General features: G+C 39.1%; 1 long non-coding RNA gene across 2 annotated transcripts; it reads left to right on the top strand.

Moving 5' to 3' along the window:
• The first annotated feature begins 31,334 nt into the window (after positions 1 to 31,334).
• LOC121821930 (uncharacterized) lies at positions 31,335 to 45,038 on the top strand. 2 transcript variants are annotated; one of them, XR_013044227.1, is made up of 2 exons: positions 31,335 to 31,526; positions 44,705 to 45,038. It is a non-coding gene; the product is annotated as an uncharacterized LOC121821930 (long non-coding RNA). The 2 variants fall into 2 exon arrangements; XR_013044228.1 differs by lacking the exon at positions 31,335 to 31,526 and adding an exon at positions 38,847 to 38,945.
• The last annotated feature ends 27,051 nt before the right edge of the window (positions 45,039 to 72,089 follow it).

Here is a 72,089-nt window from a genome sequence, read left to right as displayed (position 1 = left end):
AGTTAAGGAAAGTTGGCAAGAAACAAGCCAAGCTAAGGCCGGGCAATTTTAAGTAAGAATAAGCCTCCATGAGTGATTTATTTGGGAGCTGGGTGGTGGACCCCCTAAAAGAGAAAACAAAAACAACTGTAAGATGAATTGCTCAATGGTCTTATTAATCAAAAAAAAAAAAAAAAAAAAAAACCTGGAGCCAGATACTGGAGTGAAAACTGAGAGATCAGAGAAGCAGAAAGAAGCCAGCCACGTTCTTACCACTAGGAAATCTCAGCCAAAGAGAAGCTACTTCCTGTATACTCACGCCTATAAACCTTCTTGTGCCCTGCCATCTCATTTCCTCTCTCCACCCAGCTACATCATTTCCTCCTCTGCCCAGCTCTATCACTTCCTGTCTGTCTGTCCAGACCTCCAGAACTCTATAGTTAAGTAGTGCTGGGATTAAAGACATGTGCCACCACGCCTGGCTCTGTTCCCAGTGTGGCCTTGAACTCACAGAGATCCAGGTGAATCTCTGTCTCCCGAATGCTAGGATTAAAGGTGTGTGCTACCACTGCCTGATCTCTATGTTTAACATAGTGCCTGGCTTTTTTTCTCTGATCCTCGGATAAGCTTTATTGAGTTGCACAAATAAAGTATCACCACAACAACAGTCTCAGTTCAGTTTACCTGTGTCCTCAATGTCCATCTGTCCTTATGTAACTCCAGGTCTCCAGAGACCAGTCAAAATCTCCTGAACTAAGTTCACACACCCAGAAGTTCGTGAACTATAATAAGTGAAGTAAGTTTATATTAGGCAGGACATAAAATCAAATATTTCTTCACATGTAGCTAAAATAGTTCAGCCACACCAAAGAAAGGCATGACTTAGGGAATTCCACAAGTAAACGAAGCTTTGTCTTGCCACGTACTAACTTTCTCTAAAAGAAAAAGAGACCTATTGAAAGTTTTATTTGGTGCCTAAAATTCACATGTTGTATATACCCATCCATCACTAAATGAGGAATTCTTTTCTTTCAAATTTATTTATTTATTTATTTATTTATTTATTTATTTATTTATTTATTTATTTATGCCTGGCTGCAGTTCCCTCTACCTCCTCTCCTCCCAGTCCCTTCCCCCATCCCTCCTCTGTTCCCACCCCTAGATCCATTCCTCTTCCATTTCTGTTTAAGAAAGGGCAGATCTCCCATGAGTATCACTGAAACATGGCTTATCAAGTTGCAGAAAGACTAAGCACCTCCCCATGTATAAAGGCTGGGCAAGGCGACCCAGTACAACATGAACTTTGAGAGATTTTTATGTCGCAACAATAACACAAAGGGACAAGATTAAGTGGCCAGTATAATTGTGGGAAGGAGGAAGAAGTGTGAGGGGTACATGGTTAGATTCCTTTAAGTGAAAAAGAACACATAGAAACATTGCAAATCACTCTGTCATCTTGGGAAGACAGACTGTACTCAATCTACAGGCCTACAGTGAGTCAAGCATAATGCTTTTGTTTACTAGAAAGTTTGAAAATGCAAGGCCTAATCTCCAATTCCGTTCACCATAGTGGAATTTCAGTTTACCATAGTGGAAATGCCCTTCAGACTGGCTTTTCTATATGTAAAATGTTAGATATTTAACTCACTTATATGAGTTCTACTTAAACGCTAAATTCAACTTTTCTGTTTTACATATGTTATCACTATAGCTCCTTTAGTGATTTGCAATTATAACCCACATAAAACATGATTTCCTCTGTTAATAAGGCACTACGCTATTTACTTTTCTCAAGCTAAACTAAATGTCATGCATAGGTCAACAAAATAAATCTATAAATCTCAACAGACACAAATGCTTATTTTATTAATGCCAACTCTAACTCCAAATTAAAATCACATGGGAATGACATTGTGTACATATTTCAGATAAAATAATTTTGCATTTAATATCAAATACATAAGGAGAATAATTAAGTATTTGTTGCCCTTTTCTCCTGGTTTTATATGCATGGACTCAGAAAATAATGACTAAAATGAATTTGCTCAACACAAACACAGACATCATAAAAATATGAAGGCAGATAGACAGATGGGAAGTGAATAGATAAACAGATGGCCATATTACATTGAAAAAAAGTAGAAACTTGCTTGTCATTCAAATTAACACTCAACAGCATTTTTTTAACTTTTACTTTGGATCAGAGATAACATTGCAAGCTCTGAACCTTTCAAACCTTCAAAGTCACAACAAATACAATGTCTATTTCAAGTTTTTTACTTCAGATCTCCACAAACAAAGTAGAAGTAAAAACAAGGAGCCAAAGTGTTGACTCAATACTATGGGCACACAAATGCACAGACAACAAGAAAACATTGAGGGATACACTGAGTGCTGACTCAATACTATGGAAACACAGATACACAGATAACAGGAAAATCTTGAGGGATATACCAAGTGTTGACTTAATACTATGGGCACACAGGTCTACAGACAGCAGGAAAATGTTGAGATACACTGATGTTGACTCAATACTATGGGCACACAGATGTGCAGATAACAGGGAAATATTGAGGGATATACCAACTGTTGACTTAATACTATGGACACACAGGTCTACAGACAGCAGGAAAATATTGAGGGATACACTGATGTTGACTCAACACTATGGGCACACAGATGCACAGATAACCTTTTGAGGGATATACCAAGGAAAATATGTCCAGTTTGCCTAGCCTCAGAGGACATTCAACAGAAGCAACACTGGAATTTAACAGATCTATATAGGTCTGTAAGATCTATAATCATATGGGTCCACTTCAGTATGGAGGTATATATATGTCACTTTCTGAAATTCATCAGGATTAGTTGGAGCTGGGGCTGGGGCTAAGATACAGGTAGAGTAAGAATATAAAGGAAATAAATGTGTGTGTGTGTGTGTGTGTGTGTGTGTGTGTGTGTGTGTGTGTGTGTGTGTTATATGTGAAATATGATAGACATATAGCAAGGAAAGAAAACCCTGAAGCAAAAGAAATAAATCTAATGTATACTAACAGCAAAAGGACCAAGGCTTGCTAGACCTAATACTAGATTTAAGCACAGATTTTCAAATAAATAAAAGCATAATATAGTTAAGACTGCCCTTGAAAAGGATTCATGTTCATGCTTGTGTACTCTATGTCTAGATAATTGAGGTCCCCAATAAATTTGGCAATGACTAATGAAATCATAATTTGCCAACAGTAGCAATTCTGAGCCTATGGTTCATAATCAATCATAGGCTTATAAATCCAGGCAGAGAAAAAAGAAACCATATGGACCAATGGCACATACTGTATAACTACATTCATGGTCCTGCCAGAATTCTGTAGAAGCTAAGATGCAGTGGATGCTTAGTGTGAGTCAGCAAGCATAAACACATTGAAACAAGATATAAAGCTTCTGTTTAATTTTAGTTTAAATATTATTTTATTGTGTATCCAGGGTAAGAAATATTGGCAAATTTGTATGTATTTATGCAGTATGAAATGAAATATCTAAGAAATCTACTAATAGCTAATGAGACCATAATGACAGAAAAATACTACAGCCTAAAAAAAAAACCAATGCAATGTTTACAGCAATGAAAGAAGAATCTTATTAGTCTTCCAAGTCATCAGGCATTAAAATACTTATGCATTGACTCTCCTTGGGAGGAGGAAATAAAATAGATGTTATGTGTGGTGTGGGGGTGAGGGAGATGAGAATGGGAGTTTCAGGAAAAAGGGGGAGGGTAGAGGGGATTGAGAGAAGGAATGCAGGGAAAGGCAGCTAGAATTGAGGGGTCTGTGAGGGGTGGTGTGGGAGCCTAATGCAGTGGAAACTTCCTAAAAATATGTGAAGATGATCCCAAGGAAGTCTCCAAACAATGAGGGACACAGAGTCCCAACTGGCAACCTTTTGTCACCAAAGCTTCCAGTACCAAGACTGAGTTAAATCCAGTTGAGTTGTTGGCCAAATGGATCCCAAATTCCCAAACAACCCAGGCTATGGCCAAAATAATAGGCTGCTCTCCACAAATGGCCAGCAAGGTCCCACTGCTGAAGACAACAGCCCCACAACTCTGAACATGGAGAGGTCGAGGTGGTGCCAGCAGACCTCCACCCCTATGTTCTAGTGTCATTGGTTTGAGAAAGTACTCAGTAGGCTACCAAAGAGAAACATACACCAACCCAGCCGCAAAACCTTTGATCTACAATAATGGTGGCACAACATTTGAGGGAGTAACCAACCAATGTCTGATTTGACTTAATGCCCATTCCTCAAAACAGAACCCACTGCTTGCTGACCAAGAACTAGAGACTAGATATCCCAGAAACCATTGGTAAAACCAAATACTACTTTATAAAAAAAAGTAAGAGCTGGGCGGTGGTGGCGCACGCCTTTAATCCCAGCACTCGGGAGGCAGAGGCAGGTGGATCTTTGTGAGTTCGAGGCCAGCCTGGGCTACCAAGTGAGTTCCAGGAAAGGCACAAAGCTACACAGAGAAACCCTGTCTCAAAAAACCAAAAAAAAAAAAAAAAAAAAAAAAAAAAAAAAAAAAAAAAGTAAGAATAAAGTGACTCCAAATGACATTCTGCCATACTCAGAGATCAGTGCCTTATTCAGCCATCATCAGAGAAGCTTCCTCCTACAGCAGATGGGAACAAATACAGAGAATCACAGCCCAGTAGTATGTACACAGAGAGAGATCTGGGAACACACAGCTCTAAGTGGGATGTTTCATCAAATCCCTCCCCTCAGAGATCATGGAACACACGAAAGAGGAGGTGGAAAGAGTGTAAGAGCCAGAGGAGACAGAAGACACCAGGAGAACGAGGCCCTCCGAATCAACTGAGCAAAGCCCATACGAACTCAGAGGGTTTGAAGCAGCAAGTATGGGGCCTACATGATCTGCACCAGGTCGTGTGTGTGTGTGTGTGTGTGTGTGTGTGTGTGTGTGTGTGTGTGTGTGTGTATGTGTGTGTGTGTGTGTGTGTATGTGTGTGTGTGTGTGTGTGTGTATGTGTGTGTGTGTGTGTGTGTCTGTGTGTTATAGCTTTCAGTTTAGTATTTCTTAGGGCTCTTTTCCTTTTGTTGGTTTTCCTTGTCTAACTTCAATGTGATGGTTTTTGTTTATCTTATATTTTATTTTGTTATGTTTTGTTGTTATCTCTTAGAATTATGCTCTTTTCTAATGAGAAACAGAAATAGAGTATATCTTAGAGGGGAGATGGGAGAAAGTGGGACAAGTATGGGGAGGGGAAACTAATCAGGACATAAATACATATATACAACTAATCAGGATATACACACACACACACACACACACACACACGAGTATGTGTGTGTGTGGTGTGTGTGTATGTATATACATATATAATATATACATATATATGAGAAAATAATCTATTTTAATAAAAAGGAAAATAAAGAACAAATAAATAATTTAAATAAAATATTTGTATGAAGCCAGTTTAATGGCCAAGCATTTGTAAGCTGGACTCTGAACTTGGAATCTGGGTTGATCTCCCTAGAGCACAAAGTACTGTCAGATCTGGAATTCAATTTGCACATACTTGTATTTGAATTAGCTAGCCTATGGCTGAGAGTGAAATTCCTGGGACACAGACAAAGGTCTTCATCACTCCCAGGACAGAAAGCAGCACATTTCCATTGGTTCTCTTTGGCCTTATGCTCCAAGGGTCATCACTGTCTCCTGATGGAGGCCACATAAGCTTGTGTCATGAAACCAGACAGCTGCAGAATGCAATTGTCAGGGACTTAAAGTCTGTAGGAATGACAGAGACCTCAAGAGTACGGCCGTCCAAAGCCACAGTCTGGATTACTCAAGTCATTATGCGCTTCCTCTTCTTCTTTAGATTGTAGTTTCTTCGTAACATTTCTAACATACGTTTGCTGTGCATTTTTCCTCCTCGAACAACTTACAGGACTATAAGCACTTGTTATAGTCAACATTTTGTGCATTTAAATGTTTATTAATGCCTGAAATAGTGGGTGCTTTTCTAGGTAGGACCATGAGAATTTAGTGTTGTGTGGTCACAGGCTAGGTGTTTTCTTTTGTTTTGTTTGCAGTACTTGGGACTGAAACCAGACCCACTACACTCTAGGCAAGTGTTCTATGTTGAGATGTTTCCTGGACCATTAGGGGGTTCATAGATACTAAAGATATAGTTAATAATCAGCAAGAGAGAAAAGTGTGCCAGGCTTTTTTCTTTCTTTTTTTGGGGGGGCCACCAACCATCTCACAAATTATGACGTGGAGACTTCTTATTAGTTATAAATCTCTGCCTAACTTAGGCTCATTTCTGCCTAGCTCTTCTAACTTAGACTAATCTGTTTCTCTTTATCTACCTTCTGCCTTGGAGCTTTTTACTTTTCTTTCTTTCTGTATATCTTACCACCACTGTGTGGCTGGCTGGCTGCTGCCTGGCTTCTTGCCCTGGGCATGTCTCTCATTCTCTTCTCTCATTCCTCTCATCCCTCCTTCTTCTGTTTGTTCTCTCTTGCTGACAGCCTTGCCCATCCCTCTCTTACCTAGCTATGGGCTGTTCAGCTCTTTATTAGACCAATCAGGCAAGCAAGGTGAAACAGCAACACTTCTTATCAAAATTAAACAAATGCAACATAAACAAATGCAACACACGTGTACACAGTTAAAGTGATATTCCACAGTATAAACAAATGTATTTTATCTTTACATAGTTAAAATAGTATTTCACATTAGAAAAGTCTCTACCACAACCTTCTAAATATTATAAATATGAGTGGGTTACAATAGTATAAAACTCGTATGGCTATTGAGAAGAATTCATGACTGATACAAGTAAAAGAGCTACTAAAACTGCCATTGTATATTAAGTGATCAAGAACTTAGGCAATAATTTTTAACATATGGTGATCTTCCATGGATATTTCTTGACTACACATACTGTTTATAGGTAGAAATAGTTTGCTACAAATTTAAATAGAAGTAAGATTTCATTTCGAAAATACCATTATAAAAAAAACGTTCAAATACAGAGAATCATAGAGACAATAAAACAACACAGAATACAACTTGTTTGCCTTCTTTCCTTCAAGACACGTGATTTAATAAACCAAAGTTCCAATTACAACTTGTGCACTGACCTGCTCTTCTCTCCCACTCCAGAACTAACTCTGCCAATTCCATTCCTCCTCTTGAACAATCTGGAACCTTAAAAACGCTTTTCCGTCATGCTATAACAAAGGCTACATGGTTCTACAGATTTCTACAAACTTAAATCCAAACGGTAGTTTCTTGAAAACAACTCTCAGATCTTCTTGACTTTTCCCAAACCCCTCTTCTCTGTGAGGAGTGAAAGAGCAGAATACGCTACCTAAACTCATCATTATGATGGGAACACATCATCAAGTCCTGTGCTCTGCACCGTTAATGTCCTTTAGCCTCACACATAAGAAGCTTTATGGATATACTCTTCCCACTGCCAGAAGTCATCGTAAATACTATGACTTTAAGACCTTGAACTTTTAAGAATATTTTATTTTAAGCATTTGTCTCCTTGTCTCTAGTTCACATTTCAGAGACCTATTAAAATCTTCTTACTAATTTCATTTGCAAACTACGTTGCTATCACTGATATTTACTACACTTTCTCTTCACCCTTTTCAGAGTAACATGATGGTGTTATTTGTGTAAGAGAAAACCATTTCATCTCAATACTACCCCGAACATACGTTTTTAATTCCTTTTCCATAATTGACCTCACAAAAAGTATTGACAGATGTCATTTTAAAGGCTGTTGGATCATTATTTTTCCATCACAGTAGATTGATCTTGGTGTGTCTTCAGCTCACATAAACTCAATATAAAAGCTAACTGTCAGTTGTCCCACTAGTTGTCTAGACTTTCACATATGGAAGTTCTTCTACTTAACTAAGAACAGTTTTTGGTGCACAGTGAAATTCAGAGGAGCCATAGAAGTTTCACACTCTCTCTCTCTCTCTCTCTCTCTCTCTCTCTCTCTCTCTCTCTCTCTCTCTCTCTCTCTCATACACAAATACACAACCCCCACCAGACTGGTGAGTTTTGTCTAGCTAGCCAACCTGAATGAATACTTCATTACTGTCCAGCATCTTATGAGAGCACATGCTTTGTGTTTTATATTCTGTGGGTCTGGCCAAGTGCACAGTAATAAATATCTACCACCAGTATGTCTTCTATGTGTCACCTATTCATCCTTTCTTCCTCCATAACCCCTGAAAAATACTGCTCATTTTAATATCTCCATATTTTTGCCATTTCCAGAATGTCATATATTTGAGCATGTATGGTATCTAGTCTTTTCAACTGGGCATCTTTTACTTGGTAATATTCATTTCTTTTCATGGCTTCATAACACATTCTTTTTTAGTGTCTGGGTGTACCACACTTATCTATTCACTCAATGAAGGAAATTTTCATTACTTCCAAAGTTTAGTAATTAGGAACACAGCTGTTGTAAACAGTCAATGCAATTATCTCTGTGAACCTAAGTTTTGAGCTCCACTGGGCAAATATCAAGGAGTATAGTACTAGACCATGGAAGAAGAATATGTTTGTTGTTGTTATGAGCTGCCAAACTGCCTTACAAAGTTGTTAAACCATTTAGGTTTCCTACCAGCTTTGAAAATTTCTGTTATTTTATATCCTCAGAAGCATTTACATTATAATTGCTCTGGTCTTGGGCCACTCTAATACATTTGTAGTGGTATGTTTTTGTTATTTTACTTTGTATTTTTATGGTGTCATAAGAAGTGGGAAAAAGATGCACATGCAAAAATAATTTAATATCATTGCTGTATCCTGGACTTATGAGGGAGGCAGGTTAGAAGGAGACTATATCGTCAGATACAATGTGCATTTGTGATAGTTATTTTTCCCCTCCACTGAGTACAAAATCTGAAACCATGAGTCTAAAGGACAGTGAAGGGCACTTATCTGTGATATTAACAAGAAGACCCTAGCAGGGAGTACATGGCTATATCTGCAAACATGTTACAGAGGATGCTCAGGTATCTCAGTGTGGCTTAAGCTCCATATCTGAAATTTTACTCTGTAATTCTCTTGTGCATCAACACAAACTAAGAAGAAAGTTTCATTTTATTTTTATATCTAACTCAATAACTCTGAGATTCCATGCTTCTGTAGAAATTGAATGATTTGTTTACATGTGTGTTTTAGGAAGGTTTTGCTTTTAAAAACCATTGATTGATAACATTATTATAACTGCAGTGGTACAGCATGTGTAGCTCTTATAAATGCTGTTATCTACACTATGACATTTGGGGAAAATACAAGTTTCTATAACCAGTCTGGACAATGCTTCTTCAAATAAGCACCTCCTTCAAGATGCATGCATGTCTTTGCCTAGCTGGCTAACACTACACTGTCAACTTTTATAGGTGTCCATCTCTGGAGTCTGAACATGAGCTATGGTGCTATTAAAAAAAAATACAACGTCTTAACTTTCCACTCTATGTTAACTACTACAAATTCTGTAATTATCTACCTCGTCTTTCTTTAGCTGAATTTAATAGCAATTAACTTCAAGCTCTCTCACTACCCAACACCACCAGCAAATATAGTATTTTCCAAAATTTGTTTTCTCTATATTTAGAGTTTTTGTCTAGCTAGATTTTTACTAACTTTATAATTTTTAACCTTTCTTTTTTCTTGCCCAATTCGTTTTGAAGATTATTTCTGTGATACCACAGCTGAAGAACTAAAATGAAGAGACTGATTTGCATTTAGTCATTTTTTGGATGATTTTACACCATCATCCAAATGTAGCCAGAAGGATTCCTATGTCCCGCCTGGCCCACGGTCAGGACAAATCTCTCACCCACAGTCCTGCAGCCTTTTATAATCTAATCACACAGAGGCTTAATATTATTTATAACTGCTCGGCCATTAGCTCAGGCTTATTATTGCCTAGCTCTTACACTTTAATTAACTCATAATTCTTATCTATGTTTAGCCACATGGCTTGGTAATTTTTCTCGGTTCTACCTTGTCATCTTGCTTCCTCTGTGTCTAGCTGGCGACTCCTGACTCAGCCTTTCCTCTTCCAAGAATTCTGCTTGCCCTGCCTATACTTGCTGCCTGGCTACTGGCCAATCAGTGTTTTTATATATCAACTAATCAGAGCAACACATATTCACAGCATACAGGATGACATCCTACTGCACTCTACTTTAGAGGTTTTTGTCTAGGTAGATTTTTACTATTTTTTTTAACCTTTCTTTCATCCTGCCCAATTCATTTTGAAGATCATTTCTGTGATACCACATCTAAAGAACTAAAATGAAGAGGCTGATTTGCATTTAGCCCTTTTAGGGATGATTTTTACACCCACTGGAAGTGATAGGCATCCCAAGTATATAATCAGTCAGCAAAGCAAACAGGGTAAGCTCCTACATGGTGAAGTAGGATGATAATTTCATGAAGGACATTTCCCCTAATAGTTCCAAAATATTTAGCACATTTTAAGACCATAATTGTCAAACATTTTAATTTACATTATAACATTAAATAGAATGAGAAAAAAGCAGCATTAACAGTGCCAAATAGTTAAATGTTAAATGCGTACAATTAAAAGGATAAAATGTCATTGAACCGATTGAACTGTGTCATTGTGAAGTCAGAAGTGCAATGCTGAGCACAGGACCTGGTCAATCAACTGTCTTACCCATCCAGAGGTCCTGGTCCAGTCGAGGGCCCCTCAGCCTTTGGTTCATAGTTCATGTGTTTCCATTCGTTTGGTCATTTGTCCCTGTGCTTTATCCAACCTTGGTCTCAACAATTCTCGATCATACAAACCCTCCTCTTTCTCGCTAATTGGACTCCCGGAGCTCCACCCGGGGCCTAGCCTTGGATCTCGGCATCCAGTTCCCTCAGTTTCTAGCACGACAATTAGGGTGTTTGGCCATCCTATCACCAGAGTAGGTCCTGTGCTCAGTGCATGAGTTGGCTGCTTGAAACCTGGGGCTTATGCAGGGATGCTTGGCTTAGTCTGGGAGGAGGGGACTGGACCTGCCTGGACTGAGTCTACCAGGTTGATCTCAGTCCTCAGGGGAGACTTTGCCCTGGAGGAGGTGGGAATGGGGGGTGGGCTGGAGGGAAAGGGAGGGGGGCAGGAGGGGAGAGAACAAGGGAATCCGTGGCTGATACGTAGAACTAAATTATATTGTAAAATAAAATAAAATAAAATTTAAAAAAGAAGTGCAATGCTACCAAATTTAAACCCATATCTATCAGACTTCAGAGAATTGAGTTAAGTGTTTGCTACGGGTAAGTATTGAGATGTATACTAATGATAGGCCATGTACGTTGATTTTTAAAATCAGTATTCAACATACTTATGTAAAACAAAAATACAATATCATCTCCAATTCCTTAAAGTAGATTTATAAATTTAATTGTTTTTATTAATTTATCAACAGGTATAATCATATTTAAGATAATTTGATAAAGCTTACTTCCATTCATAAATTAAATACCACTAAATAGTTTTCCTGATTTATGTATTTGATCTTTAGGATCCTTGATATGAGATATTCATGAGATCCAAAATGTCTTTTGTGAACCAAAGAGCAGAAACCAATAAGCATAGTGAAACTTAAATTCTCTTAAATTTTATTTTTTTTCACACAATATATTTTATCCTGTTTACCCCTTCCCCAACTTCTCCAAGAGCATCCCATTTCCTTATCCATCCAACTTCATGTTCTATCTATCTGCCTATCTATCTATCTATCTATCTATCTATCTATCTATCTATCTATCTATCTTGAACAAAACAAACAAACAAAAAACAATAAAGCCAAAAAAGAAATTCTGTAGTTCCTTTTGTGAACTACAACTTCTGTGAGTGGGGCCTGCCCTGGAGTGTGGTTGATATGCCCAGTGATAAACCAGTAAGCCAGTGGAGGGAACTGATTTTTCCTTTGCCATCAGATATCTATTGCAACAACTTCTTGGTTCAGGGTGGGACCTCATCACTACTTCCAGTAACAGAGTGTGTTAGCAAATGAATTTCCAATTTGTAATACTAAATCAACTGCTGAACTTTGAAAATTGAAATGACCTTATAGGGCTCCCCCATTAATGGCATAATTGTCTTGAATACATAAATGAAAACACTAAATATGCATTGATACCTTATTAAGTATATAGTGCAAATATGAATACCCTGGTTATAGACCTTCTATCATTAATTCCAACTATTTCCAGAGTTGGCTATGGCTGATCAAACAAGAAGACAGTGCAATACTTTCAACTGGTTTATTTGTTTTCTTACATAAAATGTTAGAGTGAAAGAAAAAAGGTTGCAAAAGATGAAATGCCTTGAATGCTGGGAACCCTAGACATTTAAATAGAATTGTTCTCTTAAGTGTTGACAATCTGTTTCAATACTGTCAAAAGCATAAGTATGACTATAATTATTTTCAACCTAAAAAGGAAATTTCCAATCTAACTACGTATAATTACTCTCAAGTGTCTGTTTTTCTGTCTGCCACCTCTTTAAGAAACTTTATACTCTAGGAATTAACATTTGACAAGAGTACATAAATCTGTGTTCAGAGGCAATGGAAATTTGAACACAATGGGACTGATTTTACCCCAACGATGCTTCCCTTAGCTTCATGAAAAGATGACTCTGAGGGAAAGTATGGTAAGTATAATTTGAATTATTTGATTCATCCACAAAAGATTTTGTTACAAACCTCCAATTTGAAAAAGGTAAATAATACCAACGGCCACATAAGAAATGATTTTTCAATTCAGATACTAATTTTTTGTTTTTGTTTTTGTTTTTGTTTTTGTTTTTTGAGACAGGGTTTCTCTGTGTAGCTTTGCACCTTTCCTGGAGCTCACTTAGTAGCCCATGCTGGCCTCAAACTCACAGAGATCCGCCTGACTCTGCCTCCCGAATGCTGGGAATTAAAGGTGTGCGAGTCAGATACTGTCTAAATTTTTACTTTCAAAAAGTTTTAGGAAGGTTAGATGAGCTGGTATTTAGTCAGGTATTAACATTTATGATACAATGAATTTCTGAATAATATTACCTCAGCACAACTTTCATTTCCATCTTTGCATTTATTTAACATTCCTCAGAGCTGAAAGATATGTATGCAAACCTTCTGTTATTATAACAATAAGTAACCTATTAATGAATGCCTGCATCAATTTAAAAATAAACAGTCTCAACTTCTTAATTAAGAGACACATTCTGAAAAAATTATTCTCAGTGAAATCATGAAATTAATAATGTGTCATTTGAATTACATTTGCTATTAAAATTATAGCAATAATTCAACACAGAAAAAAAACTTCTTTAACACTTAGAACTTCCTTAACACTTTTAACACTTGTAACACCTGGAAACTGTGTGCTGGATTTTTTATTTTGGAGCCCCCTCCCCCCCAAAAAAATTATTTGAGTAGACATGAAAACTTATAAGTACAAAATAAATCATGTTATACATAAATTCTCCTGAAAAGATAAAACAAAACATAAAATGTAGAAAAAGAATTCCCTGTCCTAAAATCTTAAGAGGAGAAACCATGTGATACCTTTCAGATTCAAACTGCCCTCATGAATGGATTAGCCCTTTCATGTAATTTTTTGGCCAATGGGCTGATAAGTTAATGCGTTATTTTGAGAGCTTGTCTCTGCAAAAGTCATTTGCTCTTTGCCCTCTCAGTATTCCTCACCATTTGCCACTTTGAGTTGCCTCGGGACTCGGTAGCAAAAAGCTTCACCACATGTAGCTCCTGAGCCCTGGACCAGAATCATAAACCAAAATATACACCTTTTCTGTGTAACTTACCCGGTAGGTGCTATTGTATCAGCAAGAGAAAACGAACTGAGAGAATCCTAGTACCACACTGGAGAACGTGTCATATTAGGGAGGACATCTGTAGGACTGAGGGGTCTAAATGGCAATAATAATAACAATAATAATAATAATAATAATAATATAATAAGCTGTTTTAGTACCCATATTGTGTCTCATTGAAAAGTTGGCGCTTGGAGTAAAGAAAATTAGCAGATCTCTGCAATACCCCAACCATAAAGAAAGGGGAATCAGAAGGCTTGAGAAGAGGGAACATGGTGAACAGATTCAAGAAACACTAATAATAGCCTGTATCCAGAACGGACAGAGCAAGAGTAACATCAAGGGTAAGAGAGGCTTTCATTGTGTTCTATTTCATTTGGATTTGATTTGACTTGTTTGTTTTGTTCAAAATTGAGGAATCTAAAGCAAAATAGTTTGAGGACCACTCGGTGCTATGCTATAAAATACAGTACTAGAAGGTCATCCTGATCTTCTATGCCTGCTTTCTCCACCACCACCCATTCCCAAACCGTAGGCCAATTCCGTTGTTCGATGGGGTTTTCTACGTGTGTCTCTCTCACTTACATATGGATATTTTCAACTGAATTCTGGGGGTGCTTTTACTTCGTATTGGTAGAAGGCTCCTTCTTTCCCCTCTAGCCTTGACAGTGTCTTGTGTTTTGTCAACTTTTTAAATTGTCCACTTGTAAGGATTTATAAAAATAGTATGAACATTTATTTGTGTGGCTATTTATTCCCTGGAATCATTTTGCTTGATACACATTTCACATACCTAAGAGCTATGTTACACTGCTCTATGTAAAATGTATTAGATCTATATATGGGTAATGAGTGGAAAAACTCCACCGTGTTAACAAATGTGATATACTTTAACAGTAATATTACATATTTTCCATTTTCATCAAGTACAACATAAATATATGTTAAATATTTCAAAATTGTTTAAACAATTACATATTCTCTATTTGATATAGTTGTTTATGAAAAGAATTCTCCAAGACTAAATGCTGCTGAGCACCAAGTATTCAGCTATATATTAATATTCATTCCAGAATTCATTTCAATAATTAGCAAGTAACAATATGCTTGATAACTCAATTATATAATGCTCTGTGGAGGAAGAAAAAGCTTCTTTGGCTTGAGTTTATTAACGGATACCAGCGTCAGCAAAGTGATGAGTATAAACTGTGCATCGAAGAGGCATCTCTCACAAGTGCTCTGACTTTGTTTTTCTCAAAGTGACATTCTCATATTCTATTCTTGATAACGTAATCAGTCAGAGTATTTAGTCTATGGCTCTGGAGTAGTATGGGAGATACACAATAGGGAGGACTCTCACGAGTAATTGTATATGCTAAGATAAGAAGCAGGGCAGTTCGGCCTTCCAGAAGGGGAGAGACAAACATGGAGGTACCTAAGGAACGCAACCAGTGTCTACGTGAGGAAATTCCAAGTCCCAGCTCGAGCGGCTTGATCTTAGTTGCCTTCTTAGGAAATAAAAAGTTCCTTCCCGCAATCTCAATGCTAACAAGTGCCAATAATTTCTCAAGGGATAAAAAAAAGTTGAATAATTTCTTATTGAATAGGCAAACTTTGCTGAATGCAGTTAATTTTCTCTTCAAATCCCTTTTGTGAAGAGTTACTGTCACCTCTGAGAGAAATGTAGAATGCTGACACCCAGGAACAACCCTCCCTCAATGTCTTACTTTAATGGTCTCATTCTTTAGATTGTGCGTGCATTGTTAAATTAAACATATCACACAGTTTTTATAAGATTAAAGAACCCTGTGCTGCTATAGTTTAAAACATTCAACTGAAGAAACTTCTTCGCAATATCACTTCTCACCCTTTTGAGTAAGATCAAGCAAAGAAACTTCTTCGTGACTAATGAGAATATTTAAAATATTCAAGAGAGAGCTTAATGTTCTAGTGGTCCCTTGTACCCGCTTTCCTGTGCTGCTATAATTATATTATATCCCATTGGGCACGTTGTACCATTGGTGATATAAACAAAGTTAATTTTTCACAGTTATGACGCAAAGAACTCCAAGATAAAATTGCCAGCTGACTGTGCTCCTAGTGAAGACACTCTTCTTGCCTACTGACAGCCACCTTTTAATTACCCCCACAGTGTAAGAGACAACCAGAAACTTGACCGAGAAGGACACAAAAGAGAAGAATGCTTTAGAATCTTCCTCTTCTTACAGTGATGTTTTTTGTACCATGAAGACCCCACCCTTATGGCCACACCTAGAACCTCATTCTGCCCCAAATGCTCCATATATAAATATACTCATGATGGAGTTAGAGTTTCAGAATATAAATTGTGTGTAGGGGGTGGAATTGTAACTTCCCTATGAAACAAATTACATACATATATATGATATGTGAGTAGCTTTCATTCTTTTTCAAATCCCTGATCTTCTGTGTATATCTTCACATTTGGAGCAATTCATTCTGAGCAAAATGATGCTTGCTAAATGTTAACATAGGCACAGGCAATGTTCTAAGACTTCTCATGTTTTAAACTTATTTATCACCTATAAAACTCTAGAAGGCCAACAAAGTTACACACACACACAAAAAAAAAAAATTTGATCCTCAGCAATATGGCAGTGACACACATCTACAATCCCTGAACTCAGTGGGCTGAAGCAGGAGGATTGCCAGTTCAAGATCAGGCTTCACTACATAGCAAGGCCTACTTTAAAAAAAAATGACATAAAAGCTGATTATTTGGAGCACTAATTAATTCACTTCAGGAAGAAAACTTAAAGGACCAGGTATCAAAGTCACATAGCCTGGAACACATCACACTTGCTTCTCAAATACTGGTAACATACTTACATTATTAGGATGTTGGATACCTAACAACTTGTCTTATTAAGGTCACAGATCCAAATAATAGTTGAAAAATCAAAAGCAATGTTCTTGCCTAGAGGAAAAAATGTTTTAAGATGTTCGCATCTATGTATTGCATTACCTTAAATATTTATATTTACATTTCCCAGAATCAATGTGAATTGCTTATGTGTCAAAGTAAATATGAAGATACATCTCCTTTGACATCAAATAATACACAAAACGTGATGTACATTTAATGGAAGCATTTGCACACACAGTATGTGAATTAATATTTAAAAGTATGTGTTATGATTCATTTTATCTCATCAAAAATAATTGGAAGGACTTTTCTTGTATTGTACAATTGATTAAGTATCAGTGCCTTGGTAAATCATTTTCCCTTACAGCTGTCAGACACTGGTGACATTTAGGAGAGTAATGTGAATAGCCTGTGATTGTTTCTGAGCCCTCAATAGATGCTTTAATCTCCACACTGAGACAAATTAGAGACAGAGTCTGGCATGGGGGTCCCAGTCACTTTCATTTACTGCATGTAACTCAAATGCTTATTCACTATCAAAAGTAATTACTCATGCAGATATAGTCTTCCAAGTGACACAGTGCAACCGTAAACATCTGGGTTACCTAGGCCATACCAGATGCTGTAAGCCTGTCTACACGGGCTTCTCTGGGTTTATGCAGAGAACACCATAGCACACAACATCACAAATTTTTCATCTGTACCCTGGGGCAGACGTGGTTCCTGATCCATTAAGCTGCCCGACCTATCACTAGAATCTGACATTCTTTCCTTTCTATTGCTACCTCACAATTGCCACCAGTGTTCTGTCATGGTCTTCCGGATTCGTCCCAAGGCAGCTCTCAACATTATCATTTAAGTTTTCCTCTGGCCAAATGCATGTATAATAAAGCATCCTCTAATCACATGCCTCATAAACAAAACACAGCTCTTCCACCCTCGTATTTTCTAGTCATAGATGGATGGTGCTTAATCGACTCTTCTAACCAAATAATAGAAACAGTTCTTCTAACATCACTGGTTCTGGACTGGGGAAGATGCACGGACTGGGGGGGTTTCTGAGACATATGTGACAGTGATGGTAACAACAAACGTTATTTGAAAATCTGATATTCAAAAGGTGGTCACTCACTGCCAGAAGAGAATGTGCTAAGTCTACATCAAATTGACGGTGTGACGATTCTATCCTGTGTATAGAAGAAAAATAATTGAGATACAACCAGAGTCAACCAAAGTCAGTGTACACAGTTCACTACAACTGAATTTGGTTGGGTTCATAGGCATAAGGAGTGCTTGCAAGTAGTACTCAGAACATTAAAATTTGCATTGCTAAATACTGGTTGTTGAATCATATGACATAGGCATTTTGGTGACTTGGAGTTATCAAATATTTCCCAATGGTCCTGTCTGATACTAAAGTTGTAAATGTATAACCTTAATTTTTATATATAATAATGAAGACATCATTGCTAACAAATGGTGGGAGAAAACAAGGTGATGTAAATTATGCCATTTATCTCCTTTGCCTGAATAAAACGTTGAGCATTACTGCGTTCTCTGTTCCTACTTACATCTCACAGCCTCCCCAAGACTGTCAGAGAGAAGATTAAAAACTGGCACTATGAATCACAGCTTCTTTAATACCTCGTTTTCTAAACACTGTACTGACAAATGATGAAAGTATTATGAACTCCTCAGTTCGATAATCCAATATTCCACCAGTTGTTAGCAAAAGTGGTGTGAAACAAAACACATTCTGAAGCAAGCGCCATGGGTAAAAATACTGTCTCTAAGTCTATAAACTTATTACATGCTATTACAAAGTGCCAACAGTTTCCCGTTCCCTGTCCTTTCATTTTTCTCTAAATCGATTGGAATTACCACATTAAGCCTGTGTCTCTGAGAGCTCAGCATGGAAATAAGCAGTCAGATTAAACACAGGAAGGTTGGCGAACTCTCACAACAGAGTTACTGCTCTTACCATCTAAGCGCTTCACTAGAATCCACGTGTATTAAGGGGCAGACAAACCTAAACACACTGCTTCATGTTCAGGGAAGGAAAGCCATTATAAAAGTTTTTCCCTCAAAAAGTTAATATTCTGATAGTAAATGCAATGCTGTGGATATCGCTCTATATAAATAAAACATTGATTGGCCAGTGACCAGGCAGGAAGTATAGGCGGGACAAGGAGAGAGGAGAATTGGGGGAACAGGAAGAAGGAGGGGGAGACACTGCCAGCCACCACCAGGGCAAGCAGCGTGTAAAGATGCCGGTAAGCCACGAGCCACGTGGCAAGGTATAGATCCATGGAAATGGATGAATTTAAGCTATAAGAACAGTTAGCAAGAAGCCTGCCACAGCCATACAGTTTATAAGTAATATAAGCGTCTGAGTGATTATTTTATACGTGGATTGTGGGACTGCGGGGTTTGGTGGGACCTGGAGAGAAGCCCTCCAGCAACAATGGAACGATCATATGAATACATTTTAGAATGAATCTGCCTTTTAAACAACGTTAAGATAGAAAGTATAAGATTTCACAGACAGTACCAGATTATCACGTATACAGTATAAATGACAAAGTTTGAAATCAGAGAGGGGGAGACTTCATTTGAATCACTCCAGAAAGTTCTTGTGGATGAAGTGTGACCTGTGCTTCTTTTAAGGGGTCATTCTACTCACATGAAGAACAGAGTTGGGGGAAGGAGGTTTCCGTACGGGTTTGGGCCTAGGTAGCCGCTGGAACTGGTAGCCAATGGAAATAGTCTTTCCAAGGCTGGATGGTTAAGGCAGCATGCTGCTCTTCCAGAGACTTGAGGCCAGTTCCCAGAAGAGAGCCTTTCCAGGACTACTACATGCCATTCGTACGTGGAGTCTGGAAAAGCTTTTCATCTAAGCGGTCCAGAGTAAAGAATGATTGCTCAGAGCTGGGCCGGTAGAGGGCAGGAGAGCAAGGAATGGGCAAAGTTGATCCTCAGACCATGCGTTAGAGTGCAAGAGCGGCTAGAAGTTCCGTTGTGCAGACCATGATAATGTGCATTTCATGAAGGTAGGAGGAAGAATCTACACATAAAGAATTACAGTTTCATAAAGAAACTGTAAATGAGATATACATGTTTAACCTGATTTAAACATTACACAATGCAGCTGGGCGGCGGTGGCGCACGCCTTTAATCCCAACACTCAGGAGGCAGAGCCAGGCGGATCTCTGTGAGTTCGAGGGCAGCCTGGTCTAGAGAGTGAGATCCAGGACAGGCACCAAGACTACATAGAGAAACCCTGTCTCGAAAAACACAACAACAAAAAAGATGATTTAAACATTACACAATGCTCACATGTATTACAACATCACAAGGCACCCACTGACATGTACGATTTCTACATTTCCCTGCCAGTTAAACAGACAAAATGCAAGGGCGTTTTCAAACGGATTTATCAATATATATATATTAGATATATATATCGTGACTTCTAATTTCACCAGTGTTTCTTACAACTTTCTAGCTACTTAGGAGTTTCATTACTTATGATTGCCATCAATCTGTGGGTCTCCTTTTCCTGGGCAGGTGGGGGTGGGGTGGGGGAGGTGGCTGATAGGGGGATGGAGGGATGGGGGTGGGGTTGGCTATGGACCCACAAGGGCAAAGGGCGCAGAAGTAGCCAGCAGGGTTCCGATGGCTGTGAGAGAGTTTCCATGAGTCAGCTCCGAGAGACAGCTCATTTCATTGTTCCAGGGGTTAAGTATATAAGGATTCTGAGGGTGAACAGCTGGAAGGGCTGATTCGTCATAACAGAGCCCCTAATTATCGTGGGGCGGGAGGAAAGAGCAGGACTTAGGTGCTGAGTCACACAGCATTTTCAAGGATCTCTGTGCAGGGTCATCCTCCTAAAAGGCTCAGGAATCTGAGTTTTAGAGACACTCTCCAAATCAGGTTAGGGCGGTAAAGGAAGTCCCCGCTGGGAAAGGGAGTCCTCCATCTCGAGCCGAGCTCAGAGAGCTACTGCATGCAACATGGTGGCTGCAACCTCAACAGCAGGGTTCTCCAGCACAACCGACAGCCAAGAGTTATTTGGCATTTCCTCAAAATTATAATTAGAATAATTTATTTTATGTGTTCTGGGTCTGGGGCAGGGTAGAGAATAAATAGTCAATTAAGAATCTCTCTAAATTGGCATTTTTTTTTTAGCTTTCTCGTGGATTAATTAATAAATAAAAAATAGTGTAGGTTTTATTTCTGAATCCATACAAATATGGAAATTGTTTTAAATGAAAAGACATTTAGATATTGCTGTGGGATGTTCTGTATGTCCTGTGGGAGCCCGTTCTTGGGTTCCTCGTGGCTTTACCCAGCAGGTCCGCAAAGAGGATGATTAGGACCATAGGCCTGAGTGCAGGTGTCTGAGATGGTCTGTACTTGGCTGTGCTAGGGGATAGTCTGTATGTCAAGTTGCTCTTATTGGTCAATAAATAAAACCTGATTGGCCGTGGCTAGGCAGGAGGTAATGGCGGGACTAACAGAGAGGAGAAATAAAAGAACAGGAAGGCAGAAGGAGTCACTGCCTGCAGCAGCCGCCAGGACAAGGAAGATGTAAAGTACCGGTAAGCCACGAGCCATGTGGCAAGGTATAGATTTATAGAAATGGACTAATTTAAGCTATGGGAACAGTTAGCAAGAAGCCTGTCACGGCCATACAGTTAGTAAGCAATATAAGTCTCTATGTTTACTTGGTTGGGTCTGAGCGGCTGTGGGACTGGCGGGTGACAAAAGTTTATCCTGACTGTGGGCAAGGCAGGAAAACTCTAGCTACAGATATTATTTTCCTTTTCTGTGTTTTCACTCACTGCCTCTACTCATGGTTGGCAACCCTCTATTCGAGAACCAATCTCAGTCAAAGGCATGGCGACAACAGGTGACTTTCGTGCCATACTGCTTTCTATTCAACATGAGTCAAGATCCTCCCGTCACAACTCAGTGTCCGTGAAACTAAATATCCAAACACCCACTGCACCAAATTATTACACTTCCTCCTTTGTGACAATCACCAATAACAGGAACTTTCATTTTTAAATGTAAAGAACTTGGTATGCACAGTCTTTAACACATGCCCGTCTGTGACTTGGAGCAATGGCCATGGCCTGTTTCCCTGACCCTGCCCTGCTTTCCTCCTGCTGCCCTGCTGCCAGGGTTTGAGAAACTGAGGGAAGGAAAGGAAGTGCTTTGCTGGGGGGAGAAAGACTTCCAGTGCATAGCTCCTCCTGGGGTCCCGATACCTGACAGAAATTAACAGGCTTCTCACGTAGAAAAACAAAACTGTAATTTAGAAAGATGTTATTGTCTGTTATTCATTGTCGGAAAAACCCAACCTGCCGTTGCAAATGTAATTTGAACCCACTTGTCATAATGATTTCTCTTTAAAATCGGAAACACGGATTGTCTCCCGAAGGTTCAAGCCCAACTCCAGACAGAAGCGGAAATTCTATCCCATTTCAAGCTTCAAAACATGCAACCCCACATTCTTGTCCTAGAGTATCTTGCCTGGTGGCTGCCCTGATAGGTTTTTTGGTCTGAAGTCTGGCTTGCTCCTCCAGATGCTCCAAGGACATCAGTCCTAATCATGTCCCAGTCATGCCCAAATCTAGTGTCTTCACGACCTGTGTAGTAGACAGGATCCCACTTGTAACACATTCCACCATGGCCACTTTCGCAGGCCCTTGGCCCGTTCTTCTTGGGAGTTAAATAACTCCTTTGAATGATACACTATCTACCAAAACCACCTATCTGAACCACCACTTGTCTCTTTGTTCAACTATTTAACAGGTAGTTACTCATGGGTTTACAATGCATTCTCCAAACGCTGTACGTAACCTGGTCCTAACAGCTAGCTTGAACGGTTTATTAGATATTGTCTGGCAGTTCTCCAGCCCCTGCTCTGAGGTATGGCTGTTTCAGGTCTGGTCCTAGGCTTCAAGGACCATTTTGAAAATCACTTGCTCTTTAAGAGCAAGATCCTATGTGGGTGACCCCATCTGCCACCATTTCTATTTGAAAGATTTTTTTTCTAAATATTTTATGCTAATAGTACTGTATATCACTGAACTCGTTTAAAAATTGGACTTTTCACAGAAAAGTAATGAGATACTGTGACAACACATATTATAGCATAGTCAGTTCCGTGGTCTTTTTAAGGTACTGCCATTTTCCCAACATTCAGTTGTCCACTGTGGTATTGCTTTTCAATTTTAAAAGTTCAAAAGTTCTTACATATTTTAAAGGTTGCTATGCTTCATTCAGTCTTTGAACATCAATGCCTGGTCAGTCTGCTCTTCTTTGCAAACCCATGTCCAGCTATCTGATGTGTAACGTGGTTTCTGTGAAGTAGCTTCCATTCTCAAGGTTCGTGTGTGCATCTATAAATCTAGGCAGGTGTGTGCATGCCTCCCCTCAGCACAGGCTCTCCATTGACATGGGCTATTATGGCTGACTTTGGTGTGACTTGTCAAATTTCTAATCTACACTAAAGAAAAGAATTGCTTTGACATTCAGAATTTAGAGAACTTTGAGCCCTAAATTAAATAAAACGGTTAGCAATGAAAGACATAATAAACAGCATAATATACATTATAAAGTCAATATATCTAGCAGGCTATGAATAATATATATTCTCAAATAATATAGTGTTTTACTATATAGGTTAATGAGAAGAAGAATAAAATTCTCAGCACACAAATCATATATCAAAATAAATTGGATCACTAGACCAAACTTGACAAATGTCACAATAACCTCATGGTAGTGACTTGCCAAAAAAAAAATAAATAATAAAAAAGACAAATAATCAGGACACAATTTGCATCTCAGTCAGCTCACACTACCATAAAGAAAGCAGCAGAGTACACTAGGCAACGTGAATAAATTTCTTTCTCATGTCTTTGGGAGGTTGAAATTCCCAGGTCAGGATGTCAGTAAAGGAAGGCTCTGGGGAGGACTGGTCCCTGGGCTGCAGGCTTCCACCCTCACTACTTCCTCACAGGAAGGAAGAAGGCAAGAGAGCTCTCTGTGCCTTTGTAAAGACACTAATCCCATTCATGAGGACTCATGAGTGCCCAAGAGAAATGAAAACATATGTCAAAGAGAAGACTTGAAGTGAATAATTACAACAGCTTTATTCATTATAGCCCGGATCTGGAAACAAGCCAAATGTCCACAGAGGATAGCAAAGACGTACAATCACAGAATGAAATAATTGTTGGCAGTACAACACGAGGAACCACTGATACAACAATGAGGATTAATCTCAACTGCAGCCTCTTGAGTGTGGGTGAGAGCAGATTATGTCTATTCAATAAGATCAAAATACACACAGGAGACTGTGACAGGATGACCCCGAGTTCTAGGCTAGCCTGGGCTACATGTGAGACCTGTTTCAAAAGAAAAGAAAAACAGTCAAATGGATGTTGTCTGTAGGGAAGCTGTGGGGTTGACTGGCCGGGACTGTTTGAGCACTTCCTTAACATGATTCAGGTGTCAGGTGTCAGGTTGTTCATTATAAAAGTACACACAGGGGCTCATACACAACAAGTGTTCTAGTTAAGTTGTTCCTTATCACAGCACACACAGGGGCTCAGACACAGCCAGTGTCATAGTTAGGTTGTGAGTTGTAACAGCACACACAGTGGTTCATACACAGCAAATGTTATAAGAGTTCTAATATTTAACATTGTGGATTTGATCTCAAATTTACAAATTAAAACTCAGAAATACCTTGCTGAGCTTATGAACTTACAGGAAGGATAGTCTAGATTGTGACCTGGGTATCAGCTCTGTAACTGTTCTATTGAACGCCCACTGAATGCCAACAATTAGGGTCAAACAGAAGGGGTTTGAGATCACAGTTAAGCACAAAAAAGATGCATTCTGAAAGTCTAGAGATAAGTTTGAACCCATGAAACTGTAACCTGCTACTTTCAAAACTTCCTTCCTGGGACTGGGAAGATGTCCAGTGGCTAAATACTTACCATATACACATGAGGATGGGAGTTCTGGTCCCCAAAAAATCATGAAAACGCCAGGTAGGCACTGTGGTGACCTTTAATTCCAGCCTCAGAAATCAGAGCCGGGGCCCAGTCCCTCGTGCTCCTCCCCAGAGCTGAAACACAACACCAGCTCCAGGCTCCCTTCTCTGACTTTTCACTGTATTCGAGCCTCCGACTCAGGTGGATACCCCCTGCTCAACCATTATGCTCAGATCATGGGGACCCCCAAAAGACCACCAAGGGGATCAAAGGGACCAAGTCCCATAAATAAAAGCAAAGAGCCTTTATTTTCAGGCTTGGAGCTTGGGCTCTCTGTCTGATGCAGCCGTGAGAGCAGAGAGCCCAGAGTCCAAGCAGGGTGGGATTTTTATCACAGCAGAGGTTGGCGTGAGGGGATGATTTCCAGGGTGTAGGACCCTGATTGGCTGACATTTGTCTAGAGGTATAGGAAATGTTTGGAATGTTAGGTATTTCCCCTTAGATGCAGGCCCCACTGGGTGGGATCAGCTTATGGCTCTTCCTGGGTCCAGGTGTTGCCTGCCTGAGGCTGTGTCTGGGCCTCTAAGACTGTCATGGCAGCTGTGTGGTCAAGCTGTTTTAGGCCCCCTACACACAACCTAGTTTTCTGGCTGTTATTTATTATGCGGAGTGATGTTATTCATTAAGCGTTGCTGTTTGCTGTGCAGAAAAAGCCACAAGCCACAAAACCCACAATAAAAGTTTATTAAGGGAAGGGGAACAGAGGGGATGTGCTCAGGCCTATGGAAGACAGCTCAGGGAGAGAAGAAAGGGGTATGTGACCCTCTTTGTATGGATCCCCCCCACATGTGAATATGGGCTCACATAACTATGCCAAGCATGGGCATAGATTGCGTGATCACACTGCATGCAAATTACATGACCACACAGCACATGGATTACATGGGATGTAAGGCCTGGGAATGACTAAGTGTCTTGCCAGCACGATCGAGGGGGTGTGACTAGGACTTCTATCATCCCAGAGTCTTGTGTTCTTGTGAAAGATGACAGGTAAAAGATGGCAGGAATGAGGACACTATGTCTCCCGAAACTGCTTCCAGCCGACTTGATGGAGGTTAGTTAGCTCTTGGCAGATAGGGAAGGAAGCTTTTGAGTTAGCCGGACATCCCAAGGTAGTGAATTGCCCTCTGCTGCTTTGGGAATCATCCATAGTCTTCCACCAGTTAGGGCTCTGTGACTGTTTGGGTCTGACAAGGTGCTGGCAAGGCAGAAGAGGAAGTTTAGAAAAAAAAATTTACCTTGAGGGGTCCATGAGGGTCCCAGGGTGAGGTAGGAGGGTCCTGGGACCAGGAAAGTTTGGGTTATAGTTATCTGGAGTGGACCTGACCTGTCCAGGTAGATTCAAGCTGGCTCTGGAGCTCAGAAGAATTTTTAACATATTAAGAAGCACCCACAGGGAATATAAAATCTTGAGCTAGTAGCCATGATCTTATAATGTTTAGTGCTCTGCTATCAAAATTTTATTGGTTAGTGTTAGAGAGAGAGAGAGAGAGAGAGAGAGAGAGGGGGGGGGGGGAGGGAGGGAGGGAGGGAGGGAGGGAGGAAGGAAGGAAGGAAGAGAGAGAGAGAGAAAGAAAAGATGTAGAGAGAGACAGGGAACCCCCTAGAACATGTTGGCTATTCGATAGTAACCATATCAGTGAGCTCTAGGTTTGAGAGACACTGTATCATTCAATAAAGTAGGTTCCTGACATAAACCTCAGGCTTCCATGTGCATACACACATGTTCACAGCACACAGGTATGTGCCCACATCTTCAAACATAAACACACACACATACACACACACACACACACACACACACACTCACTCACACACAAAAAAATTTAAGAGTTCCCTTTACCTTCTTAATTGTTTTTTTGTTATAAGGCCTCTCAATGAGATATCTACCTCTTAATGAAATTTCAAGTATAAAATATATAACTCTTAACCTCATTGGTGACAATACTAACATATTACACTTTGGTAATATTAGTTCTCAGAAACTAAAATAAGAGCGCTAAACCACTCTCTCTTTTGCTATATGAGTGTGATTAGAAACTGAAGATTTAAGGCTAGGCTTCCCTTTGGAGAGGAAATAGGACTAGTTCTAGTGTGAGCTCTGGGAGAGCACTTGACCAAGACACACTCCAAAGAGCATTCTGAGAACTGCCCTGGTGATTCATTTTTAGATACCCAGGTAACCCAAGATAAAACTCAATCCTCACACTGACTAAAATCATTAGGAAAGAGAATCTTTCTCTTTTCTTTGAGTTCAGGTACGAAAACAAAAGATGAAAGAATTAAAAAAAGAGGAAGACATCGTTAAAGAACCTGGATCTATGGTGTCCAGAATTATCATTGTATTTTTTTAAATCAATGTGAGACAGATTTCTCTCACTTATAAATAAGTAAATTTTGCTGACATAAGAATAAATATTTTACACATGATAGTAGACTTTGAAGTAGCTTTAAAAAGTAGCATTGAAGGTGGACATGGTGGCCCACACCTTTTAATCCCAGCACTGTGGAGGCAGAGGCATGTGGATCTCTGAGTTCCAGGCCAGTCTAGTATACAGAGCAAGTTCCAGGACAGTCTGGGATACACAGAGAAACCCTATTTCAAAAAAATGACACCCCTCTGTACAAAAAAAAAGTAGCATTGATATGGTTCTTTACAATTTACAATAATGCTTAGACATTCATTTAATTCAATCAATACTACAGGAAGAAGTCTTATGATACATGTCACCATCATAGTAACTGGTGCCTTTATCCTGCTAAGCAATGGAGCAGACCTGAGTCCCTGATGTGAAAGATAGGTGGTTCCTGAATTGATCCAGGCTCTCAGTAATCTTAAATTTACTCTGTGTTGTGACTTTGTTGTTGTTACTGTTGTTACTGTTGTCACCTGTCCTCTATGACTACCAGTTTGGACAAAAACTATGCAGTAAGCCAGGGTTTGGCATTTTCTAATTCTAACTGCTTTGATTGCATCCATAAATCCCCTTCATATAGTTTCCTTCTGTGCCTTATAAACAGTCATTTTAGTTCATCGAATTGCTGTAATATTCCTTGAGGAGTCTCCTAAATATTAGTTTAGAATCCTAATATCCTTTAAAGCAGTAGAAGCCTTTCAGTATAAATAGATTCTAATCTCTGGAGCACACAGTTTTATTTGATTTCTGTAGAGCTGTCTTTCAAATATTTTTTAGACTGTGATTAATTTCTAAGTGCACATGACCACTATTTCTTACATCCATTTACCACTGTCAGTACCTGTAAAGGCATGAGTTACCTAAATAGCTAATCATCATCATATCATCACTACTACCACCACCACCATAATCACCACCACCATAATCACCACCACCACCATAACTACCACCACCATCATAACTACCAGCAATACCACCATCACCACCACCATAATCACCACCATCATCATCATAATCACCACCACCATGAAGAACAACCATAAAAATAAAAAGTAAAGACTCCTTTTAGACATGCACAATTCCAAAACCCTAAATGGATGATGGATATTGAATCCTTCCCTGCTGAGTAAATGTAATTCAGCACACCAAGGATTTCCTGAGAGTCAACTCTTGGCTTTTAGCCACAGGGTGGATTTACTTCCCTTATGAAAGGATGGGTAATGGTACTCTCAAGTTTACTAACATATTAGAAATACTTTTCTCAATTGCCTTTTTTGTTTATTTCACTAACTCTCTGTTTATTCTTGCTAAACAAAAATGCTTGGATCCCAACAGAGAAGCCTTTTGAGACCCATTTAACCATTGTCTTGAATGCTGAGAAAAGGACCCCAAAAGGGCAAATTGCCTGGCATCCACAAGAGAAGCCAGCTGTCAATGGAATCATTGATAGGTTTTAGGGATTAATTAAGCAGAAGTTCAGAATAGGAAATTAGTGTTCTGGCTCTGCCTTCATCAAATCTTTTCAGTAAGGCTTCATTATCCCATAATGAAAATAGAAAAGCTGCTTCTATTAAAAATAAATGGAGTAGATCATTGGAGGGCTTATTTACTTATTTGTTTGTTTGTTTAATTTTGGAGGTTTCTATTTATGGAGAAAGACATGGTAAAATGTGACAGAATTGTACTGAGAGGTCAAGACCTCTGTGTCTCCAGGACACGTTTAGAGCACAGCTATACTGACAGCTGTGCACTTGGTACATTTTCTAACTTGAATATTAAATCCCCACAGGTTCCTATGCACCAAGCTCATCCCAAGCTGGTGGTGGCTTTTGGGGACATGGTGGAAACTTTAGGTGACAGGACCTCATTGACAAAACTGGGTCACTGAAGACATGGCTTTGAAGGCTGCACTTGTTCCTGGGTTGCTGTCTGTCTGTTTCCTGTCCGCCACAGTGTAAAGAGTTCACACTGCCATTAAATTCTGCCCAGGTACATGGAAACAAACAGCCATGGCCTGAAACTGTAAGCTGAAATAAATCTCCTGTCCCTTAAGTTGTTCTCTTGGGTGTTTGTAACAATGATGAGAAAAATATATGCTGCAGTGAAGCTACTCTTCTATCGGCCATCCCTGACACCACCAAGACATGCGCTCTGGAAACACAATCTATTCCAGAGTGCATTTAACCAAGGTCTATTCCAGATTCCTTTAACCAAGAGGAGTTAATCTCCTTCATAAGCAATAAACCACCAAATGTTGTTTGTCTTATCCTCAAGTACACAGCCACTAAAATTAGAAAGAATGGATGTTTTTATATTGTTAGTTACCTGTATTATCCTTTCAGGAGCAAACTACATTTCTAATCCTTGCATTTACATTGAATAATATTTTCTCCTCTGACTCTGGAAATGGCCTTGTCCCATCTGGACCTCGTCTTCTCCTTAGATCTGAAATACATTGGGCTTGTGTAGAGTCAGGCAGTACTATTTTGCAAATGAGGGTTTATCTACAGTCTGGGTGTCCAACCTTTGGACAAGAGGAAGCAAGCAACACTGATCACTACAAAGTTCACTCATTGAGAATCTTACAGCTGATATAAAAATAAATGAAGAAATAAGTAAATAAACCTGAAAAAAAAAAGAAATATTTTCAACATCAGACACTCTCGAATCTTAACTCAAATTTAGCACCAAGGAGGCATACCACAATTTATAAAAAAGTCATCAGCTCTTGGGGCTGCCTCCTTTATTTTAGCCTCCTATTCCTCATGAATATAGAAAATATTTTCTACTGCAAACGTTACACTGTCGGGCAAAATAAGGCAGTTTAAAAGACAGAGAAGAGCCTGGTATAAAATGCATCAGAGAAAATGTACTCAGAAGAGAATGCTGACCTTGCAGCTAAGCAGATACAGAGAAGTTCCTTGATGCAGTTAGTGGTAAGTGTAAGCAGAGAACATGTGAGTCCAGCTTTAGAGATATATACCATATTTTATATATATAAAATGCTTGATGCAGAAATATATAGAAAAGAGAGTAAATAACCGGGCGGTGGTGGCACACACCTTTAATCCCAGCACTCGGGAGGCAGAGGCAGGTGGATCTTTGTGAGTTCAAGGCCAGCCTGGGCTACCAAGTGAGTTCCAGAAAAGGCGCAAAGCTACACAGAGAAACCCTGTCTCAAAAAACCAAAAAAAAAAAAGAAAGAAAGAAAGAAAGGAAGGAAGGAAGGAAGGAAGGAAGGAAGGAAGGAAGGAAGGAAGGAAGAAAGAAAGAAAGAAAGAAAGAAAGAAAGAAAGAAAGAAAGAAAGAAAGAAAGAAAGAAAGAAAGAAAGAAAGAAAGAAAGAAAGAAAAGAGAGTGATAAATGGGGAAGCTCTTAAAATTTCGATGGATCACTATGTTGTGCGAACAGACTATGTTATCAACTCCATTTAAATCAGTTTTGATCAATTTAAAAAATCAAATGATGACACAGAAACCAAATCTCCATTCTTGTCCAACACAGTGTTGTTTAAGGGAGTTCGAGTTTGAAAAAGAGATTCCACTGAATGGCAACGCCGAGGGTCGATCTGCATCAAGCAGTGCAGCTCAGGCTGACACCACACTGCAGAGGAGGCAGACGACTGAGCAGATATTTGTTTCCTACGATTATGAAGCTGGGTAGTGAAGATCAAGGTGTCGGACAATCCAGTTCTGTGACTAAAGAAAAAACAAACAAAAACTCCCATCCTGGGTTACAGACTGCTGTCTTCGGGCCATAGCCGTGTATGGTAAAAGTATAGAGGGCCCAGACAGCATCTCCTTCTCTTCAGGACACAAGTACCCACATGGGGACCCCAACTTCATGAGTTCATCTGAACAAAATCACCTTCTAAAAGACTTGTCTCTCCAAAAGCCTTCCAAATTACATTGTTTTGAAAGCGAAAGTGTCAGCATATAAACTGAAAAGACACAAGCATTTAGCCCACAATGTTCTGCCCCTGACCCTCAAACAGGAAGTGCTTCTATGTCAAATTACCATCATTCCATGTTTACTTTCTCATTGCTATGACTACGTAACTGACTGGAAGACATTTTCAGAAGAAAGGACTTCTTGTAGCTCATGGCATGAAAGGGACTCCCACCATGACAGTGAGAGCGTCGGGCTGCTTGTTTACGTCTGAGAAGATCAGGAAACTGAAAGAAGACAAGAAGTGAGGCACCTATAAAACCTTAAGCCTCAATCTTTAGTAACCAACTTTCTCCAGGTAGGTCCCACCTTCTAGGGATACCACAACCTCCAAACACAGGACTACCGACTGACAGTCAGATGTTTGGCCACAGTTTCCAGGGCACATTTCACACCCAGTCCATGGCTGCATCTGGCACCTACCAACTCTTTGTTAGCCTCGATGTAACTTTTAAGTCTGAAACTCTCTTCTAAATGTCATCTGAATCATATATAAGAATTAAGGTCTGATTCACACTGAATCAAAAGCTCTCTCAAGCTGTGAACTGTGAAGCTTAGCACATGTCATACTTCTAAAATCTAATAGTAGGACAAGCATGGGGTAGGTATTCCCATTCCAAAGGGAGAAATCACAAGCTAGAAATAGGAAGTGAATTCCAAGCAAAGTAAACCTAGCCTGCTAGTCGCTTTATGCCTGTGACTCATGCATAACTCTTCTTGGTATGATGCCCTGCCTCCTGAATCATTTCGGACTCTGATGCTGCCTTTTAGGTCACTGGGATGGTGGTCTTGCTCCTGCAGTTCTGTCAAGCAACGTTACATCCCAGCTGCTTTACCAGGTATAGATCTACCCATAAGGCTTTTCTGATCTCACCTTCCCATTCACAGTTATTGGTAACACTACCCAATGCTGCCACTCTAATATCATTTGGTTCATTGAAACTGAGACATGAGAATGGATCTCTGAAACATCTGTGGGATTATTCATTCCTTTTTTTTTAAATAAGTGCATGTTCTCAGCCAGTTTCACATCCCTGCCTTATAGAATCTTAATAATTCAACAGCCTTCCTTCATCTGACCACATCTCAGCATTCCTTAAGCTGCCAGTTTCTTCTCGTGCAATGTGATCTCAAGTTGAGATGGCCAACCTCACTCTGCTTTTCTCTTCTGAAGTCTTCCCAAATTTTGTAATACAAACAGGCTAGCTTTCTAAATCTCTACACTCTGATTCTTTTTTTTTTGCTCAACCATGCTTTCTTAAAGATGTATATTACTTATTCACATTAATACTATTGATATGTAGTTTGGAAATTCCAAGATTTTCTTTCCATACCTTGCTTAGAGAGATCTTCAGCTAAACATCCCTCATCATCATGTGCAGAATTTTCAGATTAGAATATAACTGGAATATAAATTTAATTCATCCAAGTTCTTTTCCATTTTGTAGCCAGAATCGTCTTTACTCCAAACTCCAAGAACATAATTCTAATTACAGGAGGAAATCTCATGAGGAGAGCCACTGCCATAATATTTCTATAAACAATATTTCTGCTTATTGGTCTGTCTAAGAAAATTCCTCTACAGTGTTCTTCTTTTTATCCTGGCTTATAACTAAATCACCTTTAATGGTCTTGTCATAGCAATCATGAATAATTGTTAGCATTTTTCTGAAACTTATTTCAAGCATCCGTCTTGCACCCAGTCTCAAATCTGCTCTCACATTTTTAGGTATTTGACAGAACAGCACAACAAGGTCAATACCAAAATCTGTCTTAACTCAGTCTGCCCCACAGAACTGACGATATTGTATGACATCAATAAAAGGAATTTGCTCCTTATAATTCTCAAGGATCCAAGGCTAAGATAAAGGTTATAAGGGAAGGAAAGAGAGAGAAAAAGAGGATATGGGAGAGATCTGCTGTCTTTTCCCCATAAAGGCACTAATCCCATCATAAAGGCCCTAGCCTTCAGGATCTTATCTAAAGGTAATTATTTCACAAAGGTCTCACCTCTAAATCCTTTATGCTAGAGGTTAGGGCTTCAAGATATGAATGCAGCGAGCACAAAGACTTTCAGAGCATAATGGAAACTAAGCCTATTTGCATTACTAAAGAAACTATTGTTGCAAAGTAACATTGGTGAATGTATAGACACTGTGCATGATATACTAGAAAATCTAACCAACTAATGAAAAGGTAAACAGCAATATAATGAAGTTGTACGGTTAAAATTAAATATGCAAAACAAAAGTATGATTCAAAATGACAATCAACAAATGAACATTGTGTGGGTCTGTTGCTTCATCCATACAAGAATGTGTTAGTGAAATGGATATAATACTGAGTGAATGATGCTTTCTGTAGTAGTTCATCACTGTGGTTTTGTCTGCCTTTCAACAGCATCATGGAAACCAAGTCCTCTATGAAATTCTAAGAGTAGCATGGCTTCTTTAGTAAGCTTTCTTTGTGCTTAAATTAATCAAAGTTGTTTTATTACTTTTGATTAATAGTTGCACTATTAAATTGTACATGAAAATATGTAGTTATTAGAGTAGAAAAATCAATGTTAAGATGTATTTGTTCTTTTAGCATTCTCACTAAAGTTGGTATATCTTGAGAAAGACAGTCTGGAGGTCATTACTATCTTGAATTAGAAAGGAAAGGAAATATGAAAATGTCTGCTTATGGCATACAAATTGAGTTGACTTAAAGGCCTATCATTTAGGGAATGACAGGGTAGGAATCTGAGAGGAGGTAAAGAAAAGGACATTCAGCAACAAAGCAAAACATTATAAGCTTTTGCTTTCAGCTCAGCCAAGGGGCAGTGAAAAGCCAGGATCAAATCCAGAGCAGCGGGAGCTCCCAAGCAAGAAAGCAAGACACTATCCTAAAACGTGTAGTAGACATGCAAGATCTGAGCCATTGATTACTCACCATCCCATGAAAGAAATGCAGAGCAATGACAAAATTGCTCAGCTCTACAAACTACTGCAGTCTCTTGCCACTTGATACATATAAGAATCAAACTTATTTGCTCTTTGCTCAGGGTTTCCCAAAGTCTAACACAGGAGAAAGGGGCCAGCCTGTGGAAGGTGCAGCTGAAAGGGATGGCACTGCATGATCGGGAGATACATCAAAGGAACCAGACCCAGCTGCAAGCCATGTGTGACGCCGACACAGCTGTCTCTCCTTTCCCTAGGCTTGAGTGCCCTCCCTCACCTTTATACTGGGACTGTGACCCAGAGTTTATATCAGAACTAAATAAAATTAGACTTATAAGCCACATTGTATATTCCTAGATACACAGCAATCACTGAGCAACTGTTACTGTGGGCACTTACTAAAAAAAAAAAAAAAATTTATATGGAACATGAATTGTAAGTTAAGAATAATAAATATGGTAATATAATCATTTGAAAGTTGGAAGTTTTTTCTATAGTTAGAAGATTATATCATTAAAATTATTTTTGCTGTGACTAATACAGAAGGTTCACAGTAACACTGATTATTTCATGTTAAGACTTTCATTACTTAAATAACAAAGACATGAACTTTAAATATACAGGAAGTAGTAATGATAATCAAGGACATACCATATGAAACCCACAAGAGAAAATAGTCTTCCAAAGAAACAAAGTAAAAATGGATTCAGCATCTCCTTTTCTCAAAACTAAACATAAGTGATCACTCATTCACAAAAGGTAGAATTAAAAATATTGGGGTGCAGGAAGAGCTCAGAGGATAAAGACTTCTGCTATCAAGACTGACAACCTGAGTTCAATCTCCAGGTCCCACATGATGGAAGAAGAGAAACAATCTGCAACAGATGCCCTCTGACCTCCGTACAGCAAATGTTAAATACATGCAAGAAAATAGAACACTTTATGATGAAGGTTTGCATATTTATGATCATGGCACTATGATAATTAACAGTCTGCTATTAATCCCATTGCCATGTCCACTTTCCTAAACTGACTCTAAGAGAGAGAGAGAGAGAGAGGGAGAGAGAGAGAGGGAGAGAGACCCCCAAAAAACCCTCAAATCTTCAGTATAATTCCCAGAGTCCTTCTTTACCACTACTTGAATTAAAACAGAACAAAGGTAAGACTGCACTTGTTGGAAAAGTTAAGTCATCAAACATACAAGTTCCCTTCCCTTGCTACATATTCTCAGTAAAACAAGTCAGGCAATGGAGGTCTGCACTTTGAATCCCCAGGCCAAGAGGAGCAGATACAGAAGAAAAATGCCCTAATTAGTTAGCAATAAGCTGTGACCTGGAGAGCTGACGCGAATAAAACCCCTTGGAACAAGAATCTACTGGATAAGTAAATTGAGATGTGAAACAATGAAATAAATTCTGCTTGTACCTAGTGACACAGAACAATCTCATGAACGTGCTGCTGAGCTAAAGGCAAATCCTTAAGAACACATACAATTGAATGTGATGTTCAGTCGGACAGGAAGTTTGTCACAGACACACATCAAATTGTTTCTTACCTGAAAGCAAACAAGGGTACACTTACCTGCCTGCATTTTGACATAAGGTTGTGAACTTTTTCTTCTAGCCTACAAATTAGTTCCTCTTTAAACATTTAAATATTTCCACTGAGGGAAAACAAAAGCTTCAGAAGATCTGAGAGGCAGAGGACATCTTAATCTGACAGGTGAAGTAGCAGTCAGTTAAGAGAAAGGCATGTAAAGCTGAGATTGTCCTAAGTGAATGCAGATGGTAATGACCAAGAGATGAAGGCAAGGGAGAAAAGATCATTAGCTGAGGAGAAGACCACTGATGGCCGCATCAAAAGATACTTACCCTTCCTGTAGTACTGATCTCAAATGGAGTGTTGAAAACGTGTAAGTACATGAAAGGTAATTTCCTTAGTTAAAAGGAAATTTGAGCCTGCTAGTAGAAATGTACAGCAGACTAGCCCAAGAAAAAGCAATATAGACTAGTAAGCTATGATCCAAGAAAAGTAAGCTGTACTGAATTTTCAGGACAAGAACTATTCCTTGGGATGATGAGGTACAAGGTAAAAACCAAGTCACTTACAGACTGAGCTGGCCTCCAGTCCTCCAAGCCCCTCACAGTGCCAGGAAACAACATGGCAACGGTGCTCGTGTGTGTCTATGAAAATGGACCGCAAGCCAAGATTCTTAGATAACTCCAATTGCTTTTCAGAAAAACACACCTTTAGTCAGGAAGAAACTGACTAAATTAATACCAGCTGCTTCCGAACATTGAAATGAAAGTGAATAAATGAGTTACATTTCAGAAGAGATCATCGATTATGACTGGGTGATGCAGGAACACAATCTAATTGTCTCTCAGATCTTTGTTCCTTATTGAAAAGAGATCTTTAGAAACTAAGAATCTGTACAATGAAAGCAGGTTTAGATATCCCCATAGTTTGCACGCCTTTCTTCTGAAGTCAAGCAAATTTAAATTAATGTATCATACTGTTAGATAGCGTTTATCCCTTTTTTCATTTTTATCAGCTATTATTTCTGTCTAGCTTTCTTTTATTATCATATACACAAAGAAATTTGAATTATAATTACTTAAGTGGTTATTATTTAGTAGAGAAATTTGGAATTTTTTATTCTGACTCTTTAACGCATATTAATATTTTAATGTGTTCTATAAAGACAGTAATACCATTAAACAAAAAGCTAGAACGGTATGTCAGAAATTACAGGTATAATTGAGATAAAATGTGCCTGGCTAATTTGGCTTTTGCTGTAACAAAACCCTTCATTCCCAGTGTTTCTTAATTGATCAAAAACCTACCTCGGAGTTGATAGCAAATATACCATTAACTTAAAAATAATAATAAATTAGTAGGAAAGCAGAATGGCATGCTAATAGCCAACGTGGCAAAAGAATCTTAGAAATTTCCCTCAATCCCTTGTCAAGCAAAGTACTAATTGCCTGTAGAAGAAAAATTGGTGAGGAAAGAAAGGAAATGATTTGAAAGAATTTGGGCTCTCTCTCTCGCAAATCACACAAATGATTATTATTCTGTGAGCTGTAGACTGAATGACTATAATATGCTCTGCTTAGAATGCTATTGTGTTTCTCTAGTGGGTGCAGGTTTTCCTAGTATACCCAAGGTTATAAGGCTCCCTGGGAGCCTTCTAGTTCCAAGGCATTATGCAAATGTAATATATTAGCACCTGATCCTCTATTTGGAATGTTAAAAGGGGGAATTTGCTCTAAAAAAAATTTAAATAGCTCCTTTTACAGATAAAAATATAATAATAAAGGAGCCATTTTAAATGACCAAAAGCCTTAAAGATTTTGGCATTATCAAACAAAAGATACAGCAGTTCCAAGCTCAGGAAGAGAAGAATGCTTTTTCAGAGAAGGCAATTATTACCTTCTGCAAATGAAGAACAGGGTTTCCTTTTTGATGGATTTCTGGTGCTGAGCTAAATTTAAATTGTGTTATGTGTGAATATGATTAAATAATGGCAAATCCTTACCTCAAGTTACTGGAGAAAGTGGGTAAGACCCCATAGAAAGAAAAAACAAAAGTCCTCCCCACGAGCACCTGCCCACATTCAGGCTCTTTGCAAACATCTGCCAATCTAGTTAATACCAGGCCTTTGTTCCTTTTAATCCCTGCAAGTCTAGCTATGGCTTTAAATCCAATCATATTTTTAAGTCTGTAAGAACGCATGTTTTTAAAGCACTCCTGCAAAGCTATTTCAGTGTGCTAAGAAGACCTGGAGATGGTACCCCCAACAGTGCTTTGTGAATGAAACTCAGTACCAATGTGAAGAATGTTAGGTGTCTGAGGTCCTCCTGTGGTCCTCCTGTGGTCCTCCTGTGGTCCTCTGTGGTCCTCTGTGATCCTCTGTGGTCCTCTGTGGTCCTCCTGTGATCCTCTGTAATCCTCTGTGGTCTTCTGTGGTCCTCCTGTGGTCCTCCTGTGGTCCTCCTGTGGTCCTCTGTGGTCCTTCTGTGGTCCTTCTGTGGTCCTCTGTGGTCCTCCTGTGGCCCTCCTGTGGTCCTCCTGTGGTCCTCTGTGGTTCTCCTATGGTCCTCTGTGGTTCTCCTGTGGCCCTCCTGTGGCCCTCCTGTGGTCCTCTGTGGTCTTCTGTGGTCCTCCTGTGGTCCTCTGTGGTCCTCCTTTACTTGATTTCCCATCCCTTCTGCTACAGAGTATTTCACAGAACCAGAAACAGGTGATGGAAACTACTTTCTATGTAGGGGCTACCAATAAAGAAATTCTGATAGATATCAATCAGCTTTTATGCCAGATGAGTCCTGCCCCAGTCCCAGGAGACAGAAATGCTGCCCTAAACTATATGATTATTAAATTATAATTTCCAACTGGGCGGCAGTGGTGCACACCTTTAATCCCAGCACTCGGGAGGCAAAGCCAGGCAGAGCTCTGTAAGTTTGAGGCCAGCCTGGTCTATAGAGCAAGATCCAGGACAGATACCAAAACGGAGAAACCCTGTCTCAAAAAATAAATAAATAAGTTCCAGTCATTTTTATATTTATTAGATTGAACCTAAGCTTTAAAACACAAGGAACTGAGTCTGTGGATCTTCGTTAGGACGTTTCCTTGGTCATAAAAACTTCACGTGTTTTCTTCTTGTAGACCTCCTTTGATATAAGATTGCAGTCATCACCTCATGACACATGATGAAAGTCATTATTAATTTTCTGTTACTCTGACAAGATATTGACGTAATCAACTATTAGGAGGTAAGGTTTATTTTGACTCACAATTTTCAGTGTGTAGTCGTCTGTCATTTGCTTTGAGACCTACCAAACACATGGTAAAGGAAACTGCTCTCCTTATAGCATCCAGGAAACAAAAAAGAAAAGAGGAGCTGGGGTCCCCAAATCTCCATCAAGGGCATGTCCCCAATGCCCGAAACTAACTTGTTTAGTCTAGGCCTGTCCCCCGAAGGTTCCACCTCCTCGCAAACCACAGCAGTTAACACACATTACAAGTCTGCTTGGAGCTGATGCATGGTAATTGTTATGGCAGATGATTAACCAAGTTTTCTAATTACTAGTAGCAAACTCACTCAAAACAAGCCTATGTCCTCTTCATAATGATCAGACCAACGTGAAGTTATAGAAGCAACACAGGTCTAAGTGACAAAACCCACACTCACCTTTCCAAAAGCCATTGTTATTTATTGTGTGGGGCAGAGCTATCTGTCCACAAAACACGCTCAGAGGTGTGTGTCTATGAGATCTCTGAATCTGGTCAAACTGACGTTGAGACTAGCACAGCGTGTTTATAAAGATACAGGCCAAATTATTTACCCCTCCCCCTTTTTGCCTGAGAGTGATGCATACTCCAAACCAGCCTATTAAGTTAGCAGTTTCATATCTTCTAGGGAGTGCAGTTTCCTCCTTCAAGGTTTCTGATCTCCCCAAATATATTCATGATTTTAAACTCAGTCACAATTTTCAAACTTTTATAAAAACAGGAATATTACCACAAACTTTTTAACAAAACAAAAATCATGAGCTTCCATGAGCAGACGACATTGCTTACCTATAACATAATTATTCACTCCCACAAGTTAAAACAAAATTAATCTTTTCTGTGTAATGGACACATGAAAAAGAGGGAGACAGAGCCTTCTCATTACGTTCTTCTTGAAGCTGAGCCACAGCTACAAACCAAAATGAGTTCTTCTAAAATCCCACTGCAGCAGTACATCCAAGCAAAGCTATTCACAGCTAAGGTTTTATGTGAAGAGACCTTGGAGAAGGAAGGTAAAGACAGGACTGCTGAGCAAATGAAAATAGGATGAAGGAGAATATAGGATTTTTCAAATCACTTTCTTTTACTGCCCCTAGATTCATTCGATGAGGTCTCAGGACTCCCACACAAATCACCTTTCCTCATTGGCCATCGAAGAGAGTTTAAGAACCTACAGAGAATTAGAATGCTCTGAACTGAGACTGCATGAAGTCTACAGCTTCATTCCATCCAGCCATGAGAGCCATTGATGCTGTATTCCAGAAAATTAATTTTCCACCTAGTGATTTCCTTTAGTTTTCCCATAATGGAACACTGAAAAACCTACAAATCCAAGAATTTAAAGAGCTGTAGGCAGTGTTCGGCCAACTACTTCTACACAGCCTAAGTAAGTTACCCTGAAATACAGCACTGGAGGTAACTCTAAAAATGTGAGGATGAAAGGAGCTGTTGAAGAAGGGTATATAAAGAAAAGATTCTGAAATTTCATCCTTTTATTCTTTCAATAATTACAAACATATATACTCTATTCTGGTGTGTTGATCAGCATTTCCCATAGAGAGAGAAAGAGAAGGATAACTGAATACATGAAGAAAGTAAATGTATTAGGAGAGCTGATTCATGATTATGAAGATGACAACGTACTATGAAGATCATCTAAAAGTTGGAGAACTAAGGAAGAGAAATAATAGTTCAGTCATTTTGATAACATATATATATAAAATGCAATTAGTTAGGGAAAGTTTTAAAATATAATTTTTGAGATAATAATAAAACTACATAATTTTTCCTTTCTTTTCCATCCAACAACTTTCCCACATACCCTTCCTTGATCTCTTTCAAATCCATGATTTCTTTTCTTTAATTGTTCTCTCTCTGTGTGTGTGTGTGTGTGTGTGTGTGTATGTCTCTCTCTCTCTCTCTCTCTCTCTATATATATATATATATATATATATATATATATATATATATATATGTATATGTATAATTTCTAAGCATATAAATGCAGTCTACTCAGTCCATATAGGAAAATTTGGTCCATTGCTTTTATATTCATAGGGACTTCATGGTTAAATACATTTTCTAAACAAATTAAAGATTAAATGCAATTTGTTTGAGTTTTATACTATCCAACAAATGACATTCCTAATCCTTGTGAGGAAAAAAACACCAAAAAAAGGTACTACTTGAAGTAGGCAAAGATTTTTTTAAAGTGAAATAAATAACTTAAACTAAAATATCAAAATACAAACTAAAATACTGTAAGTTTATAATATAAGGAGTTCAAGATATCAAAAAAATTTATGAAAGAAAAAATAAATAAATTTAAATAATACTGGGGAAAACAGGGTAGGGGAAGTTAAGAGACTGGAAACTCCTAATAAATTTCCAAAAGCTAAATATCAAGATTGTTAAATATAAATATATAAAAAATTAAAATAAATCTGAATGAGAAGATCCCATTAAAAATGAATGGATATCACAAATTGGGGAAATATGCTTAAAATCACTTTTAAAATAAATATTAAAGCACAAAACATTTTTAAAATTACCAAATCAATAAAATATCAGCCACCCAAGAGAAGAATGAACAAAACAAAGAATTCAAGAAATCCAAATGGCCAGTCAACATATAGAAAAGTATTTGACTTTCAACATATTCAAACTACAGTGAAAATTATTTCACAATAAGAGTTAAGAGGAAAGTCGGCTCAGAGATTAACATTGACTCCTTAGATACTTTTCTACTGCTGTGAAGAGATACCATGAACAATGCAGCTTTAGAAGAATGGGTTTATTAGGGCTTGCACAAGGCAGAGAGACAGAGTGCCAACTGGGAACGGCTTTGGTTTTTGAAATCTCAGAGTTCCCCACCAGTGGCATACCTCCTCAAGGAGACTGTACCTCCTAATCCCTCCCAAAGAGTTCCACCAACTGGGAAGGAAGCATTTAAATATTTGATACTGCAGGAGCCGTTCTCACTCAAACCACCACACTATTCATGCAGAGAACTGGAAATCAGCTACCAGGACCCACATCTGGTGGCTCCCTGCCACCTCCATCTCCAACTGTAGAGGATCTGACATGTTCTTAATTGACTACGAGTTATCTGCACACATGTACACATACTCCTTTTTAAGAATTAAGCAAATGGGGCTCAGTTAGGAAAGTGCTTGCCATGCAAACAGGAGCAGCTGAATTCAGAGTTCACACCCACAGAGAAAGGAGAGTGCAACAAGGCACACTTATGATCCCAATGCTAGGGACAGAGATAGGGAGTCTTTGGTGCTCACTGGCCTGCCAATCACTCCTGTCAGTGAGATGCAGGTTCAGTGAGAGACCCTGTCTCAAAAAGCAAGTGAAGACCCAACACTGACCTATGACTTCAATATGCACACACTCACAGACTTACATACTCACTGGAACATGAATATACATATATCACATGCACAAATACAAAAGAAAAACAGAATTAAGAAAAGTAACAATATTTAGCAGGACAACGGAAATATGCTCTTTGTAGGACTATAAAGTAGTGCAAATAAATCTAGTTATTTTTGTGAGGTTTTTTTTTTTTAAAGTACAAATTCTATAGATCAGAAAATAGTTGATAACAGATCTGTAAATCTCTAAAACATGTATAAGATGTCCAACCAAAATTGCTGAGAAGTCATCTGAGAATCTCTAACAGATGTGAAAAATATTCAGCCAAAATCACTACAAAATATTTCACCATTTTCCAAATGGCTCTTCCCCAAAATAACAGGGGGGGAAATTGGGACTTGTGTATGCAACAAGACAGCTTAGCACAGGGAAAACTATTTCACTAAACATCATTGATGGACCACAGAAACACAGCCTGACGGAAAGCATGTTTTAAAATATTACCTGTATCCCACTTGAATTAGAATCACGACACAGAAGATTTAGTCAATGAATTTCTGACAGCAAGCAACAACTTTTATCTAGTTAACTGAATAATTTAAAACATAAATAAATTACTAAATACCTTTTGTGACAACAGCCTTATATTTAGTTAGCTAAATCATCAGAAGCATAAAGGAATCCCTGTAAACAGAGTAGTAAAGCACATCCCTAGGGCCCAGTGGGAATGGCTGAACTTAGATATCCAAGGATGGGGTCTAATTTACTGCTGCTCTAGCCAGTCACTCAAAAGGGAGCCAATGAAACTGAGGTCCAGGCCTAGAAGGTGAGCGACATGGAAAGCCAAGGTGTTGTGTCTGAGGATGCAGCAGTAAGACTGGTTCGAGAGCTAGAATGTAAGAGTCAGAGGAGATGAAGGACACCAAAATCAGGCCTTCCAAATCTGCATGAGCTAAGGGCATATGAGCTCACAGAGACTGAAGCAGCATGCACAGGGCCTGTATGGGTCCTCTAAGTAAATATCATGACTTTTGGTTTAGTGTTTTTAGTGGGACTCCTCCGTGTGTGAACAAGTGGGTCTCTGATTCTTCTCTTGGGTTCTTTTCCTTCTGTTGGTTTGTCCTGTCCAACTTTAATGCAATAGGTTTTCTTTAATCTTATCTGATAAGAGACAGAAAGGGAGTGGGTCTGAATGAGAGGGGAGGTGGGGATGAACTGGGAGGAGTAGAAGGAGGGAAAACTGCTGTGGAATAATACTTTTGTACACTGGTTTAATAAAACGCTGATTGGCCAGTAGCCAGGTTGGAAGTATAGGCAGGATAAGCAGACAAGGAGAATTCTGGGAAGAGGAAGGCTGAGTCATGAGACATCAGCCTGCCATTCAGGGCACACAGGTAAAGCCATGGAAAATGTGGTAACATGTAGATTAACAGAAATGGGCTTAGTGTAAGTGTAAGAGCTAGTCAGTAGTAAGCCTGAGCTAATGGCTAAGCAGTTCTAATTAGTATAAATGTCTGTATGTTTGCTTAGGTCTGAGCGGCTGTGGGCCAGGCAGGACACAGGAAAACTTCTGGCTACAGAAAACAGTAATCAGGATATATTATGTAGGAAAAGAACCTATTTTCAATAAAAGGGGAAAAAGAAATAAAAACTTAATAACAATAGTAATAATAATAAATATCAATGAATAATAATAGTAATAATAATAAAAACTGGCTCTAGAATTAAAACTTGCAAACCCAATTTAGCCTCTGCTAAGGGATAGGTCATTGCTTCAGAATGTTGAAGTGTCAAGCTTTGGGATACAAGCAAGGAAAGGGGAACAAATGGGAAGCCAAGCCCCTCCTTTCCCCTGCCTTAGGGTCTCCAGGCATAACTCACAGGGCCCAGCTGGTAAAGCAGAAATGGAGCTTGGAGAACCCCAGCCCCAGCATCAGCCACACAACCTCATACTAAAGAAAGCATAAAGAGGATACAAAGTCGAGAAAAATTGTTGAACAATTAAGATATTAGTCAAACTTTAAAATTTGACTGGAAATATTTCTCACCAGTACATGTGTTTTGGTAAAACTAAGAGAAGATGCATAGGGAGAGAAAACTCAACATTTTGAACAGAGATGGTGTCTGCGGGGTGTAGAGGTGTTCACACATCTCAACCTAGCCATTAGGGTTTGATTTCCAAGCTGCATGGTGTATTACAAATTAAATTATTAATTATCTCCTAGGTATTTAAGAGCACAAAATAGTTCATGAAAAATTTAGGCAAGGAACGAAGTCCTTTATAGAGAGAAAGAATATGGGATAAGACACCATGCTTTAATGCCAAAGCAAAACCATACATCTTCCTTTCTTACAGGATACAGATTCAGATCAAGAAAGAGTTCTGACCTGGTACCACATGGCTGCACTTCAGATTTCCCGCAGACTGACACTGGTTCCTGGGAAGAAAACATTCAAATCGTCCATGAAGTCCCCATCTGCCTGTGTGAGAACATCTGCAGGGATGGGAGCTCTCCTAAATTAAGTGGCGGTAATGCATCCACTAGTGAGTTTACCCTCTTCAGTGTGCCGCCAAGCTCAGCTTTGAAATGGCAATTGTGTTCAGATGTTTAAAATGAAGTCCCATTGAAAGACTCATCCAGCACTGGTAGTTCCTACCTGAATTTGAAAATATTTAATTCTACAACGTATTTACTTGCTGACAAGCCTGTTTTGATTTCTTATAATTGTATTTTAAAGGTCTAAATTGATCATATTTTACATAAATTTCGCAATGATAAACAAATGTCAAGATACTGAATACACTGTCATAAAGCAGTTTGCATCATAAGCACTGGTATAATTTTTAAATGCTTTTGTTGAGCAACTCCTGTATTTATTTTTTCTGACCAAACATTATGAGAGAGATACCTCCTAACACACATGAAGCCCCAAAGAAAAGGTAATTACATCTTCCAAACAGCTTAATGATGCCCATTACTCAATTTTGCTAATTCCATAACTGCTGAAGTGTAGGAAGATGAATCAAGACACTTGTAGACAGGAGACAATATAAAGAGTGGAAAAGTGGAGATAATTCATGAAGTGGTAATGGAAGTTCTCCCAGTAAGTTGTTTTCAGAAAGTCTTCAGCATTTTACTAATGTAGAACCAAAAGTAATAGTTTAGGAATTATTCCAATGACGTTTCCTTCTATTATTTTCAAATTCTAAAAATGTTTTGGATCGGCTGTGGATGTTGATGAGTTGGTACAGGGTTTGCCTAGCATACACAGAGGCCTGGATTCAATCGAAGCATCATCAAAACTGGGTGCCAGAGATGGGAGGGAGGGGTTCATGCTTATCCCCAGGACTCAGGAGGTACAAGCAGGCAGGATGATCAGAAATTCAAGGTCATCCTTCGACTATTTGAATTTGAGGCCATCCTAGAATACATACAGATCCATACACAAAATGTGTCTCAAATCATATGTAGGATTTTGCAGAAAAAAATATAAAAACTTGAATATGATTTTGAAATACACTGTTTGGGAAATCAAAATACCAAAGTTCTTAAGGGAAACTTTATGACATTTTATTCTTATTTATCTTATTCATTTGTTTTTAATTTTCCATTTATGCAATATCATGTCAGTCACATAGCAGATAGTTAATAAGCATTGCTGACTCAAATGTCATTTGCTAACATTTGCACACACACCGACTCAGATGCTCTTTCTCAAAAACCTGTTTTGTGGTTCATCATCATTGTAACTACTTAAATATTTGGGTGGAAAAAAGGCTTTTCTATTTGTGAATTCAGTCTTTATTGAAGTAAATAGTATTTGATTCAGTAATTGTGCTCAGATTCTAAGTGTTTTGTGGGGTGGAATGCTTTTAATACTTAGTAACTAGTATGAATAATGATTGTTCTTCCCTGGTATAAAGATCTTCCCTGGGTAGAAATGGTAATGATAATGATCACAGGGAGAGTGTATAATGATAGGACAATGAGTATTTAATATTAAATGTCTAACATACTAGACATTTTCTGGACTTAAAACACTGTGCTTTGAACTACTTCTCATTTTATTCTCAGGAAATCTAAATAACACTGGAACCCATATTTTTCCATTGAGAAAATGGTGGCTTAAAAATGGGTGAGGAACATTTCCAACATAAAACTATTTAGGAGTGATTAAAATGGGACATAGATTTCAGACTACATAGAAGAAGCATTTTAAAATAAAAACTCAGAGCACATAGGTATTTATAAAGATCTTCTCTGGGGATATAGGACAGCAGAGTCCTATGTAATAGTACATTCCACTAAACATAACTAAGGGTCACCTTGTCATTGGAGACAAGAAGATATATCACTGCTGAAGCCATCTGGTCCATTTTCTAAATAGTTTGGGACAGGTTTGTAGACTTGTTGGTGTGTTGTGCAAGGCTTTTCTTGGGGAGACTTGAACCCACAATGTCTACTCACCCTGGATAGGGAACCAACAATAAACCAAAGGAACCAGTAAACAATGACCAAATTAGCAAACCGATGAATTCTTTGAGGCTACTTCCAGGAGCAGAGATGACCCAAAGCTTCATTACTCCCTGTCCCCCAAGACAAGGTGACAGTTCGGGAAGCTGCAACCCTAGGGCTCTCTACCACTGGCAATCTCCTCGGCTGGTAGGAGACTCCGATAACCTCGGGGAAGGGCCCCATGTTCTCCTTTCCTTTAGAACTTCCTGAGACTTGTGAATTGTTTACCACCTGAATTTCATGAACCTCACCCTCTACTGGAAGGAAGGAGAATTTGTTGAGCCTGAAATGAGCCTTCCTTGAGCTGCATATTTTGGAGGAAATTGCTTCACAACAATACAAAATGTTTTGAACACATTTACTGCTTTCCCCGATTCCTCCCAGGCCCATCTCTCCTTCTTTACCTGCTCAGTGGTAGGTTTTCCTCTAGGGCCTGGGCCATCTAAACACAAGTTCTTGGCCTTGACGATGGTGTCAGGTATGAGTTTTGTCATGTGTAGCAGGCCTTAAAATCGGTCAGAAATATTTTTTAATATCTTATGTGAGATGTTGTCTGACTGAGTTGTGTCATGCAATCTGCTGCCTAGGCTGAGCCAAGTTCAGTTATAAGTGACAGTTGCTGCCAGACTGCCCACCCTGGGGAGAACCACACCACTGTGGAGAAGTGGCTCTGGCAGCCAGACAGGAAGGCTTTTGTTTGGACCACTGATAAGACTGAAGACAAACAGGAATTAAGACCCAGCTTTGATAAAGGAGTGTGGGGCTTCAATGTCTTTACATGGAATAGCAGAAAGCAGTTTTTGAATTTTTAAAAAGAAATTTCTTATGTCTAATGAAGAAAGGAGGCTTGCAATCAATGGGTAAAAGCAAATAATGATTTCCTTAATCCTGAGGCAACTAGTTAATAAATGCTTCCTAAACATTTAGTGATTGAGGAAATGACTATTAGAAACTAACCCTCCCATCTGTAAGTATGAAGTTAATTTTTCTTCTGTAAGACTGGTGCAGACTGGTGCAAATTCGGTATTCTAGCTAGCTTTGCAAAGAGACTCCTGCTACACTCATTTAGAGGCCATATAATCATGGAAGCATGCACTAGAGACCACGGAGAGACACACATGGCAGGCCAGCCATATTTATTCATCACCACAGGAATTCCTATGGATTAATCCTACAATGAAAGTCAGGAACTTCAAAGTCTTGGCTCAATTTAAGCACAGTCCTCCAGAGGGATGTATTGTAAAAGAGAGAAATAGCATTTGAAAGCGGTTTCTGAGGCCAGGATTAGCGGCTCATGTTAATATGCTACAGTAGTCCTCTGGGACTCCGCGTAGACCAGTCATTGATTTCTACATTTATCTTTCTTGGGACGTCTGTAGTCACTTCAGGGTGTCTTCATGTAATCCACTCATACCAGGGAATGTTTTCAGGGATATTCTAAATAATTAACCTTCTCACATTGGAGTTCAAGTGTCTCTCTGTGATAAAGCACTTGAACACCTCAAAAGCATAATTATAGGCATGCCCTTGAGAGTTGGACTATATCAAGTTCTCAAAATGAGTGTGGATATTAAAACTGATATAGCAGCAATTAGTTATGGATTTTCTCCATTACCTAGACCGCTGGATTGTGTCATGAAATATAACTCTGTTGGGAAAGTCCACAGAATGTGATTTCAGTCTCAATCCTGAGTCTAGAATCTATCTCCACATTTCTCTAACCTATTTGATTTGTTACTGCTATACACACATGCCTGTGTGTGTGCATGTATGTGTGTGTGTGTGTGTGTGTGTGTGTATGTGTGTGTACAATATTCAGGAATGCATGTGTCATAGTACACATGTGGAGCGCAGAGAACAACTAGATCAAACTCGGGTCTTCAAGCTTGTGCCACAAATGCCTCTATCCACTAAGAAATCTTGCCTGCCCTACTATCACATTTCCAAGGCAAAGGCGTCAAAACCATTCCAACTTTCTTTTTTGTTTGCCTGATGAATTAATGGTGTGTTAGGATAGGATAAACCTGTTTGATATATAAATACAAAATTCCTTTTGGAGAAAAATCATGAATACATTGAAAATGACAACAAATTCCTTGAATGGAAAGAAATCATTAACTAGAATTATAAGTGTATGTAAGTATGGTTAGTCCTTAAAATTGCAGTTTTATTTGCCATGTAAGCAATTATAAAGTACTTGGCGTTATATCAAGTACCCTAGAGTACCCCAAAATTATTATGACTTTAGAGTAGAAAGGTGATGTCTTCACTACCAGTACCTTAATGCTCCCTGTAGAATTCGAAATGGTTTTATACCTATCATGAGCAAATTATCTAATAATCAGAATATTTTATAAAATATCATTCTACTAGAATTACTACAAAGATCATTCCAGCATCAATTAAGACCACAGCGGGAGTACGGAGACTTCAGTATCTTCTAACTCCAGCACCAACATGAGATACACTGTGCCAGATAAGTTTGAAATGCTACACCAAGAGCTTTAAGCTTTTAGGAAAACAGATCTCAAATAAATACAACTTTTTAAAACAAATGCTTAGCTTTTCTGGATGCTAAGAATTTTACTGGTGTGCCTCTGCTTGTATGGAAAATATATGTATGGACACTATAATTCATAGAGACAGTAATTTAATATTATAAAATGTAACAATTCTTCTGAAAAATCTCCCAGTGCTTTCTCATATGCTACTGTGTTATTGTCAAGAGAATTTAGCATACTTGTTAGCCCAGGCTTCATGTCACCTTGATATCAGCTCCTACAGATGATGTCAACTATCGCTTTTTCTGCTCCTCTATCTCCAGGATATCCTCTTTACTGTGGTGAAGAGCCTTGTTCATCGTGGTCCCTCTCCCTGGCACATCTTCCCTTACTTCCTTTGGTTCACTGACCAGCGGTCATCATTCTATCAAAAATAGTAATTGTGACACATACACATGGCTCTGTTCCTCTTATGCTGTTTTGTTTCTTCACTTACTTGCTTCATTTGTGTGTTTGTTTTACACACTTCACACCACTAGCAAGATTATTTGATGTCTTCCTCCTGTAGAATATACAATTGTCCCAGTTAGGACACAGCCCCTCTAGGATTCTCTCACTATGGCTCGGAGCACAAGACAAGACAACACTACAGTATTACTATATGTCATTCCCCCTTGTGAATGCACCCTAGGGAGGATGGCTGTGATCCAGGTAAGCTGCAACTACTGTGTAACACAATGCCAATAGTACTTGTGAGAAAGTTAACATTTCTTGATTTAGCTCACATTGTATCTGTCAGATGGTTGCCTAGTTGGCTAATTGGCCTGCAAAATTTAATAATCACGACACTCACTATATATAATTTGCCATCCTTTTGGACTCTACTCTTAGTGAATATGAATACTCCACTGATTCCATTTAACTTGAAAGAGATCCAGCACCTGCTTCTGGGTTGCAATGCATCTCAGCTGTGCAGTTTTTAAATGCTTCAGCAACTGAAGTTTATATTCACTATTGAATGGCATCCCTCATCTGTAAAGTCATTTACAAACTTTATTGATCAAGCTGTACTTTTCTGAGTTGGAATTAATCTGTAGAGCCTTCTGGAAAATGAACTGAATCCTTTAGTAATCATGGGCAATGGTGGGAATTATTTGGTCTGTGGTAATTTGCATTATTTGTTTATTATACCCCATTGGTTCATGCAGTAGACTGCTGTGCTGTGTGGCAGGGATGGGAAGTCACTGGTTGCCTCTTCTTCCTCCATAGATCAAAGCATTTGAGCTATGGATGAATGTCATCTTCATGTGAGAATTGCTACCACTTGCGTATATACATATTCTTTATGTTCACATTGGGCCTTATACTGAGTGCTGCCTGGACATCTATTTATAAATCTCCAGAAAGCTATGATGTTCCAAAACATGAAACCAAAATCAGTATGACTCCATCTGAACACAGACTCTGCATAATCCCCTTAGCCCAACATAGCTTACACTCATGTTCCTCTACGTTCTGTGTTCCCTAACATTACACCTTTTCTCTCTTCCCCTGCTAAACAACTTATTTCAAGATTATTCTTCCAAAAATATGGTTCTATTTTAATTAACATATAAAGAAATAATGACTCAAATTCTGTGAATTAACGATATACAAGTACAAACTTTTCTTCCTAGATAGTTCATAACAGATTATTTAGTAATTTAAGAAACTGAACTTCACTTAAATAATAAGATTCTGGCAAATACACTATTTTGTATGGAGAGGGAGTAAACACTTACAGCAGTAGATGGTGTTCTCATATATTAGTATCTAAACCAACATCTAGACTCGTCAGGCAAGATCAATATTCTTGCTTCATGCTTGCATCACAGAATAGCAAGAGGGCTTTTGACTGGATAAGATAATACCAAGAGTTTAATTTTGGTGTATCAGAAGATAAAGCACTCAATTGTCCAAGAGATTATAAAATTTATGTTTTGGTGCCTTGTAGACATTAACTATACAGACATTGAACCAGATAAAAGAATATGTATAGTCCAGAGAACAAAAATATAACACTGTCACTCATTAATGCTTGCTGGAGTTTTTTTTTTTTTTTCTCAAGAAAGCACATAAAAATGCTTTAAGGTTGCCTACACTATGCAGACAAGAAAATATACAGCCCTATAATAAAGTCAGGAAATATGTTCTCTATTAACAAATTCACTCCTCAATCCATAAATTCTATGCAAGGAAGATTAAATAATTCTAACATGACAGAATTTGTTAAGAATTATATAAGACATATATAAACCTTCTTCTTGTTTTTTTTTTTTAACTAACCTCCTTCACGTTTGTTCAAAGGTGATTAGAGCAAACACTAATTGCTCCATTTGTGACCTCTAAATATGCACACTGTCAATTTATCTACTGGGAAAGGCTTCAGGAAACAGGATAAATTATCAAGCCAAGGAGTATCATAAGTGCGTTAAAACCTTCAACACCTCACACACTACAGGAAAAATAAAACCTACTAACAATATTTTTTTAACATTTTGATGAATATATCACCTCTCTTGTCCTAATTCTTTTTTTAATTCTGAGCTGATTTCTCTAGTGTTCAGGACACCCCATCAATTTTGAAGAATGCTTCCTGGGGTTCTCCTAGTAGTGTTCCAAGAATCTGTTAAATGTCAAGGAGATAAATTCAATTTCAAGAATGTTATTCAAGTTATTTGAATTTCATCCTTTTTAGAAAATAATCTGTGATGTATTTAGAGAAATGAGATATTTCAGAAAATCAAAATAATTCTTTAATTTTTTTCTTTTTATCACCTATGTTTTCTAAATAATTTATACAGTGTACACCTCAGTAGGGCCATACTAATAAATCTCCTAGTCTACCACTAGGTTTTTGGCAGATCCAGTGATTGGGATAGATAGATAGCATTGATGGACCTAAATACACAGATGATTAAAATCTAAGCAAATCCAGGCCAAGTTCAAAGGTAAATGCACTGTATTCTTCCTGAGGACTAACTTATTGATTCACAGCTGATCTTTGTGAACAGAGATCAGCCTATGTGTCTATGCCAAACATGAAGGTTCCATGTAGAACATTGCAGACAACTTTTACTTTAGGTCACCAGCTCACGGAAATGACACAGAGACGTGTTATTCATTATGAAAGCTTGGCCTTTCATTTAGGCTTGTTTTTAGCTACCTCTTATAACTTAAGTTAACCTGCTTTTATTAATCTACATTTTACCAAGTGGCTCTTTACCTTTCTTTCATTCTGTATGTCTGACTCCCTCCATGTCTCATTGGGGTCTCCTCTGCACCTTGATTATCTCCTCCTACTTCCTCTCCCTTCCTGGAAGTTCCACCTATACCTCCTGCCTAGCTATTGGCCATTCAGCTCTTTATTAAACTAATCACAGCAAATACATCTTCACACGGTGCACAAATATCCTACAACAAAACATTATTCTGAGATTTTTTAAAAATAACTTTTGCATTTTCATGCTTCTTTTGTTGATTGCTCAAGATGGTATTTATCAATGAACTTGGGCCCCAGTCATTTAGAAGTAGCCCTTGGAGACAAATATAGTTTTGTTTGGCATGCTTAGTATTTTAATGTCACTGCAACATCACCACCAAAAAAAGAGGGGAGAAAAGGAGCTACCTGATGTCTACTATGAGGACTGTGTCTTTCAAGACCTGCTAGTAGTCAGATGGATGGGTGAAAGATGTGTATGACAGACAAATAAACAAACCCCACGAAACTAAACTCCAGTGATGTGACACTGATAGCCCTGCAAGCATGAAGTGAAACGTCCCCGCCCCATGTTAATGTCACAGTGCCTGACATTACAGCGCAGTAAAAGGTTTGAGAACTGCAATAGTTGGGTTTGCAAATGTCTGACAAAGGAACAGAGAATAAAAGCGAAGATAATTCACAGGACAAAGAAAAAGGAAAAACAGTTTCAAACCATTTAAAATCAATACTCAACCCTATCTGGTTCCTGGGAGCTTGGGAGAATGCTCGTAGGAGAGGAGGACAAAAGGATCTAAACCAAAATGTGACCTGTATGAGTTGTGTGTGTGTTTATAACATAGGGACTCTAAACACCAACAACACAGTGAAGAAAACCAACTCCTGCAAGCTGTCCCCTGACTTCCATACTGGTACACACACACACACACACACACACACACACACACACACACACACACAACAAATAAACAAACAAACAAATAAATAGAATTTTTAAAAAGTTCAATGGAGTCTATCAGGGCAAGGCACAGCCTGAAAAACTACTGTCTTACACACTATCATATAATATAGACTAGACCACAGTCTGATCTTAAATGTTGTTCTCTTCAACTAGTCGTCAGGATATTGTGTGACTTTCCCTGGGGATAAATGAATAAATATCTAACAACTCTGCAGAGGGCAAAGTTCAAGTCTACAAACTAGGGAGTTGGTTGGCGTGAGCTGAAGGGGAATCTATGAAAGACTGCTAACAGGAAGAGGGATGACTTACAAGCAGCTGCGCCACTCAAAAACCTACCTAACCTGGTCATCGACTCATAAAACTGCATCTCCAGAGCTCACTACGCAACTCACAGGCAGTTCTACAGTTCAGAGTCTCCCTTGCCATCCTCATTGCTTATTCAACTTGGGGACTTGGGGAGAGAGGCTCTGTTACTCTTGACACTTTGGTGGACATCCTGAGGTTTGTGAGTGGTTCACTCCCTAAGTCTTAATAAAATGGTGGCAATCATGGTCATGGAGAGTGATGTTGGCTTTCTTTCTCACACTCAGGTGGGCTTTAACTCAGACATTACGGTACAAGAATCTCACATTCATGCAAATCTCCACTGTGGCACTGTTGCTGAGTTCTTATCTTAGGGATTCCAACAATGAAATTCACATACTAGAGAAGAGGAAGGATTAGAAAGAAATTGTACTATATAGGAAAGCAGAGTCCCCTGCATATCAAGAGTGGGTCTTAAGAAACAGGGTCCCCCAAGCTGCTAGTCTGCAGGATTTTCAAAGGACTGATGGGAGAAACTGGCATAAGACAATGGGGGGGCCTGAGGCAGTCAGTCCAGTTGGCCCACCCAAGATGAGTCGAGTACCACCTTTTAGTTTCCATCACATCCTTGAAGAGAGCATCCAGGCAGGAGTGCTCCTTTAGAAGAGATAACAAGGAACCAGTAACTGGGACTTCTTGCCTCCATCCTGGCCTCTAGCAATGACAGAATCATCAAGGAGACTACAGACATTCCCAGAACAGCGGCGCCTTTTAGGATCATTCCCCTAAAGCTCACTCAGCAGCTTCTATCTCCTCTTGTCCTCATTAACAAGCCTCCCTTCAGGCTGAAGCATTTCAAGTAGGAAATTTCAGTCATAGGCGCTTCCCTCCAGCCTGGAAACATCCCAGTTTTGGAGACCATTGCTGTACAGCACACGGTACTAGGTCAACATAATCTCTAACCAGAATGGTGATGGGGTGATAATGTTATGACTGGAGGGGAAAGCTATTCGGCAATACCCCCAACATTTAACCGAGTTTGCTTCCTAGGAAAAATATCTAAACCATAATTCCCTAGTGAGGAAGTGAGAGCCTCGGAAATGTTTTGCTGGAGTCAGTGAACTACAGCTATCTGGAGAGATGATGCATCACAACCTTCCTGGCACTGCCCGCAACCAGAAGAGGACAGTAGACCTAATGCATCCATAAGCCTTCTGGAAAACCTTGCTATTTCTATCCCAAGGAGAATGCCTAGTCTATAAGTCTACCTCTCCCCAGGGCCAGAGTGCAGAGAAAATAGTTAAAAGCCAGTTGATACCGTAACCTTTGCCACCTACCATACTTTCCCCCTTTTAAAATATCTGTTAAGAGTGCTTGATTTTCAAAGTGGTTGTACAAGCTTGCATTCCCACCAGCAGTGGAGGAGAGTTCCCCTAGTTCCACATCCTCTCCAGCATAAAGTGTCTTCAGTGTTTTTGATCTTAGCCACTCTGACAGGCGTAAGGTGGTATCTCAGAGTTGTCTTGATTTGCATTTCCCTGATGATTAGGGAAGTTGAGCAATTCCTTAAATGTCTTTCAGCCATTTGGGATTCCTCTGTTGAGAATTCTCTGTTTAGTTCTAAAGCCCATTTCTCAATTGGACTGTTGGTCCTTTTAATGTCTAATTTCTTGAGTTCCTTATATATTCTGGATATCAGTCCTCTGTCAGATGTGGGGTTGGTGAAGATCTTTTCCCATTCTGTAGGCTGTCGCTTTGCCTTGTTGACCGTATCCAAATAACCAAATGAATGGAAGCACAGGATCTATGAACCAAAGGCTGAGGGGCCCCCAACTGGATCAGGCCACCTGAACGGGTGAGACAGTCAGTTGGCTTGATCTGTTTGGGAGGCAGCTGTGCATTGGTGCCAGGTCCTGGACTCGTTGCATGAGTTGGCTGTTTGAATCCTGGGACTTATGCAGGGACACTTGGCTCGGTCTGGGAGGGGGGAATGGACCTGCCTGGACTGAGTCTACCAGGTCAACCCCGGTCCTCGGGGGAGACCTTGATCTGGAGGAGGTGGGAACGGGGGGTGGGCTGGGGGGAGGGGTGGGCGAGAGGGGGAGAACAGGGGATTCTGTGGCTATTATGTTGAACTGAATGGTGTTGTAAAATAATAATAATAATAATAATAATAAAAAAACCAAAAAAAATAAAAAAAAAAAAAAAAAAAAGAGTGCTTGATTTGCCTGGCAGTGGTAACGCATGCCTTTAATTCCAGTACTTGGGAGGCAAAGGCAGGTGGATCTCTGTGAGGTGGAGACCAGCCTGGTCTACAGAGCAAGTTCCAGAACATCCAGGGATACACAGAGAAATCCTGTCTTGAAAACCAAAAAATAGATAGATGATAGATGATAGATAGATAGATAGATAGATAGATAGATAGATAGATAGATAGATAGATAGATAGATAGACGGATAGATGGATAGACGGATAGATGATAGATAGAAAGTGATAGATAGATAGATAGATAGATAGATAGATAGATAGATAGATAGATAGATAGATAGATAGATAGATAGATAGATAAAAGAACAAAAGCACTTGATTTGATGAAATCATCTGGCATTGTAAGAGGTATGATTAAGACTGCCTGCCTAACCCTTCGACTCTCAGAGTTCATAAACAACAGGAACATAAAACAAGGGGATGCTTTATAGGTTGAATTGTGAAGAATAAAGGCAATGCTTCTCCAATTCTTGATTTCTGTCTACTTTCACTATGCTCCAGGCAGGCTTCTGGTCCCACCACACCTTGGTAATCTTATCTTGATAGTGTAAATATTTAATGATAAGGACTCATCCAGCTCCACCTCTGTCTCTGTAACCACAGAGAGAGAGCTTTCTGTAAAGTGAACTTTCTTGAGGTCTTGAGCTCACCAAATCAGCTGCTTCCTGGTCCCTCAATCTTCCCATGGCAAGATCTGAGGAAATGACATCTTATGCCTCACAGCACATGTCTTCTGCCTCCTGTCCTGAGGATTATTTTTCATCATTCGATCCAATGGAGAACTTGCATACAGGTACAGATTCATCACCTGGGTCTGTGAAGCTGCTGGCTTCAGAAAGACGGAGTACTGTAGCTAGAGTTTTCCTGCCTGGCCCACAGTCAGGACAAATCTCTGTCACCCGCCAGTCCCACAGCCGCTCAGACCCAAACAAGTAAACACAGAGACTTATATTGCTTACAAACTGTATGGCCATGGCAGGCTTCTTGCTAACTGTTCTTATAGCTTAAATTAGTCCATTTCTATAAATCTATACCTTGCCACGTGGCTCGTGGCTTACTGGCATCTTCACATGCTGCTTGTCCTAGCGACAGCTGGCAGTGACTCCTTCTGCCTTCCTGTTCTTTCAATTCTCCTCTCTTTTAGTCCCGCCTATACTTCCTGCCTAGCCACTGGCCAATCAGTGTTTTATTTATTAACCAATCAGAGCAATTTGACATACAGAACATCCCACAGCAGAGTACCCTGAGGCCGGCCCTGCATGCAGAAATCCTCTGCTATGCTGCTACGATGGCAGTGTCTACATGGCAAATCCTTCTTTGATTCTGGAGGATCTGAGTGGACAACCAAACAAGGACTGACAATTTAAAAGCAATGCTGAGTGCTTAGGTCAGTGGCAGAAGATCTGGAAAATAAGTCTTCCTTCTCCCTCAAGTTGTCTGCTTCAAGGGGAAGTAGCTCCATATTGCCTTAGGGAGGTAGCAGGCAAAACTGAGCAGCAATAGCAATGTCAGCTGGACAGGAAGCCGGCTTGGTCCAGCATGACCTTCTGAACACATCCTTTCCCTCTCCTGACTTGCCTCCCTCCCCTTCACACTAACTCCCTGGCATCAAATCTCATGGGGTTGGGTGAAGCATGCAGATGTGCTTCTGGCTCTCCTTCTGAGAAATACAGAATAATGCTGTAATTAACGAATAAGATCAGTGCTTCCTGGATGTGAGGTCATTGAAGTGAAAGCATTCAACAAGAAAAGAGAGGCATGAATCTGAAGCTTATGGTATCAGTGTTTGTATAGCTCATGTTCCCCTTGAGATTTCCCCGTGAGAAACTGGAGAATATTGTCACAGAACTCGACTTCTCTCAAACCAGAGTTACCTAACACCAGTACATGGGGAAGATATTAGGCAGCATCTAAGGTGTTATGCCAGGACAGAAAATAATTGTTTTCTTATGTGGAAGATATTAGTAATTAAATAGACTAAGACAGAGATGTGGACTTTATGTCTATGCCTTTATTGGAGTCTATGGAACACTACGAATTTGGATGGTTCTCCTGGTGCAGTCGTTTGGACAAAGTATGGGCCTTGGTAGCAGAGCTGAGATTAACCTTGAAGAGGTTTAGAATGATCACGCATTCTCTTCTGCTCACAGTCTTTGAAACACAGTGGAAGCCAAGCAGCGTGTTCACCACTAGAGCTTAGTGGTGAAACTCTCTGGAACGAAATCAAGCCCTGATTCGAAGGAGCCACTCACTGCTGATCAGATGTTCTCCCTGTGTCCCTCCCCACCTCCGTGAGGCTGTCACAATGGCAGAAGACACACCATTCATGTTTCTGTGCAAACTGAATTAGCGCATGAAAAAAAAAAAAAAAACTTTCTGTTCTCTGGAAAATAAGCCCCTGATCATTATTATTCCTAGTGTAGTCCATATTGACGCTATAATTCCCAACACTTCTACATCAAGATAAAAGTTTCAGTGCAGCTTACATACTGTAGGGTCATGAATACACCACTGATAATTTTTTAAATTGATATATTTTTATAAATATAAAATAAAAAGATATAAAATTACATTTTATATCTACCATGGATCATGTCCTTAAAACCAGGTCTTTCAGGTCCTCTACTTTGTTAGTCTGGAGGGCTTTGTGAATACTGGTTAAGCATATTGGTATTGTGTTGTAATCCCTGTCTCTCACTTATAGACTCAGGCCCCTGTCTTTTCTCTTCTTGACCTTCATTCTGTTTCTCATAAAGACATCAAAGAAAGGGGAAATCTGGTTTCTGGATCAGGCTTAGACTTTTGTGACCTGGTTTGAGGCAGGAGTGGAAGGATCCTCTTTGTAACACCCAATGAGACTTTGAGAAATCCTCTTCAATAGAGTTCATAGGGATCAACATCAGAAGTGATTACTGCTGTGTTACTAGTCAGACAAAAGGACTTCCTATTTGTCACAAGAAACCCAAGACAAACAGCTGATTCTAGTCACAGATCACAACTGTAAACTCCACTGAGCAGATTCTAAAACAGAATATTCAATAGCTTAATGAAAACTGTATTTGAGCTTATGGCTGTGAAGGCATTATCCTGCATTAGGGAAAAAAAAAAAAACATAACACAATGACTCCTGGGAAATTCACTAAGGCAATGAAGAAAGAAAATGAACTCCCTGGCTGATAGTGAAGTGATTCAGGTTCCAAAAAGCAAAAATAACAAGCAAAAATCAAGATTCAAGCATGTTCAAAATACATTGATTTTTCAAATTAAAGAATACTCGAATACAAAGTACACACTTACCATCATCAAAGTGACATTCCCTGTGACATCATCCATTCTGCCAAGGCACCATTTACCCTATCTGCTCAACCACAAGTGCAGCTGAAGAGTGCCATGCACCAGCTCCTGAGTCCATGGACTTTAACTGGAGGCGGTAAGAGTTTACTAAGGTCTCATATACACTAAACCACTTACGAGGCTGAAAGTAACAAAACCACAGTGGCAGCAGATGCTCAGTATCCAGGTGGAACTTAATAATTGCACTGAGTATACATTGGACTGCTTAGTCTAAAAACCTTTTGTGTAAAAATTACATAGAAATTCAATAGAAGACAATAAAGTTGCTGTATGGGCTCCTGTCAATTACAGATCCCCTCTCTCTCTGCATCCAAAGTTAATCTTGGTTCACATGACATAGTATCAGCGGGTGCCCTGCCGTTCTTTTTATCTTATAAGGGAGGGGTGGAATTCTACATTTTTGTGCATTTATGAGCTACTCCTTTTAGAAGCTCATGAAAGTTCAAATTGAACAATAACTATCCAATTTTGTACCTTCGTGAGTACTGATTATTATCGAAGCTGGCAGTGACATTCTTGCTGAGGGCAATGTTAGGCATCATGTTCTACGCTGACTTTCTGGCGTAGTATCACATGGAATAGTGTAAAACAGCTTGCCCTCCTCAGCCTCCACTGGAGATACTGTGACAACACTTTGCAGATGATGAGACTTAATTGCATGTAAATGTCATTTTTCAAAGATTCCCAGAAACAGAGGATAAAATTTGGATTCAAAGAAATAGTCTCATGATAACAAGGTCACAGGGAATCAGCTTTGGATGAGGGAACAGGATGAACTCTGGGATATTCCATATTTTATATGGAGAAATTATAAATACAATCAGAATTTCTTAAAGTCAAGAACACAACAGAAAATTTTATAAACTGGTAATGCTGATATTCTAAATCAGCAATTTTAGTTTACAAACAGATGAAATGTTTAATAAAATAATAACAGTATAATTATAAGTGTATGAGTGTTGCATAAAACTTTAACAAAGTATGTAGAAATTTTGAAGCATGGTAGCTCACAAAAAAGGCTAACTATACGAGGAAAACAGTGATTTTTTTTTTTAATCCAACTTCTGATAAGCAGGACATAACCTTCTACACTTCTGTTCCTTCATCAGACAGGTCGAACACCATTTCATGAGGATACCATCCACTGGGCCTTGTGAATCATGTTGTAATTGGTTATGATGAAATGGATAAGTCCAAGTTGCAAAATATCAAATCCTCTAAGCAATAAATCAGAACAGATAATGTTCTGTCTATTTGGGATCCTTCCATATTGGCAGATAACCTATGATTTAAAAAATTTTATGGTTTGGTTGTACCATTTTGGTTTTTTTTCTATAAAGAAGTCAGAACAACAAATATATCTGAAACCCTATCAACATTAGTTGCCATTAGCTTTTCTAAAAAGCCAATCAAATGCTATTTTTCAGAATTTATCTAAGTCACAAGTTAATGATTTTCCCATGTTTCAGACACAATACAAGTTCTCAGTTTTCTGATAACTAATTATCAAAACCCTCAGGCCCCCAAAATACCCTTGAAATGGACAAGTGAGTTGGACAAAGCTGGGATTGGAAGAGGAAAGGCTTGTCTATGTGGGACTCTCTCTACTGTTGAAAGCATCTTTGTACCTTCAGGTGCTACAAATGAGAGGGAATAACTGTTCCTACCTGCCAGGCAGTTCACTCTGAATTTGGTTGTAATCTCAAGACGTGAGGGAGATGGCTACCCCGCCGCCACATCCTTACATTCCTCTCTTACTCATTTTAGTCCTGTGCTAACATCACAAAAACAGAAGGTAACAAAAACCAATGTGAGCTGGGCCTAATGGCACACATGTATAATCCCAGCTCCTGCCAGGACAAGGGAAGCAGACAGTGAGCTGGAGACTAATTTGACATTTTATGGAAGACTCTACCTGGGGCTTAAGGGCCAGGACCGTTAGCATTTGGAAAAGAAAGTAAACAGTGACTATGACTATAAGTCTGGAGGCTCCCCAAACCCCTTCAGACAAAATATGTAGATGTACAAGCATGGTTTACAATAGCATTGCTTCTCGCACTTGTTTTAAAAAGTATTGTTCGCAGGCTTTGGAAATAGCTCTGATGTTTACAAGTGCATTCTATGCCTGCAGAGAACCTGAGTTTTGTTTCCAGCACCCTCAAAAAGCGGCTGACATCCTCCTATAACTCTAGTGCCAGAGGATCAAAGCTCTCATCTTGCCTTCTTGGGCACCTGCATTCACATGCATGTATCTACACACTAGAATACATGACCATAATTTAACATAGCAAAAGTAAATACTTAAAAAATGCTTTAAGACAGTGTCTCAATTTTTGTTCTCCATTGGCCTGGTACACATTTTAATGTCTAGGCTGATTTTTACTCTTGGTGATCATCTGCCTCGGCCTCTTTGGTGCTGGGATTACAGTTATGAAGCTTACAACCAACTCAATGTTTGTCATTTAAATTTTTAGTTTGTGTACAAAATAGTGGGCTTTGTTAGAACATTTTAATACATACATCTCATTGTATCTTGTTAATATTAACTTCCACTATCTTTTGTTTGTTTTTGTTTTGTTTTTCAAGACAGGGTTTCTCTGTGTAGCTTTGGACCTTTCCAAGAACTCACTCTGTAGACCAGGCTGGCCTTGAACTCACAGAGATCCTCCTGGCTCTGTCTCCAAGTGCTGGGATTAAAGGTGTGCTCCACCACCACCCAGCCAACTCCCACTATCTTTCCTCATTACTCTATTCATCTTTTTCCGGTCTCCTTCCTGTCCTCAAATATTTCTCCTGCGTGTGTGTGTGTGTGTGTGTGTGTGTGTGTGTGTGTGTGTGTGTGTGTGTGTGTGTATGGCTGAATAGATTAGATAGATAGATGGTAGATAGATAGATAGATAGATAGATAGATAGATAGATAGATAGATAGATAGATAAATGATAGATAGATAGATACATATAATAGACAGATGATAGATAATAGATAGGTATATAAATAAATGATAGAGAGACAGATGATACATAGATAGTGATAGGTAGATAGATAGGTAGATGATAGATAGATAGATAGATAGATAGATAGATAGATAGATAGATAGATAGATAGATAGATAGATAGACACATTTCACAAACAGTAAAATCCCCGTGTACTTCCTTAGTCCTCTTCTTTCTCACTTCCTTGAGACCTTGACACTGTTTCTTATAGGAAACGCCATGATTTATATTCTCATAGTGGAAGACTATATACCTAGAAATAATTAATAACTCAACACAGGATAGCCCAAGGTATTATATTAAAGGAACATTACCAAGCAACCAGTTCCCAATTTTATGGGTTTCAGAGTTTTGACTACTGGGTATTATACAAACTCATGGATTACCTTTGGGGCATCCCTTGGTGTTTACCAGAAGACTGACAGCCACTGAACAATGCCAAAATTATTCAATGACAATAAACTATCATAGTCAAGCATGCCAAGTTAATCATGAAGGAATAGATTATGTGGGGGTATTTAGAGTTTGCAGCTGGGCAGAGAATCCAAAAACTCATAGGGGTTATCAGTTGTAGACTCCAGCCTTCAGAGCCTCTTCAGTACCAACCAGTTGGCTAACCAATTTTTACAGCATCTGTTGGAAAGAACATGGTCCTTGGGATTCCAGAGATGCCAGGAGAGGGATTTGTTCTGCCAGAACACTCAATCCCACCACGACTTTTCTTCTGTTGCTAGCCCATTTTTAACAGAGCCTAACTTTTAAATAATAAGAGCACTTTTCACAGTTTGTATAGGGATGTAGTTTTGTGTGTGTTAATAGTAGCTAAGATATGGAAGTATATGATAACTTTAGAATTGTTATGACGGTTTACATCCTTTTAGCTCTAATAGCATGCTGTTGTGTGTCAAATATGACCCTCTCATATCACACAGTATCATTGATTTGTATGCAAATTCCTATTTCCTAAAAATCCAACTCAGCTCACCCTTACTACACCCACCCAGTCACTCCCATGGTGTATTTATTATGAATATTCTGGGTATGGGTACAAGTTAACTAAAACAGACACTTGAATTGGACTTAAGGTGAAATACAAAATCTACAAATTCACTGCTTGCTTTTCGCATTCAAAATGCCTCGTTATATCTTTGTTGTTGTATTGCATCTAGCAAGTTCTTCACAGTGTGTGTCCTTGGAGATGTATTCCTGGGAGTGATTCATGAGGGAAACTATTTAGCAAGAGTTGCATTCTGTGAATGTTGAAAGATGCGGCCTGTGCCTGAACGCATTAAAAAGAAACAAAATTATGTTCACATTTCGTGGGAGAAACATTGTCATTTTTATTTTCCTGTAGTATAAATCAGGGTATGGATTAATTCATTCATATAATTCTATTTGCAGCTCTTTTCCTTTATTCATGGCTATAACTTCTTTTATGGGAACAAGCACATTGCAAGTCAGTATAAAACGTCTTTTGAGCACTGATAGAAGGTCAGAGATGATATATGGGCCTGTGGACATTGTGAACAGTCAGAATTCCGCCACAGTAAAAAAGCAGATGCCTCAACAATTTTACATTATAAACACCAGGAAGATTTCTAGACAATGGACTCTTGATTGCCAAGCTGCTGAAGACTGTTCTTTCATCTCTGCATCATAATTGGTCTGCTGGCATTACATCCACTACTCAGAGATGAAAATAAAATTATAAAGTGCTCTGTAAAGCCTGCAATGGCCACCTTTAAGTTTAATATTCCCCTTAACGGTGTAGAGTCCATAAAATATGCATTAATTCACATTTAATAGCTTTTATCAATCCATCTTTCTTCTCCAAAAGGTAGACAATGCTTAATTGAAGGGATTTCTATGATACAGTTTGTAATTTTGATTTCTTCTTCATCTTTTTTTCTTTCTTTTTTTGGGGGAGGATGGGAGGGTTTTTAGGTAACACTTATTAGATAAAACACACAAAGCAATAAGCTGTTTCTAGTGTTGAAAGTGTGAAGGAGAAAGATCAATTTGATAAACCAGACCTTTCATTCTAAGATTAGACTTTCAGTGACAAAATATTACTGTTATAATGCATTTTAAAACTTAATCATTTTTTTTAATTTTTGAAATGACTTGTTCTATTTCTCATTTGTCTTCAAGTCATAATGCTTTTTTAGTTCAAAGGAAAGTGGTTTAATTTTAAAACTCTACATCTAGGTAATTTTTTTTTAATCTTAGAAATATTGACAAGGATAGTAATTACCACATTTACCAAACTTGCTGCTTTCAGCCTCCTGTCAAACTACTAAAGTTTCCAACAGCAATTTCAAAGAGACAAACGTGAAATAAAACAACCTGATAGCCTGCAGGTACTCCCAATCAGCTTCGAAAAGTTGGAAGCAATTTCAGTGTGCCCCAAATCAGCGATAGGCTAAATAAACTGGGGTGTACAGACAACAGACATATGAAGTAATTAAAACCTCAGCCTAGTGATTTTATTAATAATAAGGGCTACTCTTTTCAGCACAATGTCAATCCAAAACCATAGAGTACAGTTTCATATAGAAGACTTATTTTAATTTTTAAAAAGTACACATTTATCAATAAATTTTTGGAGAGATAGTTATATTTTGTCTGATAAAGTTGTAGATAATTAGTTTTATTCTTCTTTTTTTTCAAATTTTTCATTGAAATTGTATATGTGAATCAGAAGAAATACTTTTAAATTAATAAAGAAAAATTCCTGAGATACTTATTGATTGATGTTGCGATCACAGTATAATCTATACTAACTAATGATGACCACAATACATTTTAATTATAAATAAGCCATCAAGGTAAAAAAAAATACATTTGACAAAAAGAAATAACTCTATTCGAGGAAATAAGAAAATACCTGTGATACATGTGCCCAGGAATGTGAAAGGAACAAACCACAATTAGAAAATGCAGTGTATATTAATGAGTCATCTAATATAAAGGAGCCAGATTCTGGTACAGTCTTGGAAAATACTAGAAACTTTGAATAGGATAAGAAACCTGATTCTCTATCATGGTATATGTGGGAGCACACATCTGATGTAGGTCCAAGGTCTGCTTGTCTTTCGGGTTCTGGAGGAGCAATGATTGATCCATGATGTTTTCATTTATTTGACAATACAAAAATAAATTTAACTTTCTAGTCAAAAACTATCTTTGGGTAACTGAATTATTAAACAGAAATGTTAATGTTTTCATTATGGAGGAAGGCATGAATAAAAGCAAAAACACCTGCATTTTATACCTGTCATATTGTTGTTGTTCTTGTCCAATGAGTTGCTGAAGAATCGTGTTTGTAAAAGACAATTCTAACATCTCCAGAGAGCAAATGAGAATGTTTCTAAGCCAAGCAAGACTGTGACAAATAGAATTAGCTCACGGAAATGAGAAGACCGACAATGGAGTGAGGTAGGTGACTAGAATAAAGGAGTATCCTGAGGAGAGCTTAGCAGTCTTGCAGCATTTAATGCGAGGCCCACGCCCTTCAGGTGACAAGGCAGTTGAGCATCCTGGGGCAACTGCTATGTTATGCCATGAGCTCCCTGCTCCACTCCCATGACCATGAGCTCCTGCTCACCCCACACTGTGGAAAGCTGGGACAAACGACTAGACACGTGGAGGAAGTCAGAGACTGAAATTAGACAATATGAGTGCAGCATCCACAAATGAGAGCACACAGCGGGGAGATGTTGGGTTCTAGAAGGTATCTGAAGGAGGGTTTATAAATGATAGCATACGAAGGAGAGTACAGAAGACAGAGTTCACATGGGAGTTTGTGAAGGAAGGGAAGAGCTGCAGGAAGAGCTATGAAGTACACGGTGGAGAACATGAAGGGAAGTGCATGAAGAATATTATATGAACGAAATTCTATGAAGGGTGTATGAAGGAGGGGCATGTATGACAGGATTGAAGGTATGGCTGAAGAGCAAGTGAGCTGAAAATGTGCTGGTTACACTAAAACAAGCAATCAAGCAAGCAGCTCTGATCCTGAACTTAGACTTTGATTGAAATATAATTTTCAGGTCAGGGGAAATTATACTGTTCAACTAAGTATGCCTTGGTTTTAGTTTTAGGAAGAAGCTGATATATTTTGATTTACACACACATACACACACACACACACACACACACACACACACACTAAACACACTGACAAGCAGCCTGTAGACTACTGTGCCACATGAAGATCTGGAGGTGTGTGACCTAGAACAGGGAAAGGCATGCTGAGGTTGTCTTGATCACTAACAGGGCAAGACTTGGGGTATGGAAGCTGACTCCAGATGTTTTGTAACATGTTACTAATTAAACAGGGGCTATATCTATTTTGAATAAGTTTTACAATCAAAAGCAAATGACTGGGGTTTTTTGTTTTGCTTTGTTTCTTTCGTTTTTCAAGACAGGGTTTCTCTGTGTAGCCCTGGCTGTCCTGGAACTCATTATGTAGATCAGGCTAGCCTCAAATTCAGAGAGATCTGCCCTCCTCTGACTCCTGAGTGCTGGGATTAACGGGTGTTATAGGCCCGGTGTGGTGGCACACACCTTTAATCCTAACATTCAGGAGGCATAGGTTGGAGGTGGGGAAGTAGGTCTGTGAGTTTGAGGCTAGCCTTGTCTACATAGTGAGTTCCTAGACAGCCAGGGCTACATAGTGAGATGCTGCATCAAAAAAAATCAAATAAACAAATTACTGAATATTGCAGGGGACAATATTTGCACATACTGTGGGTGAAATAATTGCTAATGATTAGTTTTTCAACAATAAAGTTCTTGGAAAAGTAGTGAATAATCTTCTGCTAGATACTCATATGCAAATTCTAAGGGTGTCTATCAACAGTGATACATCATACAGGAGGCAATGGGAGATAATAAGACAAGAAAATCTTTCACATGCTTCAAGAATGAAGTGTTTAGCAAAGAAAAATACAAAAGACATAGCAAAGAATAAATTGGTGAGGGGATGTAGGGACCAGAAGACAGAAAGCAAATTCATAGCATGGCACTGTGTTTCACATAGTACAGGCCATGTGAAAGGACCTCCAACTTGGGACTCTCCTGCACTCACCATGTATGTACTTAGCTTTGATTACTCTCTTCTCAGATTTTGGTAGAGAATGGCCCAAAGGAACCACAGCAGGGCATCAATTATGACATTGTCTTAAGAACTTAACTTTCTTACAGGTACTATTGGAATCACTAAGGGCACAGCCACAGTTATCAAGAGAAGGCAAACTCATAAGCAACCAGCTCTTCAAAGTCAAATTTTCTCAGTCTAAGACAAAGAAAAGCACAATGCATCACAAGAAAATCTGTGCGATTATTATTAAGAATTATGGTAGATATTATTAAGCAGTGCCCTTTATGACTGTCAGAATAAATGTATATTGTGAATTTATTCCCTAATATTAAAACAACTAGAGAGATCTGAAGCTTTTATTGATGTCTCACTTAGAGACTGTTTAAGGATTAAATAATGAGAAGAGGAAGTCTAAAGACAATAAAACAAACTGAAAAGCGGCTTAAGACTTTCCAACCATGAAGTGTAAGCCTGAACATTCAACTTTTATTCACTCCTTGGCAGGTGATATGATTAGCGTTTTATTATGTAAAGCTGTAAACTTGGTTCTACACTTAAAATAAAATTGGTTTCTTTACATTCATTTCCTGTCTGTAAAATACAAGCTTTAGGGAATGTAGTCATGGCATCTCACTTCGACTGCAAAATTCAACAATTAATAGTCCATATTTTGTATTTACTCTAGCCACAGAGTGGACAATTTTAGGAGATCTTGCTCAAATAACTCCCAAATCACTTTTGCATCCTCATGAGCAAGCAAGAGTTGAAATAACAGAAGCTGTGACTCACCACTGTCATCGGTCTGCAAGCCATTGGGAAAGACGATCGAGCAAATACGTGCTAATCCCAGAAGCCTGGCTCTCGCGGGCTGAGAAACGAGGCACCATGTTGATGAACCTCGCTACAGTCTCTCTGCCCATACCACACTGCGGAACTCAGGCGACTGACTTCCTATAAGACAACAGAATCCGATTTGTGTGATTTCCTGGCTGCTTTCTGGGGAGCCGGCAGGATTGGCAGAAGATGCTAGCCATGGAAAGCTATGGCTAGGATTATGGCCTGGTGGTGTAGTGCTGATCTGAAATGAGAAGACACCATCCCCATCCCCAAAGTGACTCTTCTTACTACCTTTCATATGATAGCATTAAGGACTAAGACCCACGATCAAATTCTGCTTCTCACAATCATGCTCCTTGGGACAATTAGAACACATTTGGGATGCAAAGCAAGGAGGTGACGTAAGTGTCTTTGGTAGCTGAAGGGACTTCACACTGATAACGCAAAAAGAAGGTTTTTGGCTAGAGGCCATGTTTTATTGTGCATTGACAGAATGGAAGATGTGAGCAGCCTTTGTCCCCATGATACAAGGGCCTCAAAATTAATTTTAAAATGCAGTTAAAATGGGTCAGAAATTCTCAATACTCTTTGAAGTGTATCTTAACAATGGTAATTTGTATATCTCTGAGAAATTCAATTAACAGGGGACAAAATATTCCTTTCTTTTTAGTACCTGGGCATTGAAATTGGGGCCTTGCTCATGCCAGCAAAATACTGTACTGAACTGTATTCCTAGCCCCAGAATATCTCTATCACCTTTACTTGGCTCCAATGATGGTGTGTTTATATCATTTCTGTGTAGCTGGTATGTGTGAGATCAATTTGGATTAATTTATATGCTAAAAATAATGTGAAAAAACAAACACCGTGGAGTCAACAGTGAACAAATGTGTCTCCCTTTGGGAAGCACCATCTCTGCATGTAGCCATCGATATTTACTATACAAATGACATGGAGTATATAAGAACATAGTGCACTCTTGATAACTCAACACATCTAGCAAGGTAGCCCTCTGCAGCTTTAGTTCTAAGTCATTCTGGATCTGTATACTTGGCATGCATATTTCTAAATCCTAGTTCCCAGTTCTAAACACCTCTGACTGTGATTGAAGCTGGGGATTGTATCTCTGTGAAGATAAACAGTGGCAGACAGGCACAACAGGGGAAGAAATTCTGTCTGATGTTGAAACAGTCACAAGATCTGTTCCCTGCCAACGGTAGTTCTCAAGCTGCCATGGACTCACTCAGCTCCCTAATAAAATATTGAGAGTCCTGTGTGAACACCTGCATGACTCCAGCCAGGACAGCTACATGGTAGACAGAATCTGGGAGTTCTAGAGACAAATACAGACAACAGTTGGAAAAACTCAAAACTAGTAGTTAAAACTTCCTCCCTCAAGACGGGAGGAGCTGGTGTCTCCCTGACAGTGCAGCGCCATGATGCCCCACATTGCAGAGATTTTCATAATTGAGTGGTTTGGGTGGAGACCCGATAGAACCATTCTGAATGTCATTGATGCCACGGCCGATAAAGCTGAACTGTCCTCACTAATGTGCTACACTCCGGGAGATTCTTTATGCTGGAGGCTGGGACTGCTGCCCAGACACTGTGATTGTAATGAAGATAGGCATGGGACTTTAATTCCACCCCACCCCAAAGGCTGAAAAGAATGCTGGAGAACAAGACAGGCTGAGTTGAAATTTTCATTCCCATGCATCCCAACGACAATATGCAAATACAATTTCTTTTCTAATGTTCTATTAAAAGGACTGATGTCAAATTAAACCTCTGGAATGGTGGCAGCTGGTGTGTTAGAGTGACAGTTGGCCAGCAGTGTTAACAGTGTGCAGCCTGACTGACTTAACCACCCATTGTATTCAGCATGTCTATATATACATTCTAATTTACACTTCCTAAAAAGTGTTCTTAATGAACAAACCGACTCGTGACAGCTGTTCCCTGATTAGCTTTTCTAAATCTTATTTGTAAACAAGGTTCAGCTATCCAGTAACCAAAGGTTGTCAGATACCTCCTCACTGAGTTTTGAAAGATCAAAGTAATTCCTAAAAGGAAAATCTTCCTTTGGAACATCATTATGCATGTGCCGTCTGCGTGCAGGACCTGCTTTCAAAGCCATACCCCCCAGAACGGAGACAAAAGGAAATGAAAGAGGTGAATCTCATATGCCAAATCCTGCAGAGCAAAATTTTTACGCCATGCTATGCTAACCCAGTCCATTTCCTAACCCGAGTGGCGTTCCTCAGACCTCCAGCACCCCGGTAAGCTCTGGAAACCACCCCATCCAGGCTATCAGAATTCCAAAACACCTGCACACTAAGTCTAAAATTAGACTATTGAAATTCTCCGTGGATTGTCACTTTCCTTTATTACAAACACATATTTTCGCCTGTCATTAAAGCTGTTTTAAATGAGTAAAGAGTGCCCCCAAGTGGCTACATATCACATTCCTCAACCAAGTCCCCTAAATACATACATGTGTATGTGTATATGCATGTGTATGTATATATGTGTGTATAAGTATATGTACTTTTTAAATTGTGCTCATACTTTTAAGAAAGGCTAGCTTATTTACATCTATTACAATGTGTTTTTATCTCTATTTGTTAGAGTCCATTTGGCCGGGTTGACAAGCAGCTTTGCTGTTAAACAGTTAACATGAAAATTCTGTCCACAGCCAATAGGATTTACAAAAACAAATATTACTAAGAACCTCATTTCTAGAGATCGTTGGCTGTGTGGTGACTTATTAGCAGGCACATCTGTGAATTCTAGAACTTTTTCTGATTGAAAAATCTCATCATGTCTGTCTAGATATTTCAAATACGTTGGATCCAATGTATGGAAACAAGGTCTTCACAAAAGGTTGAATTTAATACTCATGCATGTAGTATATTTGGATCAGACTCACACACCATTCCCTCCTCCTCAGTTCCTCCCCTCCACTACCACTCTTCCCGACTAACTCCATGCACTCTCTTTTTACATTGCTTAAACACACGCTGAATCCACTCAGTGTCTGCCACCTGGGTGTCTAGAGTGTGGGACCACTCTCTGGATCTCGGGTAGCCTAGATCCTAGAACTTGATCCCTAGGACTTGATTCCTACAAATGTCATCACTACTCCTACCCAGCTGGGAGCCCTATGAAGTACGACGAGGAAAGGAAGCAAGATTTCTAAAAGTGGTGAGTAATTCCAGGGTCATTGACCTAAAACCCCACTTGACATTGAACAGAAATAAGGTCAGCCCACCTCTCCACCTTCCATTTTAAGTAGTTATCCAATGTGATGAGCTCTCTTTCCCTTGACCCTTGCCCTTCATTACCATCACACACACACACACACACACACACACACACACACACACACACACACACACATCCAGATTGCTCATGTAGAGCTCATCCATTTCTCTGTCATTGGGTGATCCCTGTGTCTTTCTTAGGGTCCTCTTTATTAGGTAGCCTCCCTGGAGTTGTGAGTAGCAGTCTAGTCATCCTTTGTTTTACATCTAGTATCCACCCATGAGTAAGTACATACCATGTTTGTCTTTCTGAGTCTGGGTTACCTCACTTAGGATGATTTTTTCTAGATCCATCCATTTGCCTACAAACCTCATGAT

Source organism: Peromyscus maniculatus, chromosome 13, assembly GCF_049852395.1.
Source record: "Peromyscus maniculatus bairdii isolate BWxNUB_F1_BW_parent chromosome 13, HU_Pman_BW_mat_3.1, whole genome shotgun sequence".
In the NCBI taxonomy this organism is placed as follows: Eukaryota; Metazoa; Chordata; class Mammalia; order Rodentia; family Cricetidae; genus Peromyscus; species Peromyscus maniculatus.
The sequence above is the reverse complement of the archived record's forward strand: the minus strand, read 5'-3'. Positions and strand labels throughout refer to the sequence as shown.